Consider the following 60,948-nt stretch of genomic DNA (forward strand, 5'->3'; position numbering starts at 1 on the left):
AGATCCATACGAATTTACGAGTCTAGAAGGTAAAAATGAGTGGAATCATGTATAGAATCGCTTTTTAGGTCAAAAAAAAAAAGAATTTTATGCGAGTAGATTTTTTTTGAAAAAAAAAACCACGAACTAAACAAAATTTGAAAGGGAAAAAAAACCTAGAATTCTCTTTTTTTTTTCTTCCCGATCTCACTCTCAGTTTAGAAACATAACTCACATTCTCACCAAATATAGAAGAATTCAGGTCGTATTCACCTTCACCAACGACATTTTATGCTTTCTTCAACGATCACGTTTTCTTGTTGTGTATGAAAATATTGTGAAAAATGATTTTTTTTATAATAATGTCCAAAGAAGTGGTGGAGGTTAAAATAATCCAAGTTAGGTTACGACTGATGGTGAATAAGGTGTTTTGTCAGGGGTTAAGTTTGATGATCATAGTCAAGATGCTCGTTTTGATGATGGTGATGGTGATTGTTTTGGACCGGTCAGAGACCTAGGGTCCAATTGCTTAGGCCCAATAATAAATCAAGCTCAATACCATATTTGACAGTTTACTCGCAACATACCCCTTTCCAGCGAGGGGGGTGCACGAAGCAACTGAGACCAGTTCAAATGATCTGTAACGTCTCTCTCCACGTTCGCGCGAATCTCTCATCGGTGGTTACACTTCTCCCGATTTCGTATCCTCCGAACACACGTGTGCCATTACAACGACTCTGCATTCACCCACCTCTATATAAAGGGAACTCTTCGCAATCCCCAAGGTGGAATCTCTCTCACTTCTTAACCCCCCATTTCTGACCTCTACTGGCTTGAGCGTCAGAGTGTCTGCAGGTATCCCCTTGGTTCCAGTGCTCAAATTGACGCATTTCCACCACCAGTAACCACCGCATTAAAGAGCATCGACAGTCATCTTCTGATCAGGTACGACCAGTAATTTTAACGATGAACAAAATTTCACACGAACCTTTAGGATTTTTTGGTATATAAAGTAGCCAACTAGGAAGGAATTAAAACATTACCTACGTACTTTTCTACTTTGTTTGCTCTAATATGAGTTTTTTTTGTTAAAAAGTTTGTTATTGAGTTTGAAATTTTATTTTTTATGTTAATTAGTGTTTTATACACACATATATGTCATTTATGTGTCTTTTATATGTTTTTTTAAAGTCAATTTTAATTTTTCATAGACTCTTACGAGTCTACGAGTCGAGTCTATTGACTTTTTCCAAGTCTACGTAGGCTTACGAGTTGACAATTGGTTGAAATTAACCAAACGTAAGAACTATAATACTTGTTTTTCATCAAAAACTAGTTACAAACCCGTGCTTCGCACGGGTTGAATTATGTATTTTTAAAAAAAAAATCCTCTAAAGGAGAGATGTTCAAATTACGGAACATTGCTATTCTTCGTAATTTTGAGAACGAAGGTCGCGTCCTTCGCACGGGTTGAATACTGTTTTTTTTTTAAAAAAATCCTTACTATATGTTTGAATAAGTCAAATGAAACTGATTTCCTAAGATAAAATCCAAGTGTACTAAGCCAATCCCAAAATGTTACGGCACTAAATAAGGACCATCACTTAATTATTTAAATTCAACAATAGCTAGAATTATTCAAGCCAATTAACATCACACCATATACTTGAATAATTAGATCCTAAACATCTCAAGATACCAACAAAAGTCCTAATATATGTAGATTCTACTACACCGCGATTGCAGAGAAGTATTTCACCAACTGTTGTGTATCGGACAACACTCAAGCAGCTTGATCCAATTCCAACTTCCGAGACACATAAACCATCCTAACCACTGCAAAAACACCGGTGCAGATGAGCATGACAGCCGAAGAATGACACAATAAAAACAACCGAGCAGACCAGCTACAAAATCTCATTAACCTTCCATTAATCTAGGACAGAATGACATAGTAAGATTCAAGCAAGTTGAGTTTCAAAACATATATTAGGATTAACCAGTATCTTATAGGAGCTTTTCTCTTATATTGAAAGCACAGAGTATGCATGGTCATTTTTATTCACATAAAGAATAAGCTGTGTATCATAGATATTAATTAAAATGCTTGAATTGTCTGATATTTGAACTTGACAAAATAAAACTTATTCAATAGTTGTTGTAAATTGGAAATTTATCTAATACACATGGTCATGGTTTTTCTTTGAATTGTATATGTGAGAGAGACAAAAAGAAAATAACTTTACCTCTAATTTTGGAGATAAGGATATTCTTAGATTGAGAAATGGTGCTTTGACGGGGAAGACAATTGTTAAAGACATTGCTTCAGTCGACCCTGATAATGATGAAGCAGAGATTTAGTCTTACATTGAGCACATTCGTGTTCACAAGTCTAATCATAGATTGAGAGACATGATTATTGAACTTCAATAGGGATGACATAGAATTATGACTCATGTTCAATAAGATATATGTATAAAGGGGTATAACTTTATAAATGTATTGGTAAGAAAAATGTTAAAACCATATCATCAGTTTTTTAGTTTTTTCATGACAGAGGCACACATTGTCTCAAAACTTAGGTAAGCTACCAGGGAACCAAGAAAGAGAATGAGTTACCATCTCAATGCTCTTAGTAAACATAACGTGGCACAACTTTAAAGTGTCTATCAAATGCATATTTTCGAGCATTAAAATTGCCATTGTTACTTCTAACAAATTCCAATTGATAAAATTTTGCCAAGAAATGCAAGAACTAAAAAACAACATAACACTACATTTTACGACAAAACACAAAGGTGTGCATGGAAGAAGGATTACAAAGAAAGTCTGAAATACACAAATCAACATACTAAGACACAAAAACACCTATAGTCCAGGACCAAATGCAAGAGAGAAATGAACGCAAAAGTGTCACACTAATAATAATACCCCAGCAACAGGGACACACCTTATAGCTATATAGAATATTGAATCAGCCCATAAACTGTGGAAATGCAAATACAATTGAAAGATCTACTCTAATCCTGCTTCACCAGCAACTAATCTTTAATTACTGATTGGAAACATCTCATGACTCAATTGAAAGTATCCAGGACTGACTGAGACCTCAGTAAATTTTCAGTCAGTAATTGAGGCAGGTGATTGAAATTTCAATGAACTGAATGTCTCCTAACATGTGACTTTGACACTCTCTAATTGAGTCATGAGATGTTTACAATCAGTAATTAAAGGACCAATGGCAACAATACATAAATTCAAATTCAGACAGTTTGTGACAGTGACTACACCAGTTGAGATTGTTATTTTCTGAATGTTGAGCTCTAATTTATTTTAAGCATCTACATATTTAGAAATACAAAATTAAAAATACAAAACTCATAAAAACTACTGTCCTGCAGTCCTTGAGGTAGTCACCACTTTCTTGGAATATGCCTATTAGCTCTAAAAATTTGATACACATACCTGAGTTATTTCTTCGGAAGTGTCAATCATTCGTGCTCTGCTTTTCAAGTTTGTCACAACAGCATCAACATCCATATTTATACCTCGCCTCAGATCCATTGCATTCATTCAGCTGCTACTGATTTGCATCCTTCCGTAAATATTGCTCGGATTAGAACTGTAGCACAAGTGGTTCCTGCCTAAATTTATACCACTCATTAGTCGGGAGACAAAATGCACAATATCAGCATGTCAAATGTGGCCTTATTTAGATTTAATTTCTAAAAAAGCATAAGATACTCCCTCCCTCCACATTTTTTTTGGATTTTACAATCCGAAAGTAAGACGCACGAGAAACTTGGAGGTGATGAAAAATTCACAAATTCATTATCATAAAATTTGTTTAGAAGTGTCTCCAGAAATTCACAAATTCATTATCATAAAAATCTCTCTAAAATAAAAAGAAATTGAAAAAAGGATCATGTGTCTCTAACCTGTTGCATCACAAAGGGAACTACAAAACCATTGGTATTCATGTTATTGTGAAGAAGTGTTTCATAAGGCACAAAATTCATCTCTTGTAAATATTCATAACTATCATCATCATCATCATCATCATCATCAACCCTGTTAATTCCAGAAGTTCCTTCACCATCTTTTCCTCTACTATTACTCCCCATCATAAACACAAACCAAGATTTTTTATAAAATCAAACACACAAATATTACCTTGATTTGTGAAAGGTTCAGCAAGCCACTCCCCGCAATTAGAAACCTTCTATCTATCATCATCGCTTGAACCACCCTCTTATGCGATATGATGTGTTGCTGCAACTCTATGGGAAACTGCAAATTAGGAAGAGATGTAGAGAACTCTATGAAAACAACAAACCACAAATATTTATCTCACTAAAACATAATCATAAACTACCCAAGAGGTGGGTTCTACAACTAAAGGAACTCACCTTAAACATTTTTTTTAAAGTCTCGACGCTGCTTACGTCCCATTTCAGCTCCTGCTATGCCCCATAGGCACTTTTCTCAAAACAGCTTAATTGCAGCTTATGGCCTCTGCATGTTCTGAATTCATTCCAAACATCAACCCACACAACCAAACACTTATGAACAACTTTTAGATCATTTATTCAGCAACTTAAACTTCAAAATCGCTTATTTTGCAATTTTCATGCCAAAACCCGCATAGCTTTTTCTGCAGATTTTCAGCACTACAGTCCAACTTCTAATGTGTTTTCTGAATTCATTCTTGATCCAAATCGTACAAAATTTATATCTAAACTGTAGGGAATTGAGGGCAGAATCTTAAAATCCAATAATTTCTCCATTTTGGGTTACACAGCAAAATTTTCAACCCATAATTCATAATCAGTCCAATACACTTTTTCTAACAATCTATCCATAAAATTCAGCCATGGTTCAACCATAATCAGTCACTTGTAGTTAGGCTAAACCAGCATTAAACAACATTGATCGATCATGCATTCACTAACCAAATCTAGAACTTTAGTTTCACACCAAGCCGATTCATAAAACTCAAATTTTGGATTATCTAAAGTCAACCATATACCTTATAATTCTATGACAGAACAGCTGTGTTTAAATAGCAACTGGGACATATAGGCAAATCATAAAATTATGAAATTAAACATGAAGAAACTACTATATGTCCAACGCAACTGGTCCTACTCGAAAAAGAGTTTCCAGTCTTAAGATATTAACTTTCTAAGCTGACTGACACAACATAATTTGTAAAATCGAACAGCTGATTTCATAAAACCACTATAAATCACATAAACAATATAAAAATATAAGACTTGACAGTATTAAAGTAGTAAAAGTAAGCTTTCCAATCTAATTGGTTTCACTCAAAATTGATTCCAATCGCACAATCTATACCCAATTTAACTCAGATACGTCATAATGTTTTTATGCAGAAAAATAATCATATTTGTTTCACTCACAACCGCTACATGGCATATAATTTATCCAATAACAACTAATTCTCCTCTTACACAGCAAACATAAATTGTTTATCATGAGATGCATAATAATAGTAATAATAATCTCAATGTCACTTCTAAATCTATCCAAAACAGAATTTGTAAAAGAAATCAATAATTAGAACATTGATGCTACAGCATGCAAACAACAATAGAGCAAGTACATTCATTAATCATAAATCAATTTTAGTAACCCACCCTAGAGAGGTTTTAAGGTTTGGGTTTAAGACTATGTTACCTTAGATTTTATCCAAAAGAGAGATACTTGAATCCCTAATTTTAACTTGATTTTGCAACTTCCATGATGGCTATAGCTTCTTCAATGGTGACTTCTCCTTTTTCTTTACTGTAGATGGAGGTTGCAGCTCAACTCTCTTCTCTTCCTTGTCTCTTGATCTCATAGTTCTCCTTACTTCTCATTTCTCTCTTTCTCTTTCGGTAACCCACTCCCTCTAACTGCCTCTTCTTCTTTTCCTCTTCTACGTTCAGCCCCTTTCTTCTCTCTCTCTCATCTTTCTTTTCTTTCTAATTTAATTGTAGATTTTTATATTGGTATTACCAAAATGCCCTTCTCTCAAATTACAGGATTACTAAATTACCCTTTAGGAGGGCAAAAATGGAAAAATAAAGGACATTCATTTTCTTATTAGTATATATAGACAACACTTTCAACCTGATTAAAAGGAATTATTATAGGTAAAAATGGTTGGTTCGTGAGGTCAGTGATAGCTAATTTTCTTTAGTCTATATTAGACTCAAGTTAGTATATCATAATTATTCTTAATTTTATTTAGAAAATATAAAAATAAAAAAAAACTAAATAAAACTAATACATTTCTTACTAAAGGAACAACTTGAATAATACTGAATTGTAAAAAAATTATAGTCGGTGTATTATAATTGTCCTTACTTTTATTTCAGTTATATGTTTTTAATCAAAATATGAAATATATTAAAATAGAAGAGAGATATAATATCTCTATGAATTTAGCTCAGTTGGTAATGATATTGCATATTATATTCAAGTTCGGAGTTTAAACCCTGAACACCTCACTCCTTCATAATTAAATTGTGTGAGTTATAGTCTACTTAAAAAGAAAAGAAAAGAAAAAAAGAGAGAGATACAGTAAACTTGGAGGGTGTATACCTAACTCGGTATAACAAAACAAAATGGTAAAGAAAATTGTTGTTTTGACAATGAATACTTCCTATTGACACAAGTAAATGACGTTTTTATCCTCAGCGGCAGTTAACAACCGTTAGCCTAAGTGCCGATAGTTAACTGCCGCCGAAAGCCAGCGGTTGTTAACTGTCGTTGTGTTCGTGATATATTCAAGTCAGTAACCATAATCCAGACACTCGCTTCATCATCATCATCACCATCTTTCTCTCAAATTTTCACTCTCTCTCTCTCTAAAAAAAAAAAAATTCTACTAAATCATACAAAATTTCTTCCACTAAATCACCAGTAAGTTAACACTTATGCTATTGTCATACATTTTAGTTAGTATATGTGTTTATATGTTTATAATTTTAGTTGTTGTCTAATCATTAAATTTTGAATTTTTGTTTTTAATATAGTTATGTTGTAGATCTGAAAGGATATTAACATATATTATGAATACCTATTATAATGAAGTTATATTGCTTGAATATATTTTTTTTTTAATTTTATAAATTTTTTAGGGTTTGAATATTTGTTTTTAATATAGTTATGTTTTAGATCTGAAATGTTATTAACATATATTATGAATACCTGTTATAATGAAGTTATATTGCTTAAATTTGAATTTTTTTTCGAATTTTATAATTTTTTTAGGGTTTGTTTAGGATTTTTATGGTTTATGTCAAATTTTCACTACAAATGTTTGAATGAGTTTTTCATTGATTATTTTAATTTCTTAATTGTGTAGATTTGAAACAATGGCCGGGTGGATCGACGTTCGTGCACAATTCAACGGCAGAGAACCTCAGAGGTTGAAGGTTCAGTGCCTTGGTGTAAAGTTAAGAAGTTTCAAGGATGAACTGACTGAATTCAACCAAGGAGTCAACCTCATAGACACAAGGAGGGTGTAACGCCCACTTTCGTTTAATCGTTTATTTAATCGAGTTTAGGTGATTATATTATATTTATATAATATATGCATGATTTTGGTATGTCTTGATGATTTATGATGATTTGATTGATGACGTGTTAAGTTATGAGATTTGGAAGATTTGATAAGAATAGGAGAATTATTTTATTGTTAAATAAAATAAAGATTTGAAAATAATATAAAATATTTAGTTAAGGGTTGTTTTGATATTTTAGATAGTTTTGGGGGAGAAAGTGAGATAAGTAATTCAGAAGAGGTATATAAAGGTTAGACCTAGTCTTAGAAAAAAAACATTGTACGTGAAAACTTTTGGAAAAAGGGAGAAAAGCTTAGAGAGGAGCAAGAGACCAAGAGTGCTGCGATTTTCTTCAAACAAGGTAAGGGTGAGACTAATGATTCAATAGCATTGATCGTTGTAATTCTGATGATTAATTGACAAAGTTAGGATTGATTTAGAAAAGTTTTGGAATTAGGTCAAAACCCTAAAAATTGATGATCAAACGGTAAAACTTGTTTAGATTGATGTAGAAACCGTCCTTTAACCTTAGAACATGTTTAGGATGGATTATGGAATCAAAATTAGGCTTTGAACCATGTTGTGTGATGGATTTTTGAGAAAAACCCTAGTCTGCCCGTGCTTCTGTTCATCGCTCGCCACGGCGAGTGATGATCCTCGCCTCGCGAGTGATGAACTTCATCGCTCGCCACGCGAGCCCCTTCCCTTCGCCTCGCGAGTTGTTTGGTGCAACTCGCCATGGCGAGCAACCCTTCCTCGCCTCGCGAGCCTAGGCAGAGTGCATGTCATATCTTGTGTTTCGACATTTTTAGTTGGACCTTGGCTGCCATAGAGTGCCTGAACATACCTAGTATTGATTAGGAATGAATGTAGGATCAGAGAGAACCCAGAACAACATTAGTTTGGGAGATGAGTGGTACTCGCCATGGCGAGTAAGAACTCTCGCCTCGCGAGTACAACCAGAATGTACTTGCTTGAGTGTTTGTGCGATCTGTGTCGCACGTGTTGATCAAGAGCGAACCCCTAGTTGGTATTAAGACCTAATGATGACGTTTAATGCAGTCTGTAGAGTTGTTTAAGTTATGTTGATATTAAATGGACATGAACTAATGTATTGTATATTCATGCAAGAAATGAAGGTTGATATTCCTGATATTTATAAGCTATTGATATAATGATATCATTTTGTTTATGTGACCTGTTTATGCTGCTTCCGTTATTTAACTAAGTGCATAAGTTTATGATGAAGTTAGCTCCAATTTAATGGATGCATGTTGATATGTTGATTACGATGTTTTTGTTCATAAGTGTCCATGCATAGCATCTTATTGAGCTTAGTCCTCACCACGAATAATAGGAGCTTTGTCCTCCGCACGTTTTATAGGAGCTTTGTCCTCCGCACGATTAAAGTATATTAATACTTATGATGACGATTGGTACCACATGCATATAGGGAGTCTAAGAGCATTGTCACATTGTCATGATTAAGATGCCTTGTTGATGATGATTGAATACGTGATTACGTGATAAGTGTTTACCAATTATGTGATTTTGTTCATGATAATTGGATATATGATTATGTGTAACTGTTTAGCAATTATGCAATGTTATTTAAGGAATGATTATGATGTTAATTTATAATTCGCAATTACATTGATTAATGTTATTTGATTATGAAATCTCACCCCTTCTGCTTGAAAATGTTGCCCTTCGTATGGGTAACTTGCAGGTGATCGTGCTTAGTGTGCAGTTTGCTTTCGTGAGTTGGCCTTGCCTTCACTGTGTCGTCTAGGTCGCTCTGATACGTAACGGGATGGGGTTTATGTTTATGCATGCTTCATTCTCTTACGTGACTATTATGTTATTTTTATTATGCTATGGATTACGATTATGAACTATTTGATGGGGCCTGCGTGCCAAAACGTTTTATGAATTATGATTATGATTTTCTGCTGCAATGTTTAAGATATTGGTTAAATTGTTATTTAACTGTTGGATTACGTTATATGTGATATCCCGTTGTTTGATGTTTACTCTGATAAATGTTATGTTTTAAGAATTTTTAAATATTGGGAAAACGGGGTGTTACAGAGGGTGGAACACGTTCGGTATAAACGTCCAACGCTCGACGAGAGGAGAGTATCACTCACTTGGGTGGAATTAACGAAGAAAGTGAGGTTTGAATTGTGACCCTTTTTAAATTTTAATTCTGAAAGGAAAAGTAAGTAAATATACTCAAGATTATTTGTTGGCAAAGTTAGATAGGGAGATTAGTAGAATAATTATTTTATAAAGGACCAGAATGTTCTGAAGAATAATTCTATAGTGATAGTGTGTGTTTAGTGATTAAACAAATAAATAGAGAAGGTTAGAAGATGACACATGATATTTATCCTAGTTCACCCAATGTGGGCTACGTCTAGTCCCCACACTTTGTGTGAGATTTTCCATTATAGTTTCAAGCCACCAAATCCTCGTTAGTAGCACTACAGTTCTTGATCACGCCAGATCAGTCTATTACACCATGTATTGTTAACCTCATCAGATTTCTACAATTCTTGATCACACAAGAAAAGTTCTATCTCAAACTATTAAGCCCAGCCCAATAGACTTGAGATCTAAATACACTTTGTGTTTGTAAGAGAGTTATGTTGTGGATCCTATTTTCTCAACACTTGTTTGAGATTATGATAAAACAAACTTAAAAAATTATGATCCAAATATAGTGAAAGAGTATAAGTTTGTTTGTTGTTGTAGTTTGAAGAGCTTTTGAATATTTTTAATGAATATTCACGTAAGAGAGAGAGAGAGAGAGAGAGATGATTTTGCTTTGAGAGAGTATGTAATCTTGTTGTAAGCTCTTGAGAATTAACAAGGGTGTATGTTTGTATTTATAGAAGCTTATGTCGTGAAGCTTCACGGACAAAGAAAGATGTGTTGTCCTTTCTAAAAATATCTCATGTGCTTATGTTTTTGTTGCTTGGCGCGCAAAAGTGCTCAAAAAGGAAACCTTTGTGAGTTGCGGAACCTTCTACGGGACATTCTTTCTGTTCCAGCTGTTTTGGAAAGAGCACATGCGTAACTGTAGGCCAGCTGTGATATGGTGGCATTAGGATGACATCCTTATCTTGTTGTAGTTTTACCAAACCATTCTTGAGAACGTTCTTCTTGTGCAAGCTTAGATTTTTTCTTCTTTCTTTTAAGACTCGCGTGAGCCTTTGGTCTTTTGATAATGAATATTCCTTTTGTTGCATAAACCTTGCTATGACACATAGATTGCTTCCTTTTAGTGGCAATTATCAATGTAGCTTTTTATCCTCTTTTGGTGAGACAAAGGGAACAATTTGTTCTTGCTTTCAGTGATGTAAATGTTGTAGTAGAAAGTCTATGTGTGTCATTTTGCTCTTTTGCTTTGATGAGATTATTTATAAGCTTAGAATGTTCTTCTCTTTAACAAGAACATTCTTCATGAAACATTTCTCACAAAACATATTAGTAGATAACAAGTTAAAAACTATAGAATGTTTGTGATCTTTAAAATATCAAATAAAGGATTTTGTTCTCAACATTAACGAACAACGAAAACGTGACGAGCATGTTTTGGGAGCACAGCATGTTTCACTGGAACGATATGCGGGTGACGTTGTTGAGATCAACTGAAGATATCATCAAAAGTTTGATTCCGCCAGAAGATCGTCATTAGGTACCGAATGAATGCACCTTCCAGCTACAACAATTGTCTTCCTCTGAATTGGGTAATTCAAACTTTCCAAACGGCATGACACCAATGTTCGATCGGCATTCCCATTGTTCCTGTCAAAAGATTAAATTCTTGTTAGGCCGGTTTAAATGAAGGTATTGAAGTGTCAATGAATGGACCTCATTCTTTTGACACTTGAATACCGTCATTTAAACCAAACCTAACAAGAATTTAATCTTTTGAATGGAACTATGGGAATGTCGGTCGAACGTTCGAGTCATGCTGCTATGCAAGTTTGAATTTACCCCATTCAAAGGTAACACAATTGTTGTAGTTGGAAGGTACAAACGTCCAACTGCAACAATTGTCTTCCTCTAAATTGGGTAATTCAAACTTGTTAAACGGTAGGAATCCAGCATTCAACAAGCATCTTGAATAATGGTATCCAAGTGTCAAGGAATGCACCTCATTCTTTTGACACTTGAATACCATCATTCAAGATGCTCATCGCATGATGGAGTCCTGCTGTTTAGCAAGTTTGAATTTACCCCATTTAGAGGTAAGAAAATTGTTGCAGTTGGAAGGTACATTCGAGAGTGTAATGTAATATAATGTGATAACATATATAGTTGAATATGCATAATACATGTTGTTTTGAATGGAACAATAATTATCTTATTTATTCACTTTTCGAATTTATTTATTCATTACGCAATTTTAATTAGTTGAATTCACGTTAGATTTAATTAGTTTTTATTCGAATACGCAATTATTCAAAACACGACTTTAATCGAAATTATTCAAAACGCGATTTTAATTGAAATTATTCAAAACGAAAATTTATTCAAAGTACCAATATGTCAAGCAAAATGTACCATAAAAAAATATCCAAAACAATTAAGGAAAAAAAGATCCAAAACATAATAAATAATTACATTCAATCGTCACACAAGTCAATCGGGTTGTCCTCGACAGTCCTTGGGGCACCTGCTTTTGGCTGAGGGCCAAAATAGCATGTCCTCCCGCTCCTCCTCAACCTCGAATCATTATACACCAACACCTTCGAATCCTTCTTTTTGACGGATCCATCACATGTGATTACGTGCCATGTCATCGACGATTTTTCTTTCTTCTTGTCGTCACCCTCCTTTCTGTTGTTCAACTCAACGTTTCCCTGATTCTGAGACATATCTACATAAACAAATTGGCGATCAAAACCTACGTAACAATTCTACAATAATTCGTAACAACAAAATTTCATAACAAACTTAAACTAATCGCAACGATTATACAACAATTCATCTAATCCTAAAAATTCTACCATAATTTCATAACAATTCTACAATTCTAACATTCTAATCAATTTTAACCTAAACCTAACAATTCAAACAACATAAACTATCATAACATCATAAAATCAATATACCTCTATAATCGCAATTTAACCAAAAAAAACTAACAAATCAATCACAAAATAGCAATGCAATAGGATTCAAAAAACTTAATTGATTTTGTGCTTGAAATTGACTTGGAATGGCTTATTCTTCGTGAAATTCGCACCTATGGAAGCAAAAAACGTAACAAAGGAGTTTTGGAAACTCCTATGCTGTTATGTTCATATAACATAAAGCAACGACATTTAACTGCCGCTGGAGCCAGCGGTTGTTAACTGCCGGCGCTTAGGCTAACGGTTGTTAACTGTCGCTGAAAGTAAAAGTGTCATTTACTTGTGTCAATAGGAAGTTTCAATGTCAGAAAAGCAATTTTCAATGGTAAATATATCCCTAAAGTGATTTCAAATCAAACAACTACAAAAGTGTTAAATTACCAACCCAAAATGGTATTGAAAACAATAAATTGATCCCAAGTATTTCAACGATATTAAAATAAATTAATTGTATTTGTCAACAACTTCTATGTGATGTTATTTAGACAACGAACAACATGACATCACACTTAGACGAAGAGATCACAAAGAATAAAATATAGATCTATGTGAAAATCACTTATTTAGATTGAAATAGTGAGATAAAAGAATGAAGATTAGTGATTTCAGATAAACAAGTTGACTCAAAATCACTCCCTCAATGAAGAAAATAGAAGAGAGAACTTTGAAAGAGAAAAATTGGGTCGACTTGTTGGAGAGGAAAGAGCTATTAGGTTCAAACGAGATTGAATTAAGGTCGGCATGGTGATTTCTTTTTTGCTACAAGTATGCCGTAATTTTTAATTAGAAGCTTTTTATTCGAGGGGTTGTAATTAGAATTTTATTAACTACTTAATTACTAACTAATATAATAATTTCATGCGGAGGAGAATCAAGATGAACTTGTGGTAACAATCGTGATGTAAGGATTCCATCGCAACGCCCCAAATGCAGAAGAGGTTGTTTGGGTGCTAGAAAATTTACCTGCAAATATTAATACTCCAACATTCATGTTCCGAATGAGTTGGAAAAGCGTGTAAAGTATGAGTAGTAACTTGGTGTGAATCAGGGTCACATTTATATAGACAAGGTCATTATAACCTTCCTCGATAATACCGACATGGTAGACAGTTGAAGGATGATCTAACAGTTCAGAGGGGATGATGCCCACTCTTGTGTGGAGGCTGCTGACTGGTGAGGCGCAAATGTTGTTTTTGTCTGATAAGTGTAACGAATCATTTGTTAACGAGTCTTGGTTGATTGGGGTGATGAAGGGGGATGTGACGGTCTAGTTCAAAATAATTTTTTTTTTTTTTTAAAGTATTTATGATGAGTGTTAGGAATTCTTTCTTTCCAACACCCATTCTAATACTTATTCTTCTATCACTAAAATTATTATGGGTTACACATCTTAGAAATTGACAACATGTAAATTGGTGGAATCCACCTAAATTATTATAGAGAAATGTTAACAAGTGCTCGGATACTAGATCAAAAGTTTAAAGTAGAAATTTTATTCCGAGATTTACTATGTATTCAACATATTGAAACATAAAAGGAAACATTTTCTACATGAAAGTTACCAGTAGTTTCTATTTTTAAATCCTTAACAAGCGTCCTAAAAACACATGCTAGCAAAACCCTTTACATTATTATAAGTCACGTTGCAAAAAAATATTTGTGTTTTATTACAAGTCGCCTTACAATATCGATGCATCATTAATATATTTATTTTATCATACCCTTTATCGTATAATACTCTCTCATCTTTTGATTCTTTTAATATATTTTTCTCATTTCACTAATAAGAAATAAATTTATAAAATAATTTATAATTTCTCTTTCCTATATAAAATTAATTATTATTATTTTAATGAACAATTATATTACTTAATATGTGTAAAAAAATGTTAAAACAACGTATAATAAAATACTATTTAATAAAAACTTGTAAAAAATACATAATATTTCTCTATTGGCTAATATTTAAATTTTGAAAGCACACTCGTGTTTTGTGCTGATCACGGCGTTAGTCACGCACTTTCCATGCTTAACAAATTAAACTCAGCGGTTCGCACGTGTCAATGAGGTAATGAAAATCTCAAATAATAACCACTTTTTTCATTACAAAAAATAAAATAAAAAGCTCACTGGGAATATTCCGAATCTTATACCCCGTGTTTAAAACGCGTCGTTGCTCGAGTTTGAATTTTAATTTTACAATAAAATTTAATTTTTTTATCAGTACCTTGAATTTGAATAATATTTGATATGTGCTCTCGACGAATATTTTCTTAAAGAAAGGTTATGGTTATATCGATCTGATTTTTTTTTTTAATAATATGTACGGATTTAGCACGTTCATTCGTAAATATAATATATCAAGTCTTTTTCCACAACAATATAACAAGTGTATGATTTAACATAATAACCAAAAATGTTATTTATATTATATTTATAGGTTGGTCTGTATGTTAGGAGTAGAGAAACTCTAAAGTCACATATTTTTTTTAATAAATCACAGCTTGGCTTTAGATGTGTTGTCTTTGAGGAGAGTCTCTCTTGAAGAATGATAACAAAATTCAATGATACCTCATATTTTAGTTTGGTGATGGGAAAAGATAGGCTTACTCTCTTTCTAACATTCTCTGTAATAATACTTACTTACTTTTTTATTGAGTGAAACATATGCGAGTCTTACACTATTTTATGTGTGATTCATTTTCAAAGTGTGAAATTCACTTTATTTTAATTCAATAAAAGAGTGAATGTTAGAGAGACTTTTGGAAGGAGATTGTCAATAACACTCGTCAATTGTCGAATGATTTGTAATATCTTTTTTCTTTTATTATAAATAAATCAAGTTAATTGTTCTGCTAATATTTTTGTTCATCGTGGTACTAGTACAAACTGGCCTTAGAGACAACAAATGTCTAGGTTTAAACAGACCATGTGCTTGATAGCTTATGGACTAAGACATGTCAATCCTACGAAGATTAAATATATATGCCTTAATAGATTTGACACTTGGTTGACTACAGACCCGTAAGGATGGTCAAATCATGTGGCCATGCCTAGTTAAGGTTGACCATTTAGGTCATGCCTAACTTAACTATATTATTCAACATCTCTAACCCAGCTCCACCATTTAATGTTCCTAGTTAAGCTTGATCATCCAGGCCATGCCTGACTCATCAGGTCACGTTAAACTCCACCTTTATCACTTGTGCTAAATTCATTCGCTTCTTAGCCACGCATGTTAGTTAGACACCAAGTTACTATCCAAGTGAAAGTTGTAGTCTCCTTTGAAGAGTTTCATGGCATGCCACATATCTTGCATGGACGAGTGACATGAGTCGCGTGTTCTTTAACTCCGCCTTGTATGGATATGTTGCATAAAGAAGGAGTGACCAACTCCACATGCTACGACATTCTTTCGATCGATGTGTGTGGATCTCAGATATGTAACTTAATTGGCCTGGACATCTAAAGAGAGACTCATTATGTTAAGAAAATGAGAACGATAAAAAAAAATGCTTAAAAGGGGAACAAGATTTATCAACTCTAAGGTAAATAATATATTTTATCTTAGACATTTCAATGTACTTTTGAAATTTTATCTCTAGAACATTCAACGAGTAGTGTACTTGTTATCTCTATCTTGTGTTTACATATATGAATTAAGGATATTGTCTACCTTGTATTACTTCATTTTTTTAGTTGATCTATCTATTAATGAAATCTATTTTTTTTCATAAATTAAAAAACTAAAAACACATAAGTCATTAATCACTTAAAAGACACTTTGTTTTAGTGCCAAAAGTTACCGCATACAAATTACATACAATGTTGTGTATTTTTGTCCAATTTGGTGTCAAAATACAATTTCATAATGATATATGCACGTAATCACTTTACCTTACCCAAGAAAATGATTGGCCGATTGTGGATTACTGTAATTATCTGTTACAACTTACAACAAGTACGAGTGAGTCAAGAAATATCTGTTAAAAAAGTAACGGCTGTGTAAAGAAAAGAAGGTGACGTTAACAAAAACCGTTAGTTTGTTGAATGGTACGTGTTAGGTACGAAAATAAGAAACAGAGAATTACGCACCATTTTTTCATTTCAGAAACCTTACTATTGTTTTTGTGTATAAATATATCCATCCAAGATTTCACAACTACTCTCATTTCATTTCAGCTACCACAGACAAAACAGTACTCTCTCTTTCTCTCTACCTATCTTCTCTTTATCATTGTATGGCAGCCAATTCGAGCAGCGGATCGATCACTACCTTCGGGAAAAGAGTCATCAACCAGATCTGGAAGAACAACAACTCCATCTCTTCCTCTCCTCCTCTCTCCCTCGCATCAAGGTATAATTTTCATTCATTGTTTAATTACTACTGTTGCTATTTCAATTTATCAAATTGTTATTATTATCAAGAATTTTTTGTGATCTTTTCGATTTTCATATTCATATTCATATTGTGATTTGTGATTAATAAGTCAAGATTTCTCATACTTGGAAGTTGGAAGTTCATTCGTACAGTTTTTTTTTATTACAATTTGCGGAATTTTCGGAGATCACTATGCGACTTTTGTTCCTAATATTCCGATCCCGTTCATTTCTAGGGGAAATTTTTTCCAAACGGTGAATTCGAGTTTAGATTTTCTAGAATTATTCTTTTAATTGTGTACTTTGTTTAGATTTTGATTCCATTTTTGTTGGGAAAATTGATTTCTGATTGTAAGTTGAAAATAAGATTCCATTAATTCGGTATTTATTCCTTTCACTGGATTTTTCTTTTGCAGTAATTTTTCTTTCCTAACCTTGTCTGATTCCTCTTTAAACTTTTTTTCTTTTGCTGACACTAGCATTGCCTTTTCTCATTTTTGGATGCTTTCACTTTTTGTTTTACAGTTTATATTATTATTTTATCATAAATTAATAAACGAAATTTCCTTGCATCTTGGAGAGTGTGATGCATAGGAATTAACTTATTTCTCCAGTGCCGTCTGTATATGAAAATTTGTCCAAAAACATTGTTGTTCATATCCTTCGGTATTGAGCAAAAAAGTAAATAAAATAATAATGATGATTAAAAGTATAAAGTATTTTGGGTGATAATGTACGTCAAAGTTTGATTTGACAACGCCAAATATCATCCCTTGCTTCCTTTGTCGGATTAGGGAAATGTCTTTTTTCCTACTCATCCATCCATCCACCTCAACCAACCAATGTCACTTTCCACTGTACCCTGTGAACCGGTTCTGGTTGTGCTCAAGGTTATTATGCTTTTCATATTAGTATAGTACTATTCCAAATTTGACCTTTTTATTAATCTTCCAAAATGTTTTGGATTTATTTATTAAAGTTAAACTTTTCTGATATAAATTAACTTCATCTTTTGGTTCAATTCACAATGTTAAGTAAACATCAATTTTTGGCCTTCCTTAGTCAACAAATATATGGTATCTTTGTTGCTGTTAATAAAATTGACTCAGTTGATAAAGGAAATTGACTTTACCTAAAGTTATAAGTTCAATATTTGCATTCAGTGGGTGTCTGGGTGATATGTAAACATCTCTATTAACATTGATAATGATCAATAATGAGTCTTAACCTTGTCCTGATGAGCTTCAGATCCGATGGTAGATAGCAGCTCTTTTTATTATTTGGCATTTATAAGATTTTTGTCAACGTGGAAATTATAATATGGATAAGATCTATGCATGTGGGTCCAAGTTATGGCCTTTATTGTTATCTTTTTAGCTAGACCAGACGTGGGGTTTGTTTTTATCTAGTCACAAAACTCTGTTCCCTCTGCTTGTTAGAGTCTTTTTAGTAATTTTTCCAACATTGAAAATATACAGGGATAGGCACATCTGATCAGTGTAAAATGCAGACATTCAATTATGATGGTTTTTAACTTATCTACTATCCATATGTTTTTCATTTATTAACCGTATTAAGAACCATGGAGGAAACACTTAAATAATGCACTATTTTATTTTATTTATTAGTAATTTGTAAACATATATTGAACGGCTTGCTTATACATGTGATTTAAACTTTAAAGTGATACTTATTCTGGTATGGTATATATGTAATTTTGGAATGGCTAGCTTTAATGGACACACAATGTCCATCAAAGGTGCCATATATTGACAGAAAAAAGTGTCATTATATAAGTTGTTTGTAAATGTGCATGGAAATGGAATAATTAAGTTATGTTAACTTATAGTTTTAAATTTAAATATGTTCATGTACCAAATAACAATACCATTATCACCAGTTACTACCTATTTGTTTCTTTGCACGCAACAAAGCACTCCAAAGACGCGTGTTCCATGCTCTCAATAAACTTGTACTAAATTATTTATTGTTTCCTTTTAGCCCTCATGGAAAGCATATAAAAACTATTATTATCAATTAAATTCTATATGTATTTCTTCATTGCATGCCTACCTGTCCAAGTTCTAACCTTTGAATTTGAAAAATTCATTTATTTAAATAATAGTTTTGGCCATAAACTATTTTCAAGATCAGAATGTATGGGGGTGGTGGTGTGGGCCGGTGGGGATAAGGTGGTCATAGCGGTGTGTTTTACCTGTACATTTGAGCAATCTCAATCTCGTCAGTTATTTTTGACAAAGTTGCCCACATCTAATCTAGATAAGGTGTTGTTTAAGACGCATCTGTCTATATCTTTTTTCTTATAGTTACAAGTGTGTTCATAATGTCAATTTATGGGATGAGAGGAAAACTTTTTTGTTTTCTTATCCATGTTCATGTACGTATTTATTAAGATTTTTTAAAATATTTTGAAGAATGTTATTTTTTTTATTTTTTTTTTACTTTTAAAAAATAAAAATATAAAAGTATATTGGTAATTATATAAATTATACTTTACTTCATTTCTTGTTTCGTTTTAAATCGATAGACCTAAAAGATGACTCATTTTAGATGGGGGCGTGGAAAATGCGGGCAGAATACTTAATCACGAAAAGTGGGTGGACCAGCTGATGGTCCAAACCTTATTAAGGTCGTAGATACCCATCACGTGACCACTAATCTTTGCTTTGACAACTAACCATCCATCTGTATATGCCTTGTGGATGACTCGTTCACACCCGCCCATCTATCAAATATGCTTTTTTTATTTTGTTGACAGAATAAAGATGGTTATTTTTTCATACATAGTAGTTTAAGATTTTGATTTGATAGAATAAAAAAACTAAGGTTAATTCATTTTGTTTAAAACGATTAAGTACTATAAAGTCACCAGGATACTTTTGATCTAGTCTTGTAACAAGGTTTGAATAGTTGGTATAAGTCTTTGTTTGAACTTTATTATTGTCTCCGTTGTACACCAAAAAGATTGATAATTATATGGGACACCCTAATTATATATGATTAAACTTTTAAAATGTTTCAATGGTACTACACTACTACAGTTTATGGAAATCAATATCTCTAATTAATTATGTTCCTGTTTTGGATTGGAAATTGTATTCATTCTTATGATGGAATTTGGTTGGAATACAGGAGGGCAGCATACAGTTCAGTGTACGACAAGAACGCTGATGATCAGATCCACTCTGAACCTGTTCCTGATGATGTGATCCAGGCAACTCAATCCACCAAATACTGGGCCCCAAACCCACATACTGGGGTATTTGGGCCCCCAGGAGAGCACGCCAGTGGCTTCCATTCAGCCAGCTCCACCACGAATGCAAGTGCTGCTGCAGGTTCTGTGCTGGAGGAAAAGGCTTGGTTTCGTCCCACCAGCATTGAGGACTTGGAGAAGCCCCACCCTAATCCTTAATAGTTCCCTAATCCCTTTCCTTTAGAACATAATATATATGTATATGTTTGCGTATAAATAAGGGCAGTACTTGTGTGTGAGTGGCCAAGTTGAAGTAGTGTGTGGTTATTCTAGCTTGTGTATCTATATTTTGTGCTGAATTTCTTAGAGTGCAGCAGAGACTGCAATATTGCAGGTTGATGCTCCTTCAAGAGTGTGGACTAGACCTTTTATTATACATATAGCTAGACATGAACTGCGTCCATATGCATGTAAGCTTCTTGTCTGTGTTTTCATGCAGAAGCTTTAATATTAGACCTATGTTTATGTTATGGTTGTGTCTACGGTGAAGCTAATTTTCTTCTTAACATTACCAATAGAAATTTCTATCCGCAAAAATTTATCAAAATAAATGAAAATAAAATTCAATGACTTCTAACAAGCAGCGCAGAGTTTGACTTTGCCAAAATGGAAATAGATTTCGGCAAAGTTCAATTTGAATTTGTTAGAATAAAAATAGGTTCTAACAAAGTTGAATGTAATTTACTAGAATAGAATTGGAAATTTTGAATATGCCAAAAATATAAACGTGTTCTAGTTCTAGTTTATCGAAATCTTCGGGGGTGGAAGAGGGGTGGATTTCAGTTTACAAGATTTGTTGGAGTATGAGTCAAATATTAAGGGTATATAATAAAAAATTCACAGAGGAGAGATTGGTTTATGCACAGTGGCGGAGCCAAGAAATTTATAGAGCCTGGGCATAATAAAATAATGATAAGTTTTACATACGGAAAAAACCGTAGGTAAAGGTAGAAAACATATTGTGATAGCCATTTGGCAATGAGACGAATTTAGCTACATAAATTTTTTCTATATTGACGGATTTTGGCCGACACAAAAATTCAAATTTCTTGTAGCGATACAAAGAAAGTATGGTTGCAACTAATAATATTAAAAATACAGGAGAAATACTAAAAAGCAAAGATGATATGACTCGAACCAGAGACTTCATTCTAAAAGTATTCCCGCCTTACCACTACAACTAAGAAACATTTATTGACTATATATGCCCAATATGATATATATAGCAACCTTGGAGGAGGTATGGCTTCCATAGATCCCCAAAGAGATCCGCCTTGAGTATGGGTTGAGCCCGGGCGCGTGCCCAGGCTAGCTGGGTGGTGAATACACCCATGTTTATGCATGTGTTGGGGTGATTGGGATCACTCTGCTATCTTAACCCAATGTTATCAACGAACTTTTTTCACCCAAAACCTGAAATTACAGAAGTCAGGGGTTGCTAAACTGATCACACACTTGATATTAATTTTCTTACATATTTATTTTATAATATACTATAATCATATATAATCATATTACTTGTATTGGCTTGTTAAGAAGAGCAATGCTATTGATTATGAAGGATTTATCCAACAAGAGAAGAATGCATATAGGGGATTTGACCAATGTTGGTTATACGATTTTTTTTACTAAGGAAGATTTACATGTTGGTCACATAAGATTCGTGTGTTTAACAATTTATCATAACAATAACCATTTTCCTATTAAAAAATGTCTCGGTAAATACAGTTTTTAATAAATATTTACATGAGAATATGTTTGTTTTACATTAGATTTTAATAGAACAAATATAAAATCAAATATTTGAATAAAAATAAAAATATTGGATTGAAATTTGATACTGGGATCCATACCCTTTCTAATACAATGCTATGAAACACTCACTTCAGCACAAATCTCAATAGTTAGATTAATTCAAACGGTCCAAGAACTAAAAGAGAATAGTCACAAAATTGTTAGCAAAGCGATAGTGATGGAAAAAAAACAGAGCTTTGATGACTCAGCCTCCAACAGTGGCGACATAGGTCTCCATGAGCTTCTCGATGGCACCAATGGAGCATGTTGAAGACATATCGAAGTGGAGGATGAAGTGGTTGGGTTGGCAGAGTTACTTGAGCTACCAGTGTCGTCGGGAGGTGATGGCGAAGGGAACGTGGGGTAGCAACAAAATGATTAATGTGGGGCGATAAACGAGCTCATGGTGTTCAAGTTAGTCAAAACTTGAACAGAGCGGGTGATAAGATAACACGTGAAAATTATTGTTTAACAGTATTCACAACCAATGTTCTACACATTTGTGCCCCCCCTCCTTTTTTTTTTTTAAATATATCACCAACATGCGTTTAAATCAGCCAACATTAACAACACCTTATGCCTACCTGTGTTTTAGTGGTTTCCAATTTCAATGCTACAAAATCACTTGATGACTTTGCCATCAGCAAAATAATTGGTGAAGCTCAACCACTGATCTCGTTAAATAAAACTGGTTAACTATAAGGCAAATGGAAATGGCACCTTTAATATAGTCTAGTAAATAAAGCATGAGCTGAACACCAACAGTGAAAAGAACCTAAGATCATAACAACAGCATTCAGATAGTGAGCTATACTTTATTAAAAACTAGTCATACAGCTTTACATACAGTACCAACATGAGGCATGAAACTTGTGTGAACCTTCAAGTTCAGCTGATGTTGAAGATGGGAAAATGCACGTATCTCCTATTTTAGTGCTTACTCTTATCTTCGCTATCACCATCTATGGTGTCATGCAAGCGTTGCTGGTATTCTACAGGCCTTTGAGAATCTTCCCAACCCCCAATGTCTCTTGATGGTTCTTCAGCAGATAATAGGTTTTTCTTTTCATTCTTGCTTCCCTAAATCACAATTGACAACAATTGAGATCCATGTAATGTAGCTTTTCGAGAGAAATACGCATCTTATTTACATCATGCACTGCTTTGTGTTAACACGGGGAGAAAAGTACCTTAGACATTTCTTGATGCCGATTCAGACGTCCTTTCTTCTTCGAACTTGATGATTGCTGATCCATAACGTTCCGAAATAGCTGAAACCCCTGAACATCTCCATTTCTGATGCTTGCTTCTAGCTGCAGTGTAAAATTTTCTATCATTGTCAAAACAAACTGCTTGATACTTGATCTTTTCAAGCCTCACTATCAAGCAGTAGGAAAATACTTGTTTCTTTTAGTTAAGCAATACATTAGCAAATCAAAGTTAAAAAACAGGTGAAATCTAACTACAAAAACAGAGTGATAAGTTAAGCTTAAACCTGAATGTGAACAATACAGAAGAGAATACTAGCAATTGGCAGCCAGCTATCCTCGGGCGAAATTGATAGATTTGACCTGACAATGAATGAATATATCACATCATTCACAAATACAAGTCAAACCCATTCATTCACACACATTAAATTCAAATGTTTTTGGGTTAAAGGCAAGATGAAGCTTGATTAATCTATTCTTAGGTCGCCATGCATCGAATGAAAGATAAAACTTGGACTAGTACGAGAATGTAGTAATAAAAAACTATCATATGGCTTCTTCCTCATATAAATGTATAACTCAAGACAGTTGGGGAAATATGCACAGTTCATTACGGCTCACATCATAAATTCATAAATTCGTTAAATGAATGTCTACCATGCAAATTAGTGATCGGTCATGATCACAATCAAAAGTGACTGCAGGAAATCAATTTCCATAAAGGAAGGGGATCTTCCAAGAAAAGTAGCAGAGAAACAAACACAATGTTGTGTAGAAATTTGCAGCTAATGTTCCAAATATAGATGCTTAACACAGTTCAAATATGCACTTAATTATATTCGATAGAGTTAATGAATCACAACTCATTTATCATTCACTTAACGCAATTGGTAACGATTATGAACATCATTAACCACGATTTTCAGGTGTTCAAATAAAATATACACGATAGAAAGCAAAGAACTGAAAAATAGAAAATAGTACCTGAGATAAGGAGCTAAATAAACAAGTGAGTAAACAGCATAACGACGATTACCAGTATCAAGCCACGCAAAAACCCAACTCTACAATCAATCAAATTAATCAACAAATATGAAAACCCATTGCAATATAATATACTATGGAAATATAAATAAGAAATTGAAATTACAAAAGAAGCTTTTTTATTTTATTTTACTTACAAGCCAATTAAAATAAGGAATGAAACTCATGATCCCCATAACAGCCAACCTTGTATCCGTTGAAGTTAAAGAAGATTCTTCTTCCTCTTCGGTGGCAACAGGTACCGGAAGAATCAAAGAAGTGAGCATGCAAGCACCGATTGCGGCGGCGAACGGAGCATCATCGACGAACACTGCCTTGCAGTAGCTTTGTCTATAATGATCTTTATTGAATTTGAAGCTGGGTTTGATTTGAATTCCGAAGGAGGGTGAAGGATTGATGAGAAATGGTTTTTTGAATTTGAAACATGGGCGTGAATCGAAGAGGATCATAGTTGAAGAAGAACAAGAGCAATTCATGGGTACGATGATGAGCAATTTGATTTGATTGAAAAGAAGACAGTCAAAATAGAGACAAAATGCACCGAAAATTTGTTCTTGGAAACCCAAACTTAAGAATACAAAAATGACTATTACTTTTCACACCGACGCGCACCCTATTTTTTTTCAATTTTATTCTTGGTTCGGATTTCGTTTTCCGAATTGCATTGTTAGAATTTTGCAGATATTTTTGGATTTGAAAATCCGGAATAATGTTTTACTAGAACTTTTGCAATTTTAATCTTCAAAATTCGTAAAATAAAATGAACATAAAATAAAAAACAGAAATAAAAAGATACAAACATAAAAACAACTCATTTTATTAATATATGAACAATACATTACAATAATTTTCAAGCTTTTTAAGCTTATTACATAAGATGCTAAATCTATTTCTACTCTTAACTTATTACATAAGCAATATCGGTGGCTCCAGCCACCGGTGGAGAGGAAAGAGGGGGAGGAAAGAAGATGGTGGGGAAGAAGAAACCAATGCTGCCTGATAGGACATACCAGTAGCTTTGGTGTTGGTGGGGAGACAGAGGGGGCACAGGGGCCTCTAGGGAACAAGAGATCATGATGGTCAACATGACACCCGGGCAAACCAACCTCACACCCAGACTAACCCCTTCCCTATTGACTGATCATATGACCCTTGATGGATTTCCAAAGAGGTCTCTTTCTATGAAAGGCCAACGATGGAAACACATCGTTGTAGAGGAGAAAGAAGAAGGTGTTCAAATGTTAGAGGAAATGAACCATATTTATAGGGAGGGGGATTAAAAAAATGTGGGAAAGTCATCAATTATGGTAAAAAAAACGTGTAGAAACACGTTTTTCAACTTAACCGTCGTCCAAAACGTTTGAAAAACGTTTTCTTTGTGGTGCAGACCACCGACCAAAAGCTTCTGGTGTAATCTGGAATGTATAATCCGGAATACACATATATTCCGGAAACATACGATGTTGGGGTGAACAAAGGGAAACTTGAGACTTTGAGTATGGTGAGGGTTGGTTCGGATTTTAGAATCTGAATTTATTCAGCATTTGATTCTTTTGTGTGTCCCACATTGCACCGACAATTTTTTGTGGTCCACAACGCTCACATATCTCTATAAATAGGGGTCTTTGTTTTCATTACAATTAAACTACATCAGACAAAAAATCATGGAATTCCCTGGTTAAGATCCTCAGCATGCTGTCAAAAATACAAACAAGCACACCAAATAGACCATGCAAATTTTTGTCATTGTGCTGAGGATCTTTCTCATGCTGGTTTATGTATATAGATCTCTATATAACCGCATGATGAAGATCCTCCACATGATGTCAAAAATATATAGATACTCCTTGATGTCTCCTTGGTAGATAGATAACTCAAAAATATTAAGAGGTTGCTTTGAGTTAGATCGTGCTGCCTGCCAGATGAATATGTCATTTGGCAAGACAGCAGGATCTAACTCAAAGAAATCCTCTTGAAAACACCTTCCTAAAAGATTTATCATTTCTGTTATTATGGGTTTTTTTAACTGTTTATTTGTCTTATGCTGCTTCAATTTATGTTATGTACCTTTGTTCTATTTTTCCAAGGCAATTGCAACGAAAATGATCCAAACAAAAGGGTTTGATGCAGTTCGGACTTTACAATCCGGAATAGCTTCATGCATTCCGGATTATAAAATCCGGAAACGCTCAGTAACATTTTGGCCGGTGACGTTTCACCAAAGGTTAGGCCGGTTAGTGGAGTTTTAATACGTTTTTGGACTGTTTTAAATGAAAAACATGTTTTCCTTGACTTTCCAAATTACCTATGACTTGTTTTAGGCTATAAAAAGGCTTGGATCTTCAACATTTTCTTTCACTCTTCTTCACCCTCCTTTCTTACATTTTCTTCAAAAAAAATTATTTTTTTAAGGCTCTGTTTGGTAAAAATAGCGGATAGTTGATAGCTTTTAGCTGATAAGCTAACTGAAGTGTTTGGTAAAAATAGCGGTTCAACTAGCTGATAAATGTAAAATGACATAAAGGGTATTCTTAATTCATAATAAAAATTATATCATTAATTTAAGTATTTGTAATTTTGTAAACTAATTTTTCTTTAAAAAAATACTTTAAATTTATTAATTTAATATATCCTATGTATTATAAATTAAATTAAATTTTATTCACTAAAATTTTATCTTATATTTATTATCATTTAAGTGTTTCCACTTTATAAAGAAAATAACATTTATCTCAAAAACAAAAAAAAAAAAGGTAGCACTAATAGAGTAATAGTAATAACAGAAAATAAAGAAAATAATACTTACCTCAAAAAAAATATAAAATAAAAAAAGTAATACTAATAGAAAAATAGTATTTTGTTTCGTAAAAAAAAAAACCAAGGTATATATTTTTTCAAAAAAAAAAAAAAAGGCCAGCTGATATATATACAAAAATTGGAATAAAGGGATTGTAGTCTTTATTACGTAGCTTATTATAAAAATTATAATAGATAAAAATACAATTTAAATGAAATAATAAGGGTAAAATTGGAAGAAAAAGTGAGAAGCTATAAGCTATAAGCTCAAACGCTACTTGGAATAGCTTCTGAAAAATAGCTTATAAGCTTGTGAAATAAGTTATAAGCTCATGGTGAAAAAGTGTTACCAAACAGAGCTTTTTTTGTCAAACGAGCTTATAAGCTATAAGCTATAAGCTAAAAGCTCTTTTTTTGGGTTTCCCAAACAGACCCTAAGTAGATTTTAGGAGTGTTAGTGGTGTCATGGTCATTGTTGACCGCTCATACGACCCCTGCAATTGCATTGCAGCTTTTGCGGGGGTCGTATAACGGTCAACAGAGACCCTTGACATCAAAGAAAGACACAAAATATTCATATCGTATTTGTCCGGATTATATATTCCAAAAACACTAACAATCTGGTCCTGATTACGTAATCCGGACCAGGGGTATTTATGAAATTTTTGCAGGGCGCGTGAGAAGGCAACATGGTGGGAAAAGTAATAGTCTACAAAAATACTAGTACAGTATAGAAGTACGTATTCTGTAGATACAAATACATGTGTTTAGGTTCAGCCCAAATTACTTGTTGAGTTGAACCTTAATTCATACCCCCACATCTATTTTGCATACCAAACATTTTAACAAAAAACCATTTTTAAACATTAAATTGTTGAGTTATTAAACCAAAAATATTTGATTTGGTGTCTTAAAAGTACCGGCTAATGTTCTCTTTTTCCTATGGAAGATTTGCCATAAGTTAGTTCATGATGGTGTGATTTTGAAGAGGAGGAGTATGATTGTCTCAGATGTGTGTTCAATTTTAAACATTAAATGGTCAAATATGTTCCTTGTTGATGTGCTACGCATCTCGATTGTTCAACAATTTCAATCAATCACAAATAGTGCATAATTTTACATCTCAAATTGTTCGCATAGGTGTAACTTTCACTCAACAATTTCATAAACATCATCATCTACTATATTATATTGTTTGAGGTAATTGGCCCTCTATTGTACCCAAAACATATATAAATAGCAATAAAAAAAAAAGGCAGAATGAGTCCATCTTTTTTTGTTAGCAATAATAATACAAAAATAAGTACTAGTTTTATTCTCTTTCTTGACAAAAAAACAAATCAAAAATCAAAATTATTACATGTGGTCGTGATTATAGCAAGAAGGATTGAAAGTGCAAATCTTGAAGGAGAACTCAAATCAAATGATACGTACATAGTTCATGTTCATCCTGAAGCATCTTTTATTCTTTTTCGTTTATGTTTCATTCCTTCTCCGATTACTTAGATCCAATTTCAATCATAATCAAATTAATCCAACGTTCGTTCTTTTTATCAAAAATATTTGAAATTCCATTTTCTGATTTACGGGTTTCAAGATTTTGTGTTTACCAACATTATAAACAATTTTATTTCACCTTGGTCTCACAAAAAATCATGTTTTTTTTTTAGATTTATGGGTTTCATGATTTTGTCTTTCATAAGCTTGCTTTTATAATTAATTAATTAATTATTTTTGGTTTTGTTTTGTAGTAACAATTCCATTATTGTAACAACAAATATGAAGAACCAAGTTGGTTATGTTCCACCTGCTTACATTCCATTGGGTCAATCAGATTCAGAGGCAATGAGTCTCTCTCCTCTACACCATGGTGGTAGTAGTAGCAATGTTTCAAATCAATGGTCTTCTGGAATCTGTGCTTGTTTCGATGATATGCAGAGCTGTATGCTACTTCCTTACCTTGTTTAATCACCAAGGTGCCTCTTGTTGATTATGTATGTTTGTTTGTTTAAGGATATTTGTTTCTGTCGTCGTTGTTCTTTAAATCATAATTTTGTTAAGTATTTACTAATTTTAAGAATATTAACTAGTATAGAGCTCGTGCTAGATGGCACGAAGGTAGGAGAAAAATGAGGGGAACCAGAGGTATGAATTCCTTAGTAGAAGATTTTTCTTAGCATAGATAGATTGATAAGCTCATTCGTTGGTTGGACTCTTATGTTGGATTGGAAAACCGGCTACCATAGACCCACGATAATATCAAAAGGAACATGAACTGTTACACCGCCGACAATACTATTTTTAGGATGGATGACACGGGAAAATGCACGCCTATCCCACTGATCTTATGAGTAAAATCTATGATCAGTGGAATAGGCGTCAGGTTCACCCGTTGTCATTGAAGATTGTGAGATCTCTTTCGAGTAGGATCAATATTTTGACTGCCTTTACAATAAGGATTAGGAGGGGAAGTTCTGAATTTTATTGTTTGGCACTGTCTTTTGATTGATTGTAGCCTTTTCTTGTGTTTGTTAAACAATACTCAATTAAGTGAATTCTTAACTCACGGAACTTATTTATGGTTGGTACTAGACATTCTTTTATAAAACTTTTCCCCCTGTTTCACATCAGTAGTTATTTGATGTATATATAAAGGGCATGGAGTAAGAAAAAAAACATCAATATTTAACACCGTAATTAATCAAATGTTTTTTTAGCTTGTTGATTAAAATATTTAAATTATACTATAAAAAGCTCATCTTTTGTTTTTACCTTTCTGTATGTTACAAAAAGTTTGTTCTGTTCTTTTTCGATAAACTGGCAAATGAAAAGATTGGTTACAAACTTTCGGCTTCTGTGCAGGTTGTATAGGTTGTCTTTGTCCTTGCTACCTCTTTGGGAAGAATGCAGAATTTCTAGGTTCTGGCACGTTCATGGGATCATGTGTTACCCATTTTATATTGTGGAGTCTTGTTAATACAGCCTGCTGCTTGTTAACCGATGGCCTGTTTTTGGGATTACCTGGATGCCTTGTTTCATGTTATGCTTGTGGCTACCGCAATACCTTAAGATCAAAGTATAATTTGCCGGTAATAATATTACATCCATGCTTTACATAAAGTTTTATAACTTGTTTTTTCACCTTTTCCTTCTATTTTCTATTCGGGCTGTTGTGTTTCAAACTTTTAAATATAAGTGTTATATTTATTATATAGTTATTGCGATGTTGCATTTTGAGTGAGACTGGTTAATATATTTGGAGTAAAATAGTAAATGGTTCTTAACTGGAGGGTAACCAGTCAGTAAATTTGAAGCATAATTAGGCACATTCTAATAGTAAAAGAAATGTTTAGGTATGTTAGTACAGAACGGGCATAAATTCGCCAGCTTTTCACTTCCTATAGACAGCAAGTAGTAGCAACTTCGAGTCCTGGCACATCATCTGAGACAAGTGAATTTAAAATATGTCTCAAATTTAAATGCGATAAAAATGAAAGAAAGGAGATCTGTCTTGATGTCTATATCCCCAATTTACACAAAAGAGAGTATATATGTCAAATGGTAGAGATAGATAATGTAGGTTGAAGGGTTTTATTCAAGTACAGTTTTCCATAGAAGAAAACTAGAGAATTGAAATAAACTTGTTGAACTTGCTCTTTATTCGTATTTCAAAATTTCAGAATCCTTTTAGGTAGTTTAAGGGAAGTTCTCAGACTTTGAGAGGATGCATATTTCTCTTGAAAACATTCCTGGTACTGTGAAACACTTCTCCACATGCCTGCGCCTAAATATTTTCCTAGTTGCAGATGCATTTTTGAAAAAAGGATTTGCCTTTAATAGAGAAAGTTTAGCACTTCATATGAATCGCCCAATCTAAATTTTTTGGATGTCTCTTGTGTAATACTAATGATATTCTTTTTGTCTTATGAAGGAAGCACCATGTGGGGATTTTGTAACCCATTTTTGCTGTCATTTGTGTGCCATTTGTCAAGAGTACCGTGAAATATGCGAAAGAGCTGGGGATTCTGAAGCTACAGATATGAAGCTGGCAGTAGTTACAGCTCCACCAGTCCAGACAATGCAGTCGGATTCCAGTCAGTAATGCCACAACCCTGCTCCCCTTATGGTTTGAGGATTTCAAACTTGGGTGAAGCATGTGGTTCATTATGCACTACAAGTTCTACTGATCCTAGCATTTCTCACTTTTACTTTTTCAATTATCTTGAAGGAAAAACTAGAAGAATATAAAACACTCAGTTGTAAATGAAAATTTAGTATGTTCAGTGCTTAGTTATATATTACTTCTTCAGTGCCATCTCTACCACTTTATTTTCCTCCTTCAAGACCAACGAAACTGCTTATCCCCGTGGCATTACCTAATTGTTTCTTATCGGGTCAATCAAATTAATTGCAACAAAATAAATAAATAAATAAATACCAAGACATAAGTTCCACTAGAGAGTAACAATCAAATTAACAATAACATTGACATGGAAACAAAATATAAAACTGAATTAGAGCTTAAGTGACAAATCAAGCCCCTGAAACAAAATATAAAACTGAATTAGAGCTTAAGTGACAAATCAAGCCCCTGAGATACAGAATTGGATGAAGTAGGATCCACGCTATTTTTATTTTTCATGATTGAATTTGAACTTATAGCAACGTTTGCAGAAGAAGAATCTCCAAATTTTATAAGAACTCCAATTTTGTTATTGGTACCATCTTCAATCTTTGAAATAATTGCACCCCCAAATCCTAGAATCCGTACGCAGATGCGCTGGATTGTGCTAGTAGTGTCTGGTTGATTGCTTTGGATTACGATATGTGGCTCTGTACCTCTAGGTTGTTTTGCTTCACCCATTTTGGTTGTTTTTCTTTCTTTTGTTTATACTAGGTCGGGTTTCATGGCCCCATTATGGTCGTTTCTCCGAATATAAATAAGATTGTGTTGCTGTTCAAATTGACCCCCTTAATAAACGTGAAGTTTGAAAAATGATGATGTAAAAAGGAAAAACACGAATTTGACCTATGTAAGATGAGATTCTTCCCATTTTTCCACTATTTTTTTTCTTCTCATAGACATAAAGTTCAAAAAGAGATTTAGATGTTGAAATTTTTTCATGATATTTTGCAATCATTTAGAACATTAAAATGTCTTTCCACATAAAAATTTTAAATTTTTTTCCGACAAATAACAAATTAATTATGAATTTTTAAAAGTCAACTTGAATTGATCTCAATCTCAATATGGTACAAATTATGAATTTTTAAATTCTCAATAACCCAAAATACAAATCAACAAAATTTTTAACGTTTACAAAGACACCTATAAAAATCTGTCCTTATGTTCTAAGGTATTAATTAATTATGATTTTCATTAACCATAATTAAATTAAATAAAATAAAAATTATAACTTGTATTGGTAAGGTGCGCCAGCTCATGCAAGTGCAACACATAAGCAACACTCAAGAAATCAAGTAGCAAGCTACTCGTGACTTCTCCCCCTTAAAAAAGTAATTTAATATCGTGTGACCCATTTGGACCACATATCAGATATTAAACTGATAAGAACAGATACTACACTTGATCTTAGCCAAAAGGCCGAGAAAGGTATGAGTTAAAAGATGCACTCGCTTCTTATTTTATATCTCACATCCACTCACTTGCTTTCTGAACTAGCGATGTGGGACTATTTGCAATAGCCTGGGACTAGCTTGCTCTTGTATGGCATGGCATGGCCAACAAAGACCAATTTCCAAACAAAGGATACGTGATTTGAGCTTCCAACAAGGACAAATCTCATGCCAACAATACATTTTACAGATTTTGAGAAGCTCTCCAATGAATATTTTTAATCCCTGGATGAAGGAAAATGAATGGAAAGCGAATAAAAATGATGGCTGCAGTCCTATGAATTGAGTTTGAGTCTTTCTTCTCCCTCCTTTTCTTCTAATTCCAAACTCATTGTTGAGGCCGCTCAAACAAGTGCCTCATGAAGTGTTATATCACTTCTGGAATTAAATATCAGCTCTAAAACTAAAGTAGCTTAATTGGAATCATACATTTCTCCAAGGCCAGCCACAAAGACTGCTAGAAACCATTTTGTTTAACAATGATGCTCGGAAAAATTGAATGTTATGCTCACAAATATCTTCACTCCTACACATAATAATCAGAATAAATACGAGCATTAGCTATCATGAAATGAAACCACAACTTTGTTTCATACTTTCTTAGAGGTGAAGATGTCTAGAAGTGAAGATATGGTGGTGCTGCTGTTGCTGCGGATGTTTCTATTATTCCCAATAACAAATTTCCATGTCCAATATTTGTTTCCTCCTCCTCATCCTCCTCCTCCTCATTTATACTGTCTAACGTGTTTCACTTTGATAATTTTGCTGTTCCTTCTAGCACAATCAATGATGTCGTTTCTGCTGAATTGTGGTTAGGTGCCATGCTCTCTCAAGGTATTGGTTCCATATCCAATTACAACACTCTTTTCTCTTACTTTGCGACATGGGGGCATACACCGCTGTTATTTCTCATGCTCAACAATTGGAATCCCGGTCTGATCAGATTCAGGTTTTCCCAGACATTGATACTTGGAAAATCCTCATCACTTGTCACTCTAGAAAATGTAAGATGGCTTCAGCTTTCTCTTTATTCTATAAACTCATCAAGTCCGGTCATCATCCTAGTACTTCCACCTTGAATGATCTTTTCCATGGTCTTTTTCTCCAAGGTGGGATGCACAAAGTATTTCCCTTTTATAATGATGTCTTATTAAAGGGTTTTAAGTTAGACGAGACTAGTTATTATTTTCTAATCAGTGGGTTATGTAAGATAGGAGAAACTGAAAAAGCCATAGAGTTGTTGAGACAGGTACAGATTGACGGCGGCTACATAGATTTTTATGTCAAGTCATTCTATAACTCATATTCAGACTATGCAAAGATAGACTTGTAAACCAAGCCTATGATTTATATTCTGAAATGATTGTAAAGAACATCACCCCTTGTGTTGTCACATATCATAATCTAATCTATGGTTATTGCATCGTTGGTCAATTTAAACAAGCAATTGCCTTGTTTAGAAAATTGGAGGCATTAAAATACATGGATCCAAGTGTTTATGTTCCTACTGAAAGAGAGGTGAAAGCTGCTAAAAGTACAACTGCTCTTATGATAAAAGGTGGTGTCAAACCTATTGTTGCTGGTTATCACTCGGTGATTGGTGAACCATACAAAGGAGAAGGACAAATCGATAAGATTGCACAATTGGTGGAAACATTGCGACGTTACAAATTAAACTTTGCCGGTACAATTCGACTCCGATTAATTATGGTTATGATTATACCAAAGAGACTATTTAATGTGGGCTTGTTCAACTAAGCATTGACGTCATCGAAAGACAATGGTTGCAGACCAATTAGTCTCTCTTTCTCTGTAACATCTAAGAAAATAAGAATGGTGCAGTGGAACTTGTTTGTGGTGTGTAGTTTACATGCTTTCTAGTTTTATGCTTTTGTTTTTCATTTCACTTCTGTATGTTAGTTAATTGCCAAGTTAATGGACAATAATAATGTTTAATGTACTCTTTAATCATGCTTGTATTTGGCTAATTTATACCCTTCGAACAGATGGTATCTATGTTTCTTATTTTTTGCTCTTTGATTATGCCTATGATTGTCTTGACTTATGACATTTTCTTTGAGACATCAGAACCAGTAATTAATGTTGATTGTTACTATTTTAATCCAAGATGTGAGTGATGGATGGATTTTCTCATTTGATTAGGAATATAAACATGTAGAGATTATAGAAATAAAAGGACCCACATATAGTGTTTTAAGATTTGAGTGAGAGTAAATGTAAAACTCTGTTCCAATACATTATCCGTCAGAGGAATGAAAATTCTAAATCTAAAAAAAGCACATCCCAGTACTTTTCAGTTAAATCAAAATTTACTTTGTTCCAGAGGCAGTAGGTAGTATGTATACAGTATATGTAATACTAGTAGTGCACCAGTGGCATGTTAATACATTCAAACTAAAGTTGGAATAGAATAAAATGAGATAAGATGAAATACACCAGAGTAAAACAATCATTTCATTGATTCCATATTTTATGATGAAAGTAGAATAAGATGGAATAAAAATAAAGATTCCATCTCATGTTCCACAAATTAATAGTCATTGCACCCAATGGGAGAATGCTGGTGGTATGTTACCAATAGTCATTACAAGAGCATGTTGCATATTTGAAATGGTGAAAGCGATTTGAATCTCTTACGACAATCTCCTTCTGAAACAGTTTTGACGCTAATTTCATAAAGTTATGACAATCCACACAAATACGAATATTCTTCATAATTTTAATGACATTTCCAGCACAAGGCGAAATTCCTTCATTCATTATAGCAAATACCAATGCCATCTTCTCACTATGATGAAACAATTGGTCTTCTATGTGCTCCACTTCAATGTCATGCAAAGCTGAGCCAATCTCTGGAGCATAGCCCATTTCTTTCAATTGTCCAATCAATGTCTCGAGCCGGCTCAATATAGCCTGCCTTTTCGGATGATGTTGGCCACCAGATGTGAATTCATGAACCTGCTTCCCGACCTCAACCCAGCTTAAACCAGGTCTTTTTCTCACTTTAGAGTCTCTCATTTCCTTCCGAATCAATCCAGCTTCAATAAAACTACCTCCAGAGGAATATATGTTTGACATTTGTATGTACGCCAACGAGTTTTTAGGATCTAACACTTTGAATTTATCGGCTGCCAATTTGGCCAAGTCAGCCTCACCATGCTTCCTGCAAGATCCGAGTAATGAACTCCAAATTACAGAATCAGGTTTCATTGGCATTTTGCGTATCAACTCCTCTGCCTCAAATATCTTTCCAGCTCGTCCGTAAAGGTCAACCATGCAGGAATAGTGATCTAAATGAGGAGCAATACCATGACTTTCAGTCATAGAGTTGAAAATTTGTGTTCCTTCTTCAACAAGTCCAGCGTGGCTGCATGCCGCGAGAAGCGCAACAAAGGTTGCAGAATCTGGATGAACATCCATTTGCTTAAAGAGATCCAGTGCATCTTTAGCTCGACCGTGAATGGCATAAGACTTGAGCATTGAATTCCAAGAAACCAAATCGTGGCAACCCATTTCGGTAAAAACTTGTTCAGACAAAGCTAAGGAGCCAGACCTCCCATAAGCATGTATCAAGGCATTTGAAACAACTGTGTCGTTGTGAAACCCTTGTTTCATTACTTGTGAGTGAACTTCGGTTGCATTTTTCTCAGTGACAAAGTACGCGCAAGCTTTTAAGGCAATTGAGAATGTGTGCCGGTCCAACACAAAATTTTCTCGATGAAGTTGACAGAAAAGAAGGAAAGCTTGCTCAGGATCGCGCTCTGCAAACACAGAAATAATAGCAGTCCATGACACAATATCATGTTCACCGCTTGTATCAAGGAAGAGCTTAAAACAGTCAGAAATGTGACCCCCTAGGTCTGCATAGGATTTTACCAATGCAGTTACCACTTCAACTTCTGAAATAAGACCACTTTTAACTGTGAGACAGTGTAATTGAAAACAGTTCTTCAGATGATGTGTGTTGTTGATGTCATCCGAAGTACTCATGCAATGATTCAAAGAAGATAAAACACCGAGTAACGTGGTACTGTTAAACCTAATTCCATTGCAATACATATGCGCAAACAGACCAATAGCTTTGTCGCCAAGTCCACGGAATTGAAAACCTGAAATCATCGAATTCCAAGATATAAGATTTCTGTACTCCATCGACTTGAACACCATCCACGCATCATCCGTGGTTTGATCACAACTTCCACCGAAACCACCAGAACACTTGCTATACATCGTAATAAGAGCATTTGCAACATATACACTGAAATCCAACGACATTTTCAAAGCAGCAGCATGTACCTGCAAGCCATATTTAACATCTTGCTCTTCACAAGCACAGAGCACACTTGCAAAAGCAAATTCATTGGGTCGAAAACACGCCAACATACCAGAGAATAAAGCGAAACACTCTCTAATTAAACCAAACTGCGCATACCCAGAAACAAGAACAGTCCAAGAAACAAAGTTTCTTCTCGGCATTTGATCAAACAGGTAGCGTGCATAATCTAAATGGCCACATTTACAGTACATGTTTAAGAGGTTATTAGTAAGAAAAATATCATTTTGAATTTTGGGGTGTTTGTTAAGTATGTAATGATGCAATGCCATGCCTTGTTTGATGTATTTTTTCTGAGCACAAGCATGGAAGAGAAATGCATAGTCTTGAAGGGTTAAAGAAGGGTTGGTGTAAACAAGTGAAAGTGCTTTTTCAAGGTTTCCTTGTAATGAAAGAGTGTGTATTTGTGTGTTTACGTTTCTGGCTATGGTTTCTGGTTGTGCAATTGAAGCGTAATAGAGATTCTGTAATATACAAAATTTGGGGAACACATGGTGCATAAGCTTTTTGGATTGCAACATCAATGTGGTGAAGTTATTTGCACCAAGAAATATCATATTCATTGTGGCTTTATTTGAAGTTCGATAAAGTTAGAAAATGTTAGTAATTTGATTATTGATAAGAAATGCACAACTCGTTTTGTGGCATATGTAAAATTTACATATCAACAAAAGCTTTACGTAATGTTGATTATTAAACCAAATCCCGACAGGTTTAAATGTAATGTTGATGCATTCTTTTCTCAAGTTCTGAATTGGGTCGGAATTGATGTGTGTATTCGAGATGATGAAGGTTGTTATGTGTTAGCCAAAACTGAATGGATGACTCCAATCCTTGATGTGGAATTGGGTGAGGCTTTAGGTTTATTATCAGCAATGTATTGAATTCACGATCTGCAGCTGTGTATTGTGGATTTTGAGCTTGATTCCAAGACTGTGGTAGATAGTCTTTATGGTAAGAAATGTGGCGTCTTTAATTTTAGCGCAGTGATCAATGATTGTAAACGCCTGTTAACTTATGATTTAGTAACCTCTGATGTTAGGTTTATTTGGAGACAAGCCAACGAAGTCGCTCATAGTTTGGCTAGAGTGGCTTCGCGTCATGCTAGTTTCCATATTCATATTAAAATTTCATCTTGTATCTCTATTATTATTATGAAAGAAATGCAATAAGTTTCTACGTAATTTTCATTTTGATAAATAAAAGTTTATGCGAGTTGTATAGCAGTTAAATAAGTTGTTGGCTCGACTGAACACGGTCTGGTCCGATGGACCAACACGTATAAATAAGTTGAATTGGATTAGCTCAATTGTTTGATGGACTTTTAAAATTGAGCCCGACTCAAACATGAATGATTTATGCGGCCTGATGAGTCAATCCGACAAGTATACTAGTTTTTAAAAAAGTGATGAGATGTACAACATAACTGTTTGAAAATTCCTTTTAGACTTCTAAAATTGCTCTAAGACACTCTAAAACTACCATGTATCTTCAACGCCGGTTAACGTCGTTCGCTTCTTAAGTGTCGTTGCAAACATATTTATTATTTATGCGGGGCCAAATACCATGTTTGGTCCTTTTAGTTTAACAAAATTCACAAGTTAGTCCTTTAATTTTCAAAAGTTTTAAATAGATTCTTTTAGTTTGACATAATTCTCAAGTTAATCCTTTAAGTTTCAAAAGTTTCAAATATGTCATTTTAGTTTATAAATTATTTCTCTCTGTTGTGAGTTAATAATTAATTGATGTTAATGTAGCCGTTAAATTGTTGACTTGGATCAAAACGCTGCCTTTTAAAAGCTTCAGGGTGTCAAAATGTTACATTCAATGATCACAAATATCATTTTATCACTATAAATGTCGTTTAATAGTGCTAGAAAGACATTTGTTGTTGTAAATAGTTGTCTTTCTAGCATTATAAATGATCATTTATGACCATTACCTTTTAAAAGGGAGCATTTTGATTCAAGTCAACAACTTGATGGCTACATGAGCATCATTTGACAGCAGGGGTAACAGTGAAATAGTTTATCAACTAAAATGATATATTTAAAACTTTTAAAACTTAAAACACTAACTTAGAAATTTTGTTAAACTAAAAGGATTTAATTGAACTAACTTGAGAATTATATCAAACTAAAAGATGAAAAGTTGTATGGGTGGCATGCAATGCAAATATAATCAAGCACATTAAATTCCACCAAGAAAAATGCTTTCTTAACTAGTGCAGAAAACTAGGCAGATGTGTCATTGCATTATTTTTCCACAACACTTACTGACATGGAATATGAATAAGAAGCTAAAAATATACTTCCTCCGTTCTAAAATATAAGCAAATTTGATTTTTTAGGTTCATTTAATTAATGATGTATGTGGTTTATATTATGAACCATATATATCATTAATTGAATGAACCTAAAAAGTAAAATTTGCTTATATTTAAAAACGAAGGGAGAAGCACGTTTGCAAAGAAAACAACTAGGAACGAGGGAGTAAATCTACAGACACTACAGACACTAACCAGAGTTCTAAACTCATCTTCGGTGAGATGAAAAAAGGCCAGGCACACTTTAGGGTCCTGTGATGTTTTTGTAATTGGTATTATTAATTGTCAAATGCATATGAGAAGAGAGGTAATTTATTACAGGATTGCAATATACTACTCGTATCTCTAATTATATATAGATTACACTTTAAATCATTTTAGGAAGTCAAATATATTCTTGCTCAAACTAATACGATGAAATATCCCCTCTCCTCGTTTCATATTTTCAATCCGAAACTATTATAATTATTTTCAATCCCAAGCTAATATAATTATTATTGAAAAAAAATACTATTATAAATATGATTCAAATAAACAGCAAAAATATGCATGAGATATATCTTTTCCTTACTCATAAAGATAAGAGAATAAAATGTCAATATATTTTTTGAAGATTTTAAATTTAAAATATGACATCATTGAAATTTCTTCAAAGAAGACATAATTAAGATATCATTAGAATTTATAATTTATATTTCTGTTCAAAATATTTTTAAAATTTGTTTTTTATTTAAATATATGTTTTAGAAATATGTTTTGCATTACAATTTTTCTCTATATATAGAGTCATGAAAAGTTTAGAGAAACACAACTATGTCCCATAATTTTCCCAATACAAACACAAAAAAACCCATCAAAATAACCCTTCTTATAAGCTTCTCTTTTATTCAAATAAAAAATCTAGAACCCTTGTTCTCCAACATAAGTTATAGTTTGCTATCATTAATCTTTGCCACTGCACAAAAAAAAAAGTTATGAACATGAAGAAGATCGAACAAGATCCATCCTCAAACTCGAATTCCAACAAGCCTAGTGATTATGTGAAGCTATCAAAAGATGATTCGATTTGCGGATCAAAGGTGCCAAAGCACGGTTTTTTTTAGCAATATACAAGTGGGTTCAGCATCTTGTTTTTCTAAGAACAAGGAAGAAAAAAGTGAGAAAAACAACGACGAGAAGAATTTGAACTTGAGGTCTTTTTCATGCTTATTTTGCAAGAGAAAATTTTCTACTTCACAGGCGTTAGGAGGGCACCAAAATGCTCATAAGGCAGAACGTGCATTAAAAAAGCAACGTAAACTAAGGTATGATTTAGGTTTAGGAGAACCTCACTTTAACCTTTATTTTAGTTATCCAAATAGCTTTTTTACATCCCCTTATTATCGGAAACTCGGCGTTAGAGTGGAATCTATGATTCAAAATCCATCTTACATTAGCCCTGGGATTACCTCACATAGTTTTGGCCCTTTTGGGTATAATAATGGTGCTTTGGGTTTGCAAGAGATGTTAAACCCTTCTCTTGTTAGTTTGAGAAATATGGAGGGTAGTAATAATAATAGTGGAGTTGGGATTCTAGGTATTGGTGGTGGAACTACTTCAAGCCCTTTTGGGTATAGTAATGGTACTTTGGGTTTGCAAGAGATGTTAAACCCTTCTTTTGTTAGTTTGAAAAATATGGAGGGTAGTAATAGTACTAGTGGAGTTGGGGTTCTAGGTATTGGTGGTGGAACTGCTTCAAGGATTGAAGATAGCAAAAATAACAAAATTTGTGGCATTCTAAAGTGCGGAGATTCTTTCAAAAATGTTGCTTCAAGTTCAAACTCAATCATAGATAAGAAAAACCCTAGGATTATCCCAAATGGTTTTGGTCCTTTTGGGTATAGTAATGGTGCTTTGTGTTTGCAAGAGATGTTAAACCCTTCTCTTCCTCTTGTTAGTTTGAGAAATATGGAGAGTAGTTATAATGGGGCTGGAATTCTAGGTATTGGTGGTGGAACTACTTCAAGGATTGAAGATGACACAAATAATAAAATTGGTGCTATTTTTAAATGGGGAGATTCTTCTAAACATGTTGCTACAAGTTCAAACGCAATCATAAAAAATAAAAATATTGTGGATGCTACTACCACCAAGGATGATATTGATATGTCGAAGTTCAAAGCTGAAGAAGAATCCTCCAATTATGATTCATGTGGGCTTGATTTGTCACTAAGACTTTAAATTTAGTTTTTATATTTTGTTTTCATGTCAATGTTGCTGCTGATTTGATTGATACTCTCTATTTGAACTTAAGTCTTAGTATATTTTTTTTTTACTTGATACTCTCTATATAACTGCTATTTTAAATTGATCGATATTGATACTCTCTGGTTGAGCTTAAGTCTTAATAAATATACAGTATATACTTATTATAAGGCTATTATTAGTAGAAACCTTGTTTTGACTGCTAGCTTGATTAACGACATTTCAATATATACGATAAATAGATATTGCAATACATAATGTGGAATGCAATATTCAGTGTGGCTTTATTTGAAATATGAATATGATAACGGTACGTAAACTAATTTGAAGAATTTGTGCTTATTTGCATGTCCCAACAGGCCTTTCATCAAGAACCCTCTAAGCAAAATGTTTTCATAAATATAATGAACTGGCCAACTGGGGTGATTAAAGTGTCCTTCTTTACAAAATTTGGAGTAACAGGCATTATGTAAATATGGATAATGTAACATTGACGCAATTGTTAATGTTTATGTTTAATAAATGATGACGTGACAACCTAGGACCCTTTTTTTGTTGTTGTTGAAAACCTGTAACCCGTTTGATTATTGAAATGGTGATTATCTATTTGAATTACTCCTTCCGTTTGAGTTACTGTTATTTTGAGGATTTGGTTTGTTGCAGTCATAAAAGCACGAATTTACGACTGCAGAGACCACTGAATCAAACAATGCAAATTTAAAGGTTGAAATTTTCATTTTTCATAAAAAAAAAAAATGATCATGTTAGAGTTAAAAAATACATGAAATTCGTCAAGATCTAACGGTGCAAATTTAAAGATTGTGCAAATGAAATTGATCCAACTCTGACATAGTGATTTGAATCCGGTTTTTCTTTTCTCAAGTGAATTCGTGTTCTTCTTTGTACACTAAATTTCGACAACCAATGAGAGGAAAAATACATTTTAAATATGTTTTTTTGAACAAGCCTAAATGGAATATGATATATCAAAGTGAGTGATTCATCTTGCACAATGCGTGCAAAGAGAACCACCCAAAAGTTTGTACAAAGTTATGTTACTGATACCTCAGAAATAATCATCACGAAATAGAAAGAAGAAACAAAACAAGTTAAGCACCTGTGCTCGTGATTTTCGGATATCAAACCATTAACTGATTTGAATCGTTAATCTTTGAACTCTCGATTTTTATTCGTGGGAAGGGAAAAAATGAGTAAAAACCCTCATCGAGACTTTGGATTCGGGGGTTGGTTACGCGAAGGGAAGGTGCTAGCACCCTAAGCGTCTACGGTATTCCGTAGGAACCTCTTACCTAATTTATCTTGTGCTAAATTCATTGCTTATTTGAAAATTATTACCTAAAAAAATCTAAGTGAAAGAATGGAGGGAGAAGAAGTATGTTTTTGGTTATTTTTATTTGATTTGGAAGGATAAAAATCCTATGCCTACATACCCTTAAAGAAAAGGGATCAAAACCAATGTAGTTCACCTAAAAAGTTTCTTTTTGGTGGGTTGGTTGATTTTAGATTTTAGAAAATGGTTTTAAGAAGGGATAAGAGGCCTCAAGGCATGAGAGAAAATAAGGTGAGGTTGGTCAAATTTTAATTACAAGAAAATCAGGTCTATTATGAATATTAATTCAATTAAGCATTTGATTAAGAAAAATAAAAGGAAAAGCAACTTGGGTTACAAGCCAAGGTTTATTAAGAAAATATTTTTGGAGTTTTGCATGTTTTTGTTGTTTTTGAATAATAAATGAAAATTAAACTAACGGAGCAATAAAAATAAAAGCGCGTGGATTTTTGTAGTGACGTTGGATCACCACAAAATCCCTAATCTAATTTTTTGCATTTTTTGGATATATCTAAGGCGGTAAGGAAATAAAAGGACACACACACCCACACACTTTTCTCATTTATATTTACATTGGACCTAAATACATTCTAATTGCTGGAAAATAAATAACAATAATTAAAATGCTAAATAGAAATAAAATAAAAATGTAAAAATGCTAAAAAGAAATAAAAATGCAAGAAAATAAAAGAAATGGACTACCGAAGGGACAAAATTCCGAAGGGACTTTTCCGAAGGGACTTATTCTGAAGGGACAGAAAAAAAAAGGGAGAAGAAAAGAATAGCTCGTTAACACAAGCTAAATAGGGAGAAGAGAGAAAAGTTCTTTGACAACTCAAGAGAACTTTTCGGTGTGTCAAATTGTGTGGAATGAGGGCTCTATTTATAGGTGAGGAGGTTGATGAAAAAAGGAAAAAAGGTTTAATGGAAATGATGGACAATTATGGTGAATTTTGAAAAAGGAATGTTAAAGTTGACACTTGACTTGAAATTTTTTTTAGACCTTGTACATTTTATTTTGGACCTATTGACACTTTGTTTTTTTTTTTGACACTAATTAATTAAAAAGAAATAAAATAAATCTAATACGAAATAAAATAAAACAAATTAAACTAAATCATGTAAAGAAAAATAAAATTAAAAGATCGAAAATAAAAATTATTAAATATAAAAAAAGTAACTAATCTTAAAATTAAAATTAATAAAAGAAAATAAAAAGAGAAAAGAGGGTCCGACTCGGAATAAAAAATGAGGTACTTCAAAGTAACCTCTTTGTCAAAATTTCGTCTGAAACGGCGAAAATTCCCGACTTTAAAAATACGAATAAAATGGGTAAGAATAGAGGAAAGTGGTCAAAATTTGGGGTATGACAGCACCCATACAAGATAAAGGGTGTCGCCACCGGTCAGTGTAATTGTAGGCGAAAGTAATCAGACTAGCCTTTAACCATTGGAAAGACAACAGCTTCACCTTGTCCGTTATTTGATGAAGATCCAAGGCCTTCTGATTAAAAAATCGGTTGTTCCTTTCTTTCCATATTACCCAAACAGACGCTAGCCATAACAATTTCATGTGGGAAGCGGTAACCATGCTATGTGACTGAACTGAAGAAAATGATCACGAACCCTGAACCAACAAAAGAAATGCCTAACCATCGCTGAAGAAGGCACCACACACCGCTAAATGTTGCGCACCCAAAGAACAAGGTACTGACGGTCTCCTCAGAGTCACAATCTCCAACACACCTATTGTCATCATGTTGAAGCACACGACGCCGCACAAGATTATCTTTCGTCGGTAGTCTGTTACAGAGCAGTCTCCAAGCAAATAAGGAAACCTTCACCGGGACATGCTTATGCCAAACATCAGAAAGCAACTCACTTTCAGGAGGTTCATCAACCGTCGTGAGAAAGTGATAACTCCCCTTCACAATATAACCGTTAACAGGATCGAGGAGCCATTTCCACTGGTCATGTTCGTTGTTTTCATAAACATAACACATTTCAGTATATTGTAAATGAATATTACCGGGTGAAACAACTCCTTAACCATCAACTAATCATAATTAATTTTGAATTCTAACATTATTAACCATAATTTAAGTGTTTAAATATATACATTACACTCTAACAAATAAAATATATATGAAATTCATTAAATCGCTCGCTCTCTAAAAATAGATATTTATTAAATCACAATTTGTCTTCAAATACTCATATAAATTTAAAACACGCGGTTAATAACATTGAAAATTGTGTTTAATTGTGTTGAATATAATCAAGTAACTGAGGTCAAATGGTTAATGAATGAGATTCATCAATGACGAATTGTTTAGGAAAACTTGAGTTAAATTCCTAAGTGAAACAATTATTTATTAGACTTTACTTACTTATCGGCCCAATAATGAATTAACAATGTCCATTTTCCTAGAGAACAAGATGATTAATACAATAAAAATGTGTTGAGTAGATGGTTAACTTGCTATGACACTTCCTTCGACAACAAAAAAATTGCTATGGCACTTTATTTATTTTTTTAATTTCGATCCTCTTCTCTATTTTTTCCTCCCCTCTCTTTTTTCCTCTCTTAATCTCACTTTCTCTCTTCATTAAAAAAGAGAAAGAGAATCTCCGTGAGCTTAGTTTAGTTGATAGGGTTATTGCATATTATATGTAGGGGCTGAGGTTTGAACCCCGGACACTCTACAATTTAATTGTGTGAGCTCTAGTCACTAAACTACTTGACAAAAAAAAAAAGAAAAAAAAGAAAGAGAGAGTAAAATTAAGAGATATAGAATTAGAAGAGGGAACCACAGAAAAAAGAAAAAAAGATTATCCAATTTACACTTATTTATTTTATTTTTGAGAGGAGCTATGACACATTTTTATATTCACAAACAATCACAATAATGTAACAATATTTTTTTCATTGATTGAAACTATGTCAATTTATTTTTAACTAGATTAACTATAGGGTTACTTTAGTTTATCTGAATCGGTTGAAGTGAAGTTCTAATCCCCGCCCAGCAACAAAAACAAAATATCTCTAGTCAAAGGATTGTGAAGATGAAGTGAGTTTGAAATTTTATCCATTCTCTCATTTCACGAACATTCTCTACTTTTCTTTCCACAATCTCAAAACCAAACCCTTCAACAATTTCAAATGTTCTTAAGGAGTAGCCAAACATGAACCGAAGTGGATACACCAAATCCAAACACCAACCATGTCTCTGTCTGTCTCCTCACCAGGATTACTAACTCTTACCCCCATATTCACACCCACACCCCCCTCTTCACTTTCAATTTCTAAGACACACTCCATTAAAATCACTGTTTCATCTTCACTTTCCTCTTCAACCCATCAAGATACCTCAAATTCCTCTCCACAACAACTCAACAACAATAATCCTACCAACAATGACAGCAATAAAACTGTCACTGTTGTTAAATTCACCTATAACAGAGCATCACCTTCAATTCGATGGCCCAATTCAAAACTCACTGATATGTACCCTTCCACAGACACCCTTTTACCTCAAAACGATGTTTTTGCCAAAAAGACTCGAACTTTGGACACCCCTGATGAAACCCACAAAGGGGAAGAACAACAAGAAGATGAAGAAGAGACGCGTGAAATTGTGAGGAACCGTGGTAGCAAATTGAAGGTGAAAAGGATGAACAAATTGGCCTTGAAAAAAGAGATGAATTGGAGGGAAAGAGTGAAGTTTTTAACTGATAGAATTTTGAGTTTGAAATGTGATGAGTTTGTTGGTCATGTGTTGGAAGAACATAGAGTTTTGTTCACACCAACTGATTTTTGTTTTGTGGTGAAATCAGTTGGTCAAAGTAGTTGGCAACGCGCGCTCGAGCTTTATGAGTGTTTGACTATGCAGCAATGGTATGCAACTAATGCAAGGATGGTTGCAACTATTTTAAGTGTGCTTGGAAAAGCTAATCAAGAGGGAATTGCTGTTGAAATTTTTGCTAAGGCTGAGTCGGTCATAGCAGATACTGTTCAAGTGTATAATGCTATGATGGGTGTTTATGCAAGGAATGGTAACTTTGAGAAGGTAAATGAGATGTTTAATTTAATGCGTGAAAGAGGGTGTGAGCCTGATATTGTTAGTTTTAATACTTTGATTAATGCGAAAGTGAAGTCTTGTGCTACGGTGTCTGGTTTAGCTATTGAGCTTTTGGATGAAGTAGGGAAGTTTGGTCTTAGACCCGATATAATAACTTATAATACTCTTATAAGTGCTTGTTCTAGAGAGTCTAATTTGAAGGAAGCGATTGGTGTTTTTAGTCACATGGAGAGTAACCGTTGTCAACCGGATCTTTGGACTTACAATGCTATGATTTCGGTTTATGGTAGATGTGGATTTGCTTTGAAAGCTGAGCATCTTTTTGAAAAATTGAAGTCTAATGGATTTTCACCTGATGCTGTCACATATAACTCTTTGTTGTATGCTTTTTCGAAAGAAGGAAATACAGAAAAGGTAAGGGATATTTCTGAAGAAATGGTGAAAATGGGATTTGGCAAGGATGAGATGACATACAACACTATCATACACATGTATGGAAAGCATGGCCGACATGATGAGGCATTGCGGCTTTACAGAGACATGAAGTCATCTGGCAGGAACCCTGATGCGGTTACGTATACTGTTTTGATAGATTTGCTTGGGAAAGCAAGTAAGATCGAGGAAGCTTCAAAAGTGATGTCGGAAATGTTGGATGCGGGTGTTAAGCCCACTTTGCACACATACAGTGCTTTAATTTGTGCTTATGCGAAGGTTGGGAGGCGAGTAGAGGCTGAAGAGACATTTAATCGCATGCGTGAGTCAGGGATCAAAGCTGATCATCTAGCATACTCAGTTATGTTGGATTTCTTTTTGAGATTCAACGAGATTAAAAAGGCTGCAGCGTTGTATCAGGAAATGATTGAAGCAGGCTTTACACCAGATACTGGTCTTTATGAGGTCATGCTACCTGCGCTTGTGAGAGAAAACATGGGGGATGTTATTGAAAGAGTTGTTCAAGATACGAAAGAACTCGGTAGTATGAATCCACATGATATTTCATCGGTTCTTGTTAAGGGGGGATGTTATGATCATGGCGCTAAAATGTTGAAAGTTGCCATCAGCAATGGCTATGAATTGGATCGTGAGATTTTTTTATCCATTATGAGCTCATATAGCTCATCTGCTAGATATTCAGAAGCATGTGAACTTGTTGAATTCTTTAGAGAACACGCTCCCGATGACATTCAAATGATCACAGAAGCACTCATCATTATACTTTGCAAAGCTGGAAAGTTAGATGCAGCCTTGGAAGAATACAGAAGTAGAGGAGGACTTGGCACTTTTAGGAGCTGTACTATGTATGAATCACTTATTCATGAATGCACGAAGAGTGAACAATTTGACATCGCTTCTCAGCTTTTCTCTGACATGAGATTCAACGGTGTTGAGCCATCTGAATGTCTGTACCAAAGTATGGTGTCTGTCTACTGTAGAATAGGCTTCCCTGAGACAGCACAGCATTTGTTGTATCATGCTGAGAAAAATGACATTATACTGGATAATGTAACTGTTCATATTATTGATATCATTGAAACATATGGAAAGTTAAAGATGTGGCAAAGTGCAGAAAGTATAGTGGAGAATCTTAGGCAAAGATGTTCAAAAATGGACAGAAAGGTCTGGAATGCTTTAATACATGCTTATGCATTCAGCGGTTGCTACGAACGAGCTAGAGCTATTTTTAATACAATGATGAGAGAAGGCCCTTCCCCGACTGTAGAATCTGTAAACGGTCTCTTACAAGCTTTAATTGTTGACGGGAGACTGAGTGAGCTTTATGTTGTAATTCAGGAGTTGCAAGACATGGACTTGAAGATAAGTAAAAGTTCTATTCTTTTGATGCTTGAAGCATTTGCTCAAGCAGGGAACTTATTTGAGGTGCAGAAAGTATACAATGGAATGAAAGCTGCTGGTTATTTTCCTACCATGCATCTTTACAGACTTATGATTGGATTGCTGTGCAGATTCAAAAGAGTAAGGGATGTAAGAGTTATGTTGAGTGAGATGGGAGAGGCAGGGTTTAAGCCCGATCTTCAAATTTTTAATTCTGTGCTTAAACTATATTCAAGTATTGAAGAATTTCAAAACATGGGTGTCATCTACCAGATGATACAAGATGCTGGTCTTGCACCAGACGAAGAAACTTATAATACACTTATTACAATGTACTGCAGAGACCATAGACCAGAAGAAGGTTTGTCGCTGATGCATAAAATGAAAAGTCTTGGTTTGGAACCTAAGCGAGACACATACAGAAGTATGATTGCAGCATTTAGTAAACAACAACTGTATGACCAGGCTGAGGAACTTTTTGAAGAGCTTAGATCCAATGGTTATAAACTTGATCGCTCCTTTTATCATTTAATGATGAAAATGTATAGAACTTCTGGGGATCATCAGAAAGCTGAAAATCTACTAGAAATTATGAAAGAAGCAGGGATAGAGCCCAATACTGCCACCATGCATTTGCTAATGGTTTCTTATGGGAAATCCGGGCAGCCTGAAGAAGCTGACAGAATCCTTAAAAACTTGAGAACAATGGGAGCAGTTCTGGATACCCTACCTTATAGCTCTGTAATTGATGCATATCTCAAAAAAGGAGATGCGAAAGCTGGGATTGAAAAGCTCACAGAGATGAAGGAAGCAGCCATAGAACCAGATCATCGAATATGGACGTGCTTTATCAGAGCTGCAAGCTTGTCTGGTGAAGTAAATGACGCCAACAACCTTTTAAATGCACTCCAAGCTGTTGGATTTGATCTCCCAATTAGGTATGTTAGTTTTTTTTTTTTTTTTTGATGAGTTTTTTGTTAAGTTGTTGAGAGGATGCAAAATATTTTTGGTCCGTCATATTTCTCTAATTAATTTATCATACTAATTGTTATATAGGCTTCTAGGAGAAAAATCTGAGTCGCTAGTTTCTGAGGTTGATCAATGTCTGGGGAGACTAGAACATGTGGAAGATAATGCAGCTTTTAACTTTGTTAATGCTTTGGTGGATCTCTTGTGGGCATTTGAACTCCGAGCTACTGCATCATGGGTTTTCCAATTAGCAATCAAAAGAAGCATTTATCGCCATGATATATTTAGGTAAGCATTATAGCTCCTTCTTCGTAGTTCTTAACAGAGATATACTTTTATTGAAGTTGTAAACTACTGCTGAGACGCAGTTTATACTACTTTTGTCTTGAATATATACAACAACAAACTTATGTTTGATGGTCTAAAATATAAGCAAATATTAACTAATTTTACCTTGTTTAAACTTTAAAGATGTCATTCCTAAAACGCTATTCAATGAATTTAAATTTCGTTTTTCAATAACCCTTTTATTTCGATAAACAAATTTCCATGAAGGGCAGTTTAGAAAATATAATTTATTTATTGATGATATTAAGAAAATTAAATGAGATTTAACTAACATTCTCTATTAGTGAGAAGTTTGTTATTTTGTATTATATTCTGGATTGTTGGAAGTATCTTTGTCACAATTTTCAACTGAAATGCTACTGCCTCTGATAGGAAACCTAGGTATATTCTAGAAGGAAGTGGGGCCATGAGAGAGAGAATGAAAGTTAGTTTGTGACGTGTAGCTAGATTCTAGGAGAGTTTGTCAGAGAATGAGGATATGTTGTGAGTAGAGAGTGGGGAAGGGTCATTCAGAAGTGTTGCTGAGTTGGTTAGGAGAGTTTTCTCTCTGGTTATGAGCATAATGCTCTGTTGAGGAGTTCTTGAACTATGGTTTATCTCTTTCATGTGTTATTATACCATTATAGAGCATCTGAGCTCATCTTCTTGAACTATGGTCAGCCTCGGTTAGCTTATTTATTACCTGTATCTATCAATTGCAGAGTTGCTCAAAAGGACTGGGGTGCTGATTTTAGAAAGCTATCTGCTGGCTCAGCTCTTGTTGGTCTTACATTGTGGCTTGACCATATGCAGGTAAATTCTCTTTCCCTTTGTCTATCAATTATTGCTTCTAACTTCTAAGGTCCAAGGGTTATGACTATACATGCTCATAAATATGTTATTTTCATGGTGATAACACATCAAATTCTGAGTTTTTGCATGAGCCTAGCTTTCAGCTATGTTTCATTATTTAATTTGCTCCAGCCTGTCTATGTTCGACCTTAACATTTGGACTTCAATGTCATGGCAGGATGCCTCATTGCAGGGCTATCCAGAATCACCGAAATCAGTTGTACTTATAACAGGAACAGCAGAATATAACATGGTATCGCTTGATAGCACATTAAAGGCGTTCCTTTGGGAAATGGGATCGCCTTTTCTTCCTTGTAAGACACGGCACGGAGTCCTTGTAGCTAAGGCTCACTCCCTCAGGATGTGGCTAAAAGACTCCTCATTTTGCTTAGATCTCGAGTTAAAAGATTCCCCAAATCTTCCCAAATTAAACTCAATGCAACTTATCAATGGATGCTTTATAAGGCGTGGCCTTGTTCCGGCGTTCAACGAAATTACTGAGAAACTAAAAGTTGTGAGTCCCAAGAAATTTTCCAGACTGGCTTTATTGCCTGATGATAAGAGAAGTAAAGTCATGCAAGCTGATGTCGATGGAAGGAAAGAGAAATTGGAAAAACTAAAAAAGTCTGATCCTCGGCTGCTGAGGAAGATTAAGAAGATTAGGAAGAAGAAATTTATTCGGGAAGCTATGTTGTACCAAGGAAATGCAATTGGAATACAAAGGACTTTCAAACCAATTGCTGCAAATCAATCGATAGAAAGCAATAGAAACGACAACGAGTAACCTAAGGTTGTCTGCAATCTTGCCCTTAATGTGCTATTGCAGAAGCTTTCCTGAAGCAAGCTATAACAAAAGCTCTTTAGCACCAACTTGCCCTTTTGGGTGCAAAACAAGCAATGTAAAGCAAAATATTGTAAGCTTATATTGTACAGAACTACAGATACCAATCTCACATTCTACCTGTCATCAACTGGAATTGTTAACATAAAACTGTTTTAACCAGTATTTCCAGCTCCTGTCTTTTTTAAACCGTTACAAAGTTGTTCATTGCAATTTTGCCGCCTGTATTTAGTTTATAGATCAGAAGAGTTGATTCCTTACTTTAGGTTCGTGAATAAAATCATCTACATTTTACAATAATTAGCACAATTGTTGCTTATTTTTTTTTCTTTTCATGTATGCAAGTATGAAAAGTTTCATTCATTTTATTTATTTCATTTGTTTTTGTTGAGAAACACGGTTCATTATACTCTAATTTCATTTGTTGTTGTTTTCTTTTGCTGTTGAGTAACATTGTATTCATTTTTGAAGACAATATAAACAAGAGAAACAACTAGCTGAATGAAAAAAATTTAACAAGGAGAGCGAGGGACAAATATTTTCATGTTAATCATTTTTGAGAAGTAACTGAGTGTTTTGTTTAGTTCTTGCATGTTGATTTCATTGGAGTGTGTCACCTCTATGTGTCCAACTATTGTGTCTCTTCAATGAAAAATGAATCAATTCCAGAATCAATAAAATTTTCACCTTTAAAAGTGGCCCTTCTATGAGAATAAAACACATTAATTTTCTATTGCTTTTGTTGAACCAATATCAATTGAGTCAAGATCAGTAATTTTGTTTTTGTTGAACTAACGTCGACCGAGTCATCGTCTAAATTGTAAAGATCACTAATATTGTTTTTAAAATGTAAAGGACTTTATTTGTAGAAACATCTTCACTAGAAAACGGGTTTAACTATTTTATTTCATATTTAGTCCCCATATTATTTTTTCAACTATTTGTTCATGAAAAAAAAAAAAGTGTTTTTAGTCACATAATTTTGTTAAATGTAAGGAAGAAAATAAATAAAATTTAATAGAATTAAAATAAAAGGTACTCAAAAAATAAAACGGTATCTTTTTTATAAAAATAAGAAAGATATTTGACCTTATAATGTATATTTTATTGGTAAAGTAGTCTAACTGTATAATTTCATCCTTAAAATGAATAAGTGAAAAATTTGAGATTTGAACTCCGATATCTATATATAATAAATCATTGTCTCTATAACCTAAGCTATGCTCACATGGACCAATCTTTATGTATATTATTTATGAGATATATGACTCGATAAATATTTCTTATGGCATAATTTAGAGAGTGATAATAAAATTAAGGATTCATTGTCACACTCCAAAAATAAAAAAGTATTTTCTGCGGACTATTGGATAGACTAATCTCAACTCTTACTATCTTAGTCCAACACTATTTGGTATAAGAATATTTTGTTAAACCTATACTTTACAAACCTCGCACAAAATTGAAAATTGCAAGCCAGTAGATAAAAAAGTTCCATTTTTTTTATCTAAAACAAAAAGTAGTCTACTTTTTTATTCGGTCAAAAAACAAAGATTACTTTTTTTATTGAGTAAAAATATTTTCTTTACGGGAAGCAAAAAGTTTACTTAAAAAATTAAAGGTCAAATATTTCGTGGGTCCTTTAAGTTTAACGTTTGTTTTAAATATAGTTTCTAAGGTTACAGATAGGTCCTTTAAGTTTTGAGTTTGTTTTAGATAGATCTTTCTATCAAATCAACTTTGGCTTAGCGGAGGTTGATAGAAAGGACATATCTGAAACAAACTCAAAACTTAAAGCACCTATCTGAAACCTTAGAAACTTAAAGGACCTATCAGAAACAAACTCCAAACTTAAAGGACCTATCTGAAACCTTATAAACTTAAAGGATCTATACGAAATAAACTCCAAACTTAAAGGACTTATCTGAAACCTTAAAAACTGAAATGATCTATCTAAGACAAACATGAAACTTAAAGAACCCGGGCAGGTATTTAGCCAAAATTAAAACATAAGTTACTTTTTTTTTTTTGGTACAAAAACATAAGTTACTTACCGAGTAAGACAAAGTTAAAAATCATTTTAGGAAGGAAAAAATATTCTTGCTCAAAATTAATAGGTGCGATATCCTTCCTCATATCGTTTCAAATGTTCAATCCTAGCTACTATAATTATTATTCACAAAAAAAAAAAAAAAAAAAAAAACTATTAAAATTATGATTCAAACAATAACAGCAAAATATCATGTGTTGCTTTCTGATTTCTTTTAAATAATGTGTTGTTTTTGTGACTAGGGAGTAGCGTACTTCCCTTCCCTTGTGGTAATATATCTTGCTTTGTTTAAAAAAAAAATATATATGAGATATATTTTGTACAAAGCTAAACGTTTATTCGTGTCTCTAGTATATATATATATAGAGGGAAATTAGTAGTATTACAAAACATATTTCTAAAATATATATTTAAAATAAAAAACAAATCCTTAAAAAATTCTAAATAGAAATATATATTATAAATCTCAATGATATCTTATTTTAATTTAAAAATAAATAAAAATCTAAAATATAATTATATCGGTAATCTTCAAAAAATATTTTTAGGCATTTTATTCTCTAAAATAATATGCATGAGACATCTCTTCTTCTTTTTTCTTGTCAAAAAAATGTCTTCTTTTTTTGAAAAAAGCATGAGATATCTTTTTTACTTTTGTAATACAAAGCATATTTCTAAAACATGTATTTAAATATAAAAAAAAAACAAATCCTAAAAATACTCTAAATAGAAATATATGTTATAAATCTTCAAAAAAAGATATTTAATCATTTTATTCTCTAAAAAATATGCATGAGATCTCTCTTTTACTTTTCTTTTGTTGAAATAATCTCTCTTTTACTTATCCATGAAGATATTTGCATTAACTCAACTATTTTCTAAAAAAATAACACTTCTTTCCCTTCAAAAAAAAAAAAAAACTCTTCTTATAAGCTTCTCTTTTCCTCAAATCATAAGACCACAACCCTTCCTATAAGCTTCTTTTTCCACACACAAGGAAAAAAAAAGTTGTGAACATGATAGAGCTCGAACATGATCCATCTTCAAACTCTAATTTCAACAAGCCTCTTGATTTTGTGAAACTATCTAAAGAGGATTCGATTCACATGTCCAAGGTGTCAGAGCACAAACCTTTTAGCACTATGCAAGTTGGTTCATCATCTCGTTTTCCAAATAACAACAATAAAGGGAAAGATGAGAACAAGAATGAGGAGAAAAAAATGGATTCAAGGACTTTTTCATGCTTATTTTGCAAGGGAAAATTTTCTACTTCGCAAGCGTTAGGTGGACACCAAAACGCTCATAAGGCAGAACGTGCGTTGCAAAAGCAACTTAAACAAAGGTATGAATTAGGTTTAGGGCAACCTCTTCTTAACCCTTATTTTTGCTACCCAAACACTTTTTTTACACCCCCTAATTACGGGGCACTCGGTGTTAGAATGGAATCTATGATTCAAAAACCATCTTATATTAACCCTAGGATTGCCCCACATGGTTTTGGCCCTTTTGAGTATAGTAATGGTGATTTGCATTTGAAAGATATATTAAATCCTTCTCTTGTTGGTTTGAGAAACATGGAGAGTAGTAATAGTAACCGTGGGGTGGGAATTCTAGGATTTGGTGGTTCAACTACTTCAAGGATTGAAGATGGTACAAATAACAGAATTAGGGGCCATTTAGGGTATGGTAATGGTGCTTTATGTTTGAAAGATATATTAAACCCTTCGCTTGTTAGTTTGAGAAATATGGAGGGTAGCAATAGTAATAGTGGGGCTGGAATTCTAGGATTTGGTGGTGCAACTGCTTCGAGGATTGAAGATGGTACGAATGACAAGATTGGTGCTATTATAAAATCTGGAGATTCTTCTACAAATGTTGCTACAAGTTCAAGTACAATCATAAACAATAAAAATAGTGAGGATCATACTACTACCAAGGATAATATTGATCTGTCTAAGTTTAACTCGGAAGAAGAATCCTCCAATTATGATTCGTCTGGGCTTGATTTATCACTTAGGCTTTAAATTCAATTTTTATATTTTGTTTTCATGTCAATGTTGCTGTTGATTTGATTGCTACTCTCTAGTTGAATTTATGTTTTGATATTTAATTGTTTGTTGCTGTTAAATTAGTATATACATTTAGAAGAGCAAATATTAGAACTTATCATGTTTTGATTGCTTCCTTGATGAAGTTATTTTAATATATATCTATGATAAATGCATATTGCAATTTATTTCCAATGCCAGTTTTACACAAACATCTTCCATGTCTTGTTTATCAACTTGGTGGATGGATATATAGAAGGTAAACATGGAAAGGACTACTTAGCCTAAGAAGTAGAAGTAAGAACTAATTAATGGGTAAATTCGACTGACCTTGAAATTTACGACACTTGCACACCTTGCGCGCCGACTATTTTCTTATCAATACTAGTCAAACTCGTGTTTCCATTCTCAGATTCTGACTCGCCATTCTCCATTGTTACTTAATAGCGTGTTTGATAGTCTAATAATGATAATAAAATGTTTACTAATTACACCTCATTTATAGATATCAATCATTCTCAATATACTCTTCAATTAATTTAGATTTTGTTTTTCAATAGTCCTTTTTATTCAAAAGATAATGTTTCTATGAAGGACAATTTAGAAAATTAAGTTAACTTTTGCTGATATTAGGAAAATTAAATGAGATCAACTAACATTTTTAATTAGCAAGATTTATTTATTTATTTATTCTTATATTATGGACTGGAGGGAGTAGGATTCATTGCTTGTATCTATCGATTGCTAAATTTCTCAGAATTAAATGAAATTAACGTTCAACTTTTATGACTACATGCTCACAATTATATATGTTGCTATTTTGAGATTTTGCATTAGTTCAGCTTTCAGCTATGTTTCATACTTATAATTTTTGGTATAAAGATCTTTAAAGACAGGTAACAAGTTTCTCTGACTATAACTATGCCGTTTATAATTACGTACTCTCAAAACCTAAAGCTGATGTTGGATTAACTCTATCCCACGCCACAAGAGCATTTGTGTTTTCACTTATCACACAAAGTTGATCAACCAGTAAATGACTAGGTTTTAGGAAGACGGCAGAATGTTCACGGTGTTAATGAAGTTACCAGTTTCGAGGCTGATGTTAGTTTATTCGATTTGTTGTAAAATATGAAGCGACGTTGTAAAACCTTTACAGAGTTACTGACACTAGACAAACCTTCAATATGAAGTGTAGGTGTTACATATATATCCCATAAATGTTGTTATTACCATCGCGTAATTTGCTCTAGCATGTTTATCTTTGACCTTAACATTTGGACTTCAATGTCATGGCAGAATACCTCATTGCACAGGCTAGTCATCAAAATCAGTTGTACTTGTAACCGGAACAACATAATATAACATGACATCGCTGGATAGAATATTAAAGGCATGCATGCATGCATGCCTTTGGGAGATGGGATCGCTTTTTCTTTGTTACAAGACATGACATGGCATCCTTTTAGCCAAGGCTCACTCCCTCAGGATGTGGCTCCCCATTTTCTGACCTTTACAAAAGAAAAGAGTGTTGCTATTTGGTACTGATGAAAAAACAACAAATAATGTTCCGTAAATGTAGTTCGGTTGATAGTTTCATGGACATTGAAATGTAGGAGTCGGAATTCGATCATGATATTCTTCACTTCTTCATTTATAGCGTGTGAGTTTAACCACTAAACTACTTAACAAAAAAAGAAAATAATGATAAAAAGAAACAACTCGTTATAGATTTTTTATTTAATATTAAAAATTTTAAATAGCATAGTTTTGGCCTGTAGTGGAAATCATAGTTAGTGTTATTCCTTAGTTTTCGTTTGTTTGCTTGGAGTGGAAATCATCTCTTGGTGAATCAAACCCTACAAGTACAACTATCGTGTCTATTCAAACAAAATTGAAGCAATTTTAGAATCAAATAAAATTTTCTTCTTTAAAAGTAGTCTCTCTGAACCTACATGGACAATTTTCAAACTTCAACTTATACTTCAAACTTCTTTCTTTTTATTCCATGAACCAAGAATAAAAGTTGAATTTTGAAACACATTTTCTCTTTTTTTTTTTGTTGAACCGACATCGATCAAGTCATCGTCTCAACTTAAAAGATCAATAAAACTGTTTTTGTTGAACAGACATCGATCAAGTCATTATCTCAATTGTAAGATTCGGTAGAACTATTTTAAAATACAAACTTGTATAAAGGAAATAACTATATTAGTAGAAGCACCTTTCACTAAAAAAGCGGGTTTAACTATTTTTTTTATATAACTAAAAATTTATTTTAGTTCCCATGAAAAAAAAATGTGTTTTTAGTCACACTGTTGTATTTTTTTTTTAGAAAGAAAATAAATAAATAAATAAATAAGAAAGGTATCTTTTATTTATTTTAGTCACACTATTGTGTTAAAGGTAAAGAAGACAATAAATAAAGAAAATTTTATAGAATCAAAATAAAATGTATCTTTTTATAAAAATAAGAAAGACTCCGCCAAAAAAATACAAGAAAGTTATTTGACCATATAATGTAAATTATTTATGAGATATATGACCTGATAAATAAATATTTCTCCTTCAAAAGAAAAGTTCTCATAGGATAAGGTTTGTAATAATATGGTAATATTTTTGAAGAGATTGGACTAGTTTGAATTTATTTATTTTTTAAAAAAGTATGGGGTGAGAGAGTTAGGGGTGATAATGAAGTTAAGGGTTCGATCTATGCAAAAAAATTGAATATCGTCTGTGCACAACTGAAAAAATTAATCACGTTTATTATCATCATTTTTTTAGTGAATTATCATCACATTTAATGCTCTTGGATACATGAATATTTCCTTTAGTTTAAACTGAAATTTACAAACCTAACACAAAATTGAAAACTGCAAGTGCCTAGTATTGAATATAAAAAAGTTTCCTTTTTTTATCGACAAAAAGCTTTTTTTTTTACGGGAAGGAAAAAATCAATTAATATCATCATCCCTTACCATCTTTTTTTTTTTAAGGGGATCTCTTACCATCTTAGTTAAACACTCTTGGGTATAAAAATATTTTGTTCAACCTATAATTTACAAACCTAACACAAAATTGAAAATTGCAAGCCTGCAGAGAAAAAAGTTCCCTTTTTTTTATTGAAAACAAGTTAACTTTTTTATTTGGTCAAAAAAGAGTTTACTTTTTTATTGATAATAAAATATTTTCTTTACGGGAAGCAAAAAGTTCGCTTAAAAAATTAAAATATAAGTCACTTTTTTTTAGGGATAAAACATAAGTTACTATCCCCGTGAGCTTAGCTCAGTTGGTAGGGATATTGCATATTATATGCAGGAGCCGGGTTCGAACCCCGGACACTCCACTTCTCTACAATTAAATTGTGTGAGCTCTATACACCAGGCTACTTGACCAAAAAAAAAAAAAAAAAAAAAAAAAACATAAGTTACTTACCGAGTAAGAGACATAGTGTAAATCATTTTAGGAAGGAAAAAATATTCTTCCTCAAATTAATAGGTGCAATATCCAATTCCTCGTATCGTTTCAAATTTTCAACCCTAGCTATTATAATTATTATTCACAAAAAAAGAACTATTATAGTTATGATTCAAATAATAAAATCAAAATATGATGTATGTTAAAAAAAAAACAGCAAAATACGTTTTTTTTTTTTTGTGATTGTATTGCATAAAGTATATGAGATATAAATTTTTGTACGAAGCTAAATGTTTATTTGTGGCTCTATATATAGAGTGAAATTAATTGTAATACAAAATATATTTCTAAAACATGTATTTAAATAAAAAAAAATCCTAAAAATATTCTAAATAGAAATATATATTATAAATTCCAATGACATCTTATTTTAAATTTAAATATAAATAAAAAATATAGGTATATCTGCAATCTTCAAAAAAATGCTTAGGAATTTTTTATTCTCTAAAATAATATGCATGAGATATCATTTACTTACGTAATACAAAACATATTTCTAAAACATATATTTAAATAAAAAAAAACAAATTCTAAAAATATTGTAAATTGAAATATATATTATAAATTCCAATGATATCTTATTTTAAATATAAATATAAAATATAATTACATTTGCAATCTTTAAACAAGATATTTAGGCATTTTATTCTCTAAAAAAATTATACGTGAGATATCTCTTTTACTTATTCATGAAGATATTTGCATTAACTCAACAATTTTCTAAATAAATAACCCTTCTTATAAGCTTCTTAAACCATAAAATCACAAGATTCACAACCCTTCTTATAAGCTTCTCTTTCCACACACACACAAAAAAAACCAAAAATTGTGAACATGAAAGAGCTCGAACAAGATCCATCCTCAAACTCAAATCTCAACAAGCCTATTGATTTCGTGAAACTGTCTAAAGATGATTTGATTCACAGATCCAAGGTGTCGGAGCACAAATCTTTTAGCACTATGCAAGTTGGTTCATCATCTTGTTTTCCAAATAACAACAATAAAGGAAACGATGAGAACAAGAGTGAAGAGAAAAAAATGGATTCAAGGTCTTTTTCATGCTTATTTTGCAAGGGAAAATTTTCTACTTCACAAGCGTTAGGTGGACACCAAAACGCTCATAAGACGGAACGTGCATTACAAAAGCAACTTAAACAGAAGTACGTATTAGGTTTAGAGCAGCCTCTTCTTAACCCTTATTTTAGTTATCCAAACACTCTTTTTACACCCCCTAATTATGGGGCACTCGGTGTTAGAATGGAATCTATGATTCAAAAACCATCTTATATTAACCCCGGGATTACCCCACATGGTTTTGGCCCTTTTGAGTATAGTAATGGTGATTTTCATTTAAAAGAT

At 33.3% G+C, this 60,948-nt stretch overlaps 7 protein-coding genes, 1 long non-coding RNA gene and 1 other non-coding gene across 14 annotated transcripts; 4 read left to right on the top strand and 5 right to left on the bottom strand.

Annotated features, from left to right (window-relative positions):
* Positions 1-1,539: 1,539 nt before the first annotated feature.
* On the bottom strand, positions 1,540-5,931 carry LOC11435553 (uncharacterized). 5 transcript variants are annotated; one of them, XR_003011931.2, is made up of 7 exons: positions 5,680-5,931; positions 4,389-4,503; positions 4,153-4,269; positions 3,918-4,050; positions 3,445-3,623; positions 2,226-2,314; positions 1,540-1,815 (listed from the first exon to the last, which is right to left on the bottom strand). It is a non-coding gene; the product is annotated as an uncharacterized lncRNA (long non-coding RNA). The 5 variants fall into 5 exon arrangements; XR_003011932.2 differs by having other exon boundaries at positions 3,918-4,269; positions 4,389-4,494; XR_003011933.2 differs by having other exon boundaries at positions 3,445-3,619; positions 3,918-4,269.
* A 10,878-nt stretch (positions 5,932-16,809) lies between these two features.
* Positions 16,810-20,834, top strand: LOC11427454 (late embryogenesis abundant protein At5g17165). Its single transcript, XM_003610845.4, has 2 exons — positions 16,810-17,057; positions 20,234-20,834. Exons 1-2 carry the CDS (start codon positions 16,942-16,944, stop codon positions 20,511-20,513), a joined length of 396 nt encoding a protein of 131 aa, XP_003610893.1. The 5' UTR covers positions 16,810-16,941; the 3' UTR covers positions 20,514-20,834.
* Positions 20,835-22,847: 2,013 nt separating this feature from the next.
* LOC11439958 (uncharacterized) lies at positions 22,848-24,958 on the bottom strand. The gene is made up of 5 exons (XM_003610846.4): positions 24,541-24,958; positions 24,344-24,423; positions 23,644-23,719; positions 23,339-23,461; positions 22,848-23,228 (listed from the first exon to the last, which is right to left on the bottom strand). The coding sequence occupies exons 1-5, from the start codon at positions 24,877-24,879 to the stop codon at positions 23,079-23,081; spliced, it is 768 nt and encodes a 255-aa protein (XP_003610894.1). The 5' UTR covers positions 24,880-24,958; the 3' UTR covers positions 22,848-23,078.
* Positions 24,959-28,475: 3,517 nt separating this feature from the next.
* On the top strand, positions 28,476-31,512 carry LOC11427455 (protein PLANT CADMIUM RESISTANCE 10). 2 transcript variants are annotated; one of them, XM_013597901.3, is made up of 4 exons: positions 28,476-28,629; positions 28,951-29,141; positions 30,062-30,288; positions 31,131-31,512. In XM_013597901.3, exons 2-4 carry the CDS (start codon positions 28,979-28,981, stop codon positions 31,299-31,301), a joined length of 561 nt encoding a protein of 186 aa, XP_013453355.2. In that variant the 5' UTR covers positions 28,476-28,629; positions 28,951-28,978; the 3' UTR covers positions 31,302-31,512. The 2 variants fall into 2 exon arrangements, with proteins under 2 accessions (XP_013453355.2, XP_013453356.1); XM_013597902.3 differs by having other exon boundaries at positions 28,506-28,738.
* Positions 31,513-32,625: 1,113 nt separating this feature from the next.
* On the bottom strand, positions 32,626-32,817 carry LOC112422322 (U2 spliceosomal RNA). The gene has a single exon (XR_003012688.1). It is a non-coding gene; the product is annotated as a U2 spliceosomal RNA (small nuclear RNA).
* A 902-nt stretch (positions 32,818-33,719) lies between these two features.
* On the top strand, positions 33,720-34,594 carry LOC25494502 (putative pentatricopeptide repeat-containing protein At1g12700, mitochondrial). The gene is made up of 2 exons (XM_013597904.2): positions 33,720-34,085; positions 34,208-34,594. The coding sequence occupies exons 1-2, from the start codon at positions 33,720-33,722 to the stop codon at positions 34,592-34,594; spliced, it is 753 nt and encodes a 250-aa protein (XP_013453358.1).
* Positions 34,595-35,428: 834 nt separating this feature from the next.
* LOC11436182 (pentatricopeptide repeat-containing protein At1g71420) lies at positions 35,429-37,753 on the bottom strand. Its single transcript, XM_003610849.3, has one exon. It carries the CDS (start codon positions 37,751-37,753, stop codon positions 35,429-35,431), a length of 2,325 nt encoding a protein of 774 aa, XP_003610897.1.
* A 6,949-nt stretch (positions 37,754-44,702) lies between these two features.
* LOC112421929 (uncharacterized) lies at positions 44,703-45,113 on the bottom strand. The gene has a single exon (XM_024784111.1). The coding sequence runs from the start codon at positions 45,111-45,113 to the stop codon at positions 44,703-44,705; it is 411 nt and encodes a 136-aa protein (XP_024639879.1).
* A 988-nt stretch (positions 45,114-46,101) lies between these two features.
* Positions 46,102-52,185, top strand: LOC11436185 (pentatricopeptide repeat-containing protein At3g18110, chloroplastic). Its single transcript, XM_003610852.4, has 4 exons — positions 46,102-49,963; positions 50,082-50,282; positions 51,044-51,134; positions 51,352-52,185. Exons 1-4 carry the CDS (start codon positions 46,335-46,337, stop codon positions 51,955-51,957), a joined length of 4,527 nt encoding a protein of 1,508 aa, XP_003610900.1. The 5' UTR covers positions 46,102-46,334; the 3' UTR covers positions 51,958-52,185.
* Positions 52,186-60,948: the final 8,763 nt, after the last annotated feature.

The sequence above is a fragment of the Medicago truncatula genome, chromosome 5, assembly GCF_003473485.1.
Source record: "Medicago truncatula cultivar Jemalong A17 chromosome 5, MtrunA17r5.0-ANR, whole genome shotgun sequence".
In the NCBI taxonomy this organism is placed as follows: domain Eukaryota; kingdom Viridiplantae; phylum Streptophyta; class Magnoliopsida; order Fabales; family Fabaceae; genus Medicago; species Medicago truncatula.

Excerpts from the sequence above, each read along its gene's own strand:
- LOC11436182 (XM_003610849.3), bottom strand. The coding sequence starts at position 37,753 with ATGAATATGATATTTCTTGGTGCAAATAACTTCACCACATTGATGTTG.
- LOC25494502 (XM_013597904.2), top strand. The coding sequence starts at position 33,720 with ATGGGGGCATACACCGCTGTTATTTCTCATGCTCAACAATTGGAATCC. Across the intron at positions 34,086-34,207 it reads CCATAGAGTTGTTGAGACAG|AACATCACCCCTTGTGTTGT; the intron begins GTACAGATTGAC and ends ATGATTGTAAAG.
- LOC112421929 (XM_024784111.1), bottom strand. The coding sequence starts at position 45,113 with ATGTGTTATGTTTATGAAAACAACGAACATGACCAGTGGAAATGGCTC.
- LOC11439958 (XM_003610846.4), bottom strand. The coding sequence starts at position 24,879 with ATGAATTGCTCTTGTTCTTCTTCAACTATGATCCTCTTCGATTCACGC. Across the intron at positions 24,424-24,540 it reads TTCCTTATTTTAATTGGCTT|AGTTGGGTTTTTGCGTGGCT; the intron begins GTAAGTAAAATA and ends GATTGATTGTAG. Across the intron at positions 23,229-23,338 it reads GGCATCAAGAAATGTCTAAG|GGAAGCAAGAATGAAAAGAA; the intron begins GTACTTTTCTCC and ends ATTGTGATTTAG.
- LOC11427454 (XM_003610845.4), top strand. The coding sequence starts at position 16,942 with ATGGCAGCCAATTCGAGCAGCGGATCGATCACTACCTTCGGGAAAAGA. Across the intron at positions 17,058-20,233 it reads CCTCTCTCCCTCGCATCAAG|GAGGGCAGCATACAGTTCAG; the intron begins GTATAATTTTCA and ends GTTGGAATACAG.
- LOC11436185 (XM_003610852.4), top strand. The coding sequence starts at position 46,335 with ATGTCTCTGTCTGTCTCCTCACCAGGATTACTAACTCTTACCCCCATA. Across the intron at positions 50,283-51,043 it reads TATCGCCATGATATATTTAG|AGTTGCTCAAAAGGACTGGG; the intron begins GTAAGCATTATA and ends TATCAATTGCAG. Across the intron at positions 51,135-51,351 it reads TGTGGCTTGACCATATGCAG|GATGCCTCATTGCAGGGCTA; the intron begins GTAAATTCTCTT and ends ATGTCATGGCAG.
- LOC11427455 (XM_013597902.3), top strand. The coding sequence starts at position 28,641 with ATGTTCATCCTGAAGCATCTTTTATTCTTTTTCGTTTATGTTTCATTC. Across the intron at positions 28,739-28,950 it reads CATAATCAAATTAATCCAAC|TAACAATTCCATTATTGTAA; the intron begins GTTCGTTCTTTT and ends TTTGTTTTGTAG. Across the intron at positions 30,289-31,130 it reads GATCAAAGTATAATTTGCCG|GAAGCACCATGTGGGGATTT; the intron begins GTAATAATATTA and ends TGTCTTATGAAG.